The 72,089-nt window shown below is 38.9% G+C and overlaps 3 protein-coding genes, 1 long non-coding RNA gene and 1 pseudogene across 6 annotated transcripts in view; 3 read left to right on the top strand and 2 right to left on the bottom strand.

Annotated features, from left to right (window-relative positions):
* The window catches only part of LOC134472322 (speckle-type POZ protein-like), a 1,089-nt gene extending 37 nt beyond the window's left edge, over nt 1–1,052 (top strand). Inside the window, exon 1 of the mRNA XM_063233646.1 lies at nt 1–1,052. This exon is cut by the window's left edge and continues 37 nt beyond it. Coding sequence (XP_063089716.1) covers nt 1–1,052 — 1,052 coding nt within the window.
* A 17,816-nt stretch (nt 1,053–18,868) lies between these two features.
* On the top strand, nt 18,869–19,957 carry LOC134472323 (speckle-type POZ protein-like). Its single transcript, XM_063233647.1, has one exon. It carries the CDS (start codon nt 18,869–18,871, stop codon nt 19,955–19,957), a length of 1,089 nt encoding a protein of 362 aa, XP_063089717.1.
* Nucleotides 19,958–24,490: 4,533 nt separating this feature from the next.
* Nucleotides 24,491–25,579, bottom strand: LOC100731838 (speckle-type POZ protein-like). The gene has a single exon (XM_063233537.1). It carries the CDS (start codon nt 25,577–25,579, stop codon nt 24,491–24,493), a length of 1,089 nt encoding a protein of 362 aa, XP_063089607.1.
* A 3,177-nt stretch (nt 25,580–28,756) lies between these two features.
* Nucleotides 28,757–29,103, top strand: LOC100722816 (macrophage migration inhibitory factor-like; annotated as a pseudogene).
* A 4,135-nt stretch (nt 29,104–33,238) lies between these two features.
* Nucleotides 33,239–51,099, bottom strand: LOC134472324 (uncharacterized). Of its 3 annotated transcripts, XR_010042157.1 has the most exons (5): nt 50,525–51,099; nt 49,989–50,168; nt 37,271–37,312; nt 35,627–35,681; nt 33,239–34,674 (listed from the first exon to the last, which is right to left on the bottom strand). It is a non-coding gene; the product is annotated as an uncharacterized LOC134472324 (long non-coding RNA). The 3 variants fall into 3 exon arrangements; XR_010042158.1 differs by lacking the exon at nt 37,271–37,312 and having other exon boundaries at nt 50,035–50,168; XR_010042156.1 differs by lacking the exon at nt 37,271–37,312.
* Nucleotides 51,100–72,089: the final 20,990 nt, after the last annotated feature.

Below are 72,089 nucleotides of genomic sequence, written 5' to 3' on the forward strand. Positions count from 1 at the left end.
CAGAGATCAAAGTAGTGAAATTCTCCTACATGTGGACCATCAGTATCTTTAGCTTTTCCCTAAAGGAAATAGGTAGTGCCATTGAAAGTTCAACCTTTTCACCTGAAGCAAATGATAACCTGAAATGGTGCTTACGAGTATATCCAAAAGGGATCAATGAAGAAAGCAAAGATTACCTGTCCCTATGTCTGGCACTGATCAGCTGCCCGATGAGAGAAGCTTGGGCAAAATTCACATTTTATATTGTGAATGATAAAGGACAGAACACCAAAGGTCTATCGAGTCAAGAAATTCAGAGATTTGATCCAGGCACAGAATGGGGATTCAGAAAATTCATCCTTAGAGATTTTCTTTTGGATGCAACCAATGGGCTACTCCCTGATGACAAGCTGACCCTCTTCTGTGAGGTGAAAGTGACAAAAGACACTACCGACAGTTTTAGCCTGAATAACAAGAATATAGTGAAGGCTTGTGAGAATTGGTTAGCAAGTGATCTAGCAGGGCTGTGGAAGAATTCCCTGTTGGCAGACTGTTGCTTCTTTGTGGCTGGCCAGGAATTCCAGGCTCACAAAGCCATCTTAGCAGCTCGTTCTCCAGTTTTCAAGGCCATGTTTCAACATGAAATGCAGGAGAGCAAAAACAATCGAGTTGAAATCAGTGATATGGAACCTGAAGTTTTCAAGGAAATAATGTTCTTCATGTACACTGGAAAGGCACCAGACCTTGGCAGAATGGCACCTGATCTGCTGGCAGCTGCAGACAGGTATGGCCTGGGGTGCCTGAAGCTCATGTGTGAGAAACACCTCTGCTGCAATCTCTCTGTGAAGAATGTCATCAAAATCCTCATCTTGGCTGACTTCCACAGTGCACATCAGTTGAAAGTTTGTGCAGTGGATTTCATCAACTTGCATATTTCTGACATCCTAGAGACTGAGGAGTGGAAGTCCTTAGTGGTGTCACACCCTCATTTGGTGGCTGAAGCCTACCAGTCTCTGGCTTCCATGCATTGTGCTTTCCTGGGACCCCCATATAAGCGTGTAAGGCTGTCCTAATATCCAACCTGTCCATTTATCTCCCACAAACAGGGGTCACAGTGGTTACCACTGAGCCTTTGCTAGAGAGGACAATCTTTGGAGTGTTCACACTTCTTCAAGGAAACACTGAATTTTGTTTGTCCCTAGGAATAGATGGCACCAATTTTCAATTTTAATAATGAGCAGATAGGAACTTAAAATTTAGGAGAGTAACTTTTGAAAAGTCCTCAGAATGTAAGTTAGAGGTAATCAGAATTCTGGCTTTTACAATATAATGCATGCTAATTTTTGCAGTGTTGATCCCAAAGTAAAAATCAAAGGATTCAGCAGCAAAACAGACACACCTAGGGGTAGATCTGCCATAAGAAAGTAGGACGTTTGTCTCTTCCTTCATTTTTTTTTCATGAATAAAGTTTAATCTTACTTTATGCAGTTGTGTGAGTTCTTTTCCTTTTTGTACATTGAATAGTTAAAAGTCTGGGGAAATTTGAGGATGGCCAGATGCCTTGAAGCCCACCCATGTGCTGGAATCCCAGATTTATATTCGCACTAATCAACTTCAGGAATGGGAGAAGAACAACACCCAGGACTTGAACATTTGGACGAAAGGAATTACCTGTGAAGCATCTTTTTGCTCCCTTGTGTATGACAGAGGGACATTGGCATGCATTCCAGGCACTGGCCTGCACATCCCAGCAGTGATAGTGCAAGAACTGCCTGCCTCTGAAGGAGCATACCAATCATCACGTTCCTGGGCCAAAGAGAGGGAAAAGTGTTCCATTTTAAGAAAAACGAAAAGTTAGAGAAAAAAATAATAGAGACAATTTGTGTATTACACAAGAATTCATGTTCGGGGAGCAAATTTTAATCCTTTCAACTTTGCCAATATAAAGGTGCTAGTAAACATGCCTCCTTGTTGTACAAAATCCAAGGGAGTCCTTACACTGTTAACAGTTATTGCTTGCAAGAACACAATATACATTCTTTTCCTATCTTAAAAATGAGGGATGGGGGATAAAAGAGGCATTAGGAGTTTTATGTGGAAGATGATTATTTTGACAATTTTACCTTTAACAGCAATCACTGTTGGTGGTGTTTTGGAACCACTCTGGACATTTCAATTTCATGGGCGTTTAAGGAAACATGAGAGTAGAACCTCACTTGTCTTCAACAGGTGCATAGTGATATAAAAATGTGTAGCCCTCAATTATACATCAACTTTAATGGCACTCTATGAGAATGCAAATGTGAGATAGCAACTTGTATAAATTCTAAAGAGGCAGGAGGCTCTCCCTGAGGCTCTTCTGCTCTACACTTCCCCATGCTGCCTGCACTTGTTGGTTTCATACACCCGTGTGTTCTTCAACATTGCAACCTCACTCACAGAAATCTGTCTTTCTTGAGGGCTCCAGCAACAAGATAACAGTGATGAATGCTAAAGAGCATTTCACTCATTTGTCTTCACAAGGTCTATGGTCCTTAAATATTGTCAGAAAAGTTTTTGAAGCATTTTGATGAATTTATTTCTCTTACATTCCCTTCTCCCTTTTCTTTAAAACCAGAAAATGCAAAGGAAAGCGACTGAGAGGAAAAATAAACATTTACTATTAAATGCTTTTTAAAAATATTAAGATTCATCAGCTGTCCATAACAAACTAGCTGCCTGTGTTGGAGCTATCGCAGTATCTTCTCATTAACCACACCTCCTACAAAGCAGAACATTCAAATATAAAGTGTTTTGTTCTTGGAAATATAAATTATTGCTATTTTTAAAATAAATCTGCATATTAAAATCAGGGTTCCATCTCTACCTCAAATTAACTAACAAAGAAATAACTGACATAGTGAAAATTTCACTTGTTGAAAGAAATGAAGCAGAGTGTATTAGAGCCTACAATTGTGCAGGACCAGTGCCACACTCTGAGACTCCTAGAGTGCAAGTATATGTCACAGTAACTTAATGTCAAATGATTTTGGAGAGATAGAAATTAAAAATGAAGCACAAATACACACAAACAGTTTTAATTGCAAAGATAAATGAAGCCATGCAAGGTCTGCAGTTTAGGTGGCTGGAGGCAGGATCATTGTGATCTAAGGTCTAGTTTAGCTCTCTGGCAAGAGAGGGAGGTGGGCTCTTAAGAATTTGCAAGTGGTCTTGGGGATGCATAATCAACTCCTTAGGCTGGTGTCACTCTTTCAGAATCTTTTTGACTGAAAAGTGGTTTGCACCCAGGAAAGAATTGTCTCCCTATATCACAATCCCAGTCTCGTAGATTTATGTGTTTTAAACAATAGCAAAAGATTCTAGTGAAAATGCCACTGTTTGATTTCTCATGCTATAAAAACTAGTTGATGGCAGAAGACCAACAAGCATTTCTCATCAATTTTCAGTCCTTTTAAGGAAACAAGGTCCAACTGCACTTGGCAAGACTGAACTCACCTCACCAGCCTATCTGTGTCATCCAAAGATGCCTGGGTACCATCCTTTTACCTTTAACAACAATCATTGTTGGTGTGGTTTTGGAACCACTCTGGACATTTAAATTTCATGGGCCTTTAAGGACACATGTGAGTAGCACCCCAGTTGTTTTCAACAGGTCCATAGTGATATAAAAATAAAGTAATATAAAAATACAAGACATTCGGGTAAATATTTCAACACTTAGATGACTAAAGCAAACAGATTAACAAAGTTTCCAGGTGGCAGTACAGTTGGACACAGTGAAGCTGAGGGACCCACTCACCTTCCTTCATTCTACTATAAACACAAATATCTTGATTATCAATATGTAAGTTAACTGGGACAGTGAATCATCGAAATTAATGAGAGATGGTGGGGGATGCCAGGAGAATTAGACGGTTCTCACCATAGTGGGAGGCACCTTCAGGCAGAGGGATCTGGCCACCAGAGAAGGCAGTTGGAGTACAGCTGTCTGAACACTATGGAGGGCACCTGAGTCTGATTCCTAAAGTACATGAAGCCTGAATCATTGAGGTTCCTGCTCCTCCTTCTCCTCCATTTTACTGTCTACATTCTGTCAATTCCTGTTGATCTCATCTTTTGGTCTCAAAAGACACAGTAATATTATTTTTATGATATGTATGCTATGTAATTCTTTTTATTTGTTTACTTATAGTTTAGACAAAAAAAATCTGGTCTATTTTGGGGCCAACTGACTGTAACAGCTGCCCAATTGATGGATTAGATGTAGCAGCAAGTTTCCCACCGTTGATTTATCATTGTCGAAGGCCATTGTAGAAACCCAGAATTTCTGCACAAAATATTAGATGGAAACCTGTTCAAGCTCTTCTTTCAAGACTGACAAATATTTCATTAATGAGAAACCTCCCTAGTGTACCTAATGAAGACACTTATTCAATTTTCTGAATAAAGTTTCCTCTACCATTTAATTGAAAGTCAGTTGACGCGGTAGAATTTTATTAGCTTAACGACACTCTTATTGGGTGTATGTGTGACTGTGAGTATGGCGGTGCATTTTTGTAAAAAGATCTGTGCATAAGGAAACTCATTTCACCTTATGCAGGAGTATTTGTAGTGTCATTTAGCATATATTGGAAATGTCAAAATTTACAGAAATAAAATAAGACAAAGTCATCATAATTTAAAGAGTATTTAGAACATAAAGATGTCCAAGGGAGGGCAGAAAATATATAATTTTGTACTGTACTGATTTTTGTATTTTACTGATACTTAACAATTATGTTAGTTTCAGATATTAAAATTATGAAACAATAGGACTGTTCATTTAACTCACTGGCATACATGTTTGCCTGGCAAGTGTCAGGTCTGTGAGTTCACACCCTGCTATACATACATATATATATATATATGTATATATATATATATATACACACATATATATGTATATATATATATATATATATATATATATATAGAGAGAGAGAGAGAGAGAGACAGACAGACAGACAGACACAGAGAGAGAGAGACAGAGAGAGAAATACACTAGGTGTACCTAAAGAAACAAATCTGTCATATTTTGCATGCCAATATTAATATAGCAGTACATATGGATTATGTTGAAAGGACTATCAGAGATTAATACAATAACAGTTGTCTCTCTGGATGAACCTGCGTTGTTGCTTGAGTCTGGTGGTTCCACAAAGTCCCATGCAATCATGGAGGCAGGCTTATAGTGTGCCTGAATGACTCATGATCCAAATCTAGGATATTAGGTTTAAGTGCTACATTCAAATTTTTGAGTGGACTACATAAAATATAAGTGACTTAAAGATTCTTCTCCTTTTGCTGCTGTTGCTTGTGCTGGTTTCTGCTGCTGAGATCTGATACCATCTGCCATGTTTCATTCTGACTTGTAGACTGTGGATTATAGACTGAAGGCTCCAAAGATGGTAAACTGAGTTAATCTTTGGGTCCCTTATTTAAAGGTCAAATATTTTGTTTCAACAATGAGACAATAGTAACCAACAGAGAAATTGGCACCAGAGAAATGGATTCCTTTGAATACCTGTCCATGTATTTCAAGAGCCTTTGGGAATTTCTTGTGGGTAGATTTTGGAAATGTTTGGATGTCTCCTAATGGATAAAGCTATATCACATTATACTTTTTGCAGCATGAGATTCTGCTTAGAACACGGAAGACAAGAATTTTGATAGAAATCATAACATTCAAGACCAGTTCAGGATGTTTGATCACCAAAATTGAGTATTTATATGACCAAACTATGCAATTCCTTCTGCTCTTACTTGGGACCCTGAATAAGCATAGCTTGGGTAGTTTTGCCTGTTATTCTCACAATTGCCTTGTGTAGAGGTGCAGAATACAGACTCACTATTGTCCTCTAAACCCTGTGTTACTTACATTGTTCTGTTCTGATATGCTTTGTTTTGTCCCCTTTTGTCTTTATCTCCTTGAAGTTAAATTTTTAAAAAATGAAAACTAATAGAGACTTCCCAGATTTTAATATGATTGAACTATTAGGAGTCGTTGAGTGGTTTTAATATGAAAGGAAATGAAGAAATAAGCATTTCATAAAGGAAACACAAAGTATATTTATACCACAGAATAGTACTCTGGCAGGAAGGCTGATAATCTTGACTCATTTGTAGAAAAGTGGATGCACATGTGGATCCAAAACTGAATGAGGCCATGATATATTTGCACCAATGGTTATAGCAGCATAATTTGTAATCACTAAATGGTGCAAACAACCAAAATGCTCATCAGTGACAGAGTTGAGGTATTTTTAAACAAAGGAATACTATTCAGCTATAAAAGGATGATCTTGCAGGCTTTGAAGGTAAATGGAGGCAACTTGAGACTATCCTCATAAGTGAAATAAACAAGAGTTCCATTAGTAAATATCACATTGTCTTTCTAGTGTAAAAAACACAGAAAAAATAATAGATCCTAAATGGATAATGGATACTGTGATAATTATAGGGAGGGAAAGTGCTCTAAAGGGTATAATTGTGTGTGTGTGTGTGTGTGTGTGTGTGTTTGTGTGTGTGTGTGTGTGTGTGTGTGTGTGTGTGTTTGTCTTAGTTACTTTATGCTCTTCACTGAGACAAAATACCTGATGTCCAAATTGGGAAAGGAAATGTTTATTTCTTACAGATTTTGGAGGTTTCAGTCCAGACTCAGTTGGCTCCAAGACAGGAGGGTATGGCTGACTGCAGTCCATTGTGGCTGCAAACAGCAAACAGGAACAAGCAAAAAGCAAGATCTACCTTCTTCCTGCCATTCCATCACATCCTGGCTCCACCCCTATGTGGGTTAAGCACTGACACCATCAATCCAAGCAGTGGACAATAAACCAATCACAAGAACATAATACAAACTCATGAGGCCTGGGGGACACAGACATAAACCACGACACTCCACCCCTGGCCCCTAGGACTCATGTACATAATTTATACAAAGGACATTTAGTCCACCTCCAAGAGTTGCTAAAGTCCTAAGTTTCAGCACTGCTGAGTAGTCCAAGTCCCAAGTGTCCTCCAAAATCTATGCCAAACTCTTAATTGTAAGCCCCTGTATAAACAAAGCAAGGTTAAACAGTTCTGAAATGCAAAGCAACAAGATAAATATTACCATTCCAAAAGTTAAAAACAGGGGAATATAAAGTATTCAAAACAAAGCAAGTCCAATATCCAGCAGGACACATATTAAGTCCTAGAGTTCCATGCTCAACATCTGAAGCAATCTTGTTGCAAGCTCCAAAAGGCTTGGGTGATTCCACCCCCATGGGACTTCTGGCAATTTCAACTCCTACAGTTTTTTCTTAATTCCTCTCTGCTTGCTTTTTGCAGTTTTCCTTGGATCATCCACATTCCTGGCTTTCCCAATCTTCTGGGGTCTCCATTGCACCTTTGGCTTCACACTTATATTTTAACAAATTGCCCTCTCAGAGGCACACTGCTTGGCCAGCCAGGCCCTTTGCTATCGAGGTAGAAGACCTCTTACCCTCAGAATTTGTGCATTTTCCTTGCACCTAAAATCAGCACCTTATGGATGCCACCAAGGTTTGCTGCTAGCTGAAGCAGTAGCCAGGCTTTTCTCTCTCTTGGCTGTAGGGGTCAGTTGCCTGGATCACAGGGCTCTGTTTACCTGATTGTGATAAAAACTTCTCCGTGTTGCCGCCATTCTGGAACCTCATGTGGCCTCTGTTGCTATTCCGGAACCTCATGTGGCCTCTGTCGCGTTCTGGAACCTCACTTGGCCTCTGTCACCATTCTGGAGCATGGCACTCTGCAGCTTTTCCCTCTGAGCAAATTGTTTCACATTTTCCATGAGGCTGCACTGGGTGGGGACCTGCTACCTGGAATTCCCTGGGGTCATTTTTCTTATCTCTCTGTTTCTCTTCAGGAATGAAAATCTCAACTGTGTCTTTACAATCCACAGCCTTCCTGGAATTTTCCTTCTGGCCAAACTCACAGCATTGTGAATTATCCTGCTGGGCTCTTTGCTCTTGATTAGAAACATAAAGCTGGCTGAAAGCCCCCAACAAGAGCCATGCCTCGGTGTGAATGTTTGATTGTTTTTAATTTCCTTTTCAAGATTAATCAGTCCATTGCCCTTTTTCTCAGACTGAGGCAAAGTCTCTGGGCAGGAGCAAAATGCATACAAACTTTCTGCCAAGCCATAACACACATCATGTGGAGTCCAACAACCAATGCAGTCCTTCTTCCAAGCAGAATCCTCCCAAGCCTGGTCTTTACCATGAGGTTTCTATCAGCCTCCTGATGTCTGGAGCTCTGACCAGAATCTCCTCTACAGAACAGCATAAGGTTCTCCAGCTCTATGCATCCAGGCAACGTGTCCAAACCTTTTCCAAACTCTTCCCACAAGCAATTTCCAAAGCCTCTCAAAAACATGGTCAGGTATAGTTACAGCAAATGACACTACTCCTGGTACAACATTCCATCTTAGTTACTTTATGCTCATCGCTGAGACAAAATACCTCATGCCCAAGTTGGGAAAGGAAGGGATTATTTCTTACAGTTTTTGGAGGTTTTAGTCCACACTCATTTGGCTCCCAGGCAGGCGGGCATGGCTGGGCCCACTTTCACAGTGGCTGCAAACAGCCATCTCAAACCAGCAAAGAGAAAGACACACCTTCTTCCTGCCATTACATCACATCCTAGCTCCACCCCTATGTGGGTGTAGCACTGACACCATCAATCCAAGCACTAGACAATAAAACAATCACAAGTGCACAATGCAGATTCATGAGGCATGGGGGACACAGACATAAACCATGACAGTGTTTAATATAGACATACATGTTACTAAATTTTGGTTGGAAAACTGAACAGACAGTCTGCACTCTCAATGTTTGAGTGTTTATCCATATTTTAAGCTTTGATTTTGCAACTTGAAGAACTAATTCTCATAGATCAGTATGTAATATATCAACTAGGTATTTCTTAGTGTTAATTTTTTGAATTCCTTATTATTCTACTTTTTTCTATTTTCTTTTCTTCTTTCTTTATCTATTTCAATACAAATAAACCTAAGTGACAGAAGTTGGTCACCAGAGATTAAATATCATATTGTTTCTGTTGTTGGATGCATGGAAAGATAATTAAGGAATGCAATAGAGGATAAATGTTGAGAATTAAGAAGAATTCTTTGAAATGTGGAAGAGAAGAAAAGAATAGGACGAGGAAAGGAAATGAAGAAATGATTGAGTTATAAAATGGAAATTATTGTAAATGGTGAAGGTAAAATTGAATGAAGGCAGATGAGAAGAACTTGGGCATAAAGCATAATTTTGATATCTTATGCACAGGTGCACATTCTCTATGTTGACTGTGAACAATATGCCTGAAAAGTATGTAGTACAAGAAAGTAAATCACTAAAACAAATTCAAAAGAAATAGATACAATAAAAACTTCCAGTACATCTCTAATGTGCCATCTGGAAAACAGTGAGTTGGGATTCAGGGCTCCTTCTATTGAATCCTTGATGGCAGGCCTAGCTGGAAAACAACAAGTTTGCATGGGGAACCACCTCCAAAGGCAAATTCAAGAATGAGAAAATGTCAAAACTGAGGATGGTAGAAAACTGGAACACACATCTGTGTTTGTGAAAGCAGACAAAAGAGAAGCTTTGGAAGAAATCAAGTGATATCTATCCCTGAAGTGGTAGCCGTTCTTCCTTTCGTCTTCCTTCCTTCCTTCCTTCCTTCCTTCCTTCCTTCCTTCCTTCCTTCCTTCCTTCCTTCTTCCCTCCTTCCCTTCCTCCATTCCTTCCTTCCCGCTTTCCTTTCATTCTTTTGGTTTTTGATTCAGGTTAGTATGTAATGCCAAATGCCTTGAAATTGCAATGATTTTCCAGCCTCATCCTCCTGAGTGCTGGGATTATTGATCTGTGCTAAAACACCCTGCAATTGAGAATTCTTGTTTTTGTATTTTGAAGGGGTTAAAATTAAACACAACAAAATAGAACAAAATAAGACATAAGAAAGCAATGTAAGAGATATAAATTTCAAAGCTAGATGAACTCAGATCTTCACCATCTATAAAATCGTCTCTTGTTTTATTCCAAATACTTGTCCATTCCTTGGCTTACAGAGAAGTTATAAAAAACATAATATAAAACTGATCTGAACACAATAAGAGAGGCATTTTAGATCTTCAATACCAGACAACAGGGAAGTCACTAATGACTGGCCTAGAGTCTCTAGTTCACTTCAAAAAAGTTGTCCATACTTTCAGATATTGAAGCTAAGTTAAAACAACAAGCTAAAATAACACCATTATTTAGAACAAAGCAAAACACAGATAAAAGTATTGGCCTTCAAAGTGATAATAGAAGCAAATCTCCTCTTAAGTTCTATTTTGTTTTGTTTTGTTGTGTTTAATTGTATCCCCTTAAATTTACAAAAACAAGAATCCTGAGTTGCAGGATGTGGTAGCACACATCTATGCTGCCAGCACTCAGTAGGCTGAGGCAGGAAAATCACTGCAATTTCAAGGACATTTGGCATTTTATAATAACCTGGATCAAAAACCAAAAAAAGTAAGGAAAGAAAGAAGGAATTAATAAAGGAACGATAGAAGGAAGAAGGAAAGGGAAGAAGAAGAAAGGAAGAAAAACCACCACTTCACAGACAGATATCACTTGCTTCTTTCAAAAGCTTCTCTTTTGTCTGCTTTCACATACTCAGATGTGTGTTCCAGTTTTCTACCTGACTCAGAAGTGTTATATACACTCAGGATCCAGCTCTGCTTTTGAACTAAATGGCAAAACGCTTAGTCATTGGGGTCTTTGAGCCCATCATTTTCAGCCACCACTTTTCTTTTACTGGGACACATTCACTTCATCACTTAAAGACACGGGAAACTGCTAACTTATTTACAACTTTTTATAATTGATTATTATCCTTAATCATTGCTTTCCAAAAAATTTAATATTTATGTAATACATACATGGAAATTTGTCCACATCTTATTGCTTATATTGGAAACTGGATGCTATTTATCTCTTTTTCTTTAAGTTTTTGGAGTAAATGTCCACCCAGTAATTTATATTTGGTTATTAAATAGAAGAGTATGAGGTTTAGGTCTTAGTTAATTTCTACTCGTTGCTGAGACAAAATACCTGAAGGCCAAGCTGTGAAAGAAAAGGTTTGTTTCTTACAGTTTTGGGAGGTTTCAGTCCACACTCAGTTGGCTCCAAGGCAGGTGGGCATGGCTAGCCACAGCCCATGGTGCATGCAAACAGCAAACAGGAACCAGCCAAAAGCAAGACATACCTTCTTCTTGCCATTGCATCACATCCTGGCTCCACCCCTATGTTGGCAGAGCACTGACACCATCAATCCAAGCACTAGGCAATGAACCAATCACAAATACACAATGCAAACTCATGAGGCCTGGGGGACACACACATAAACCATGACATTCCACCCCTGGCCCCCAGGACTCATGTACATCCTTTATACAAAAGACATTTAGTCCACCTCCAAGAGATGCCAAAGTCCTAACAGTTTCAGCATTGCTGAATAGTCCAAGTCCCAAATCTCCTCCAACATCTATGGCAAACTCTGAACTGTAACCCCCTGTACAAATGAAACAAAGTTAAGCATTTCTGAAATTCAAACGCACAAGATAAACATTACCATTCCAAAAATTACAAACAGGGGAATATAAAGCATTGGAAACAAAGCAAGTTCAACATCCAGCAGGACAAAACTTACGTCCTAGAGTTCCATGCTCAGCATTTGAAGTAATCTGGTTACAAGCTCCAAAAGGCTTGGGTGATTCCACCCCCATGGCACTTCCTGGGATTTCAGCTTCTGCAGCTTTTTTCTTAAATCCTCTCTGCTCGCTCTTTGTTGCTTTCCTTGGATCATCCACGTTCCTGGCTTTTACAAACTACTGGGGTCTCCAGTGCACCTTTCACTTCCCCTTTACATCTTCACAAATTGCCCTCCCAGGGTTAGACTGCTTGGTCTCCGAGGCCCTCTGCAATCAAGGTGGAAGCCATCTTACCCTTAGAATTCGTGCATTTTCCTTGCACCTAAAATCAGCACCTTTTGGATGCTGCCAAGGTCTGCTGCTAGCTGAAGCAGTAGCCAGGCTTTTCTCTCTCTTGGCTGTAGGGGTCAGTTGCCTGAATCACAGGGCTCGGTTTTCCTGATTGTGAGTAAATCTTCTCTACATTGCTGCCATTCTGGAACCTCATGTATCCTTTGTTGCCATTATGGAGCATGGTGCTCTGCAGCCTTCTCCTCTGAACAAATTCTTTCATCTTTGACATGAGGCTGCAAATGGTGGGGACTAGCTTTTTTGGGATGCCCAGGGGCCATCTTTCTTATTTCTCTGTTTCCCATCAACAATCAAAATCTCAACTCTGTCTTTACAATACACAGCTTTCCTGGAATTTTCCTTCTGGCCAAACTCACAGCATTGTAAGTTATCCTGCTGGGCACTTTGCTCTTGATTTGAAACATATAGCTGGCTGAAAGACCCCAACAATAGTATTGCCACAGCCTCAAGGTTTGATTGCTTTTCAATTTCTTTTTCAAGATTAATCAGTCCATTGACCTTTGCCACAGGCTCAGGCAAAGTGTCTGGGCAGGAGCAAAATGCAGACAGACTTTTTGCCAATCCATAACACACACCATGGGGGGTCCAACAACTAATGCAGTCCTTCTTCCCAGCATAAACCTCCCAAGCCTGATCTTTATCATGAAGCTTTCTCTCAGCCTGATGGTCTCCTGAGCTCTGACTAGAATCTCTTCTACAGAACAGCCTTAGCTGTTCTAGCTCTATGCATCCACGTGACGTGTTTGAACCTTTCCAAAGTTGGCTCACAAGCCATTTCCTAAGCCTCTCAAAAAACATGGTCATATAAAGTCACAGCAAATGGCCCTGTTCCTTTTTACCAAATTCTGTCTTAGTTAGTTTTTTACTTGTTGCTGACATAAAGTACCTGAAACCCAAGCTGGGAGAGGAAAGGTTTATTTCTTATAGTTTTTGGAGGTTTCAGTCCACACTCAGTTGGCTCCAAGTCAGGTGGGCATGGCTGGGGTACAGGCCATGGTGGCTGCAAACAGCAAACAGGAACCAGCAAAAAGCAAGACATACCTTCTTCCTGCCATTACATCACTTCTTGGCTCCACCCCTATGTGTGTGGAGCACTGACACCATCAATTCAAGCACTAGGCAATGAACCAATCACAAATAAACAATGCAAACTCATGAGGCCTGAGGGACACAGACATAAATCCTGACAGGGGAGAAACTGCTTACCAGCACCAGTATCTATTCTACTTTTGGTTTTCTAGTGTTTAGCTGAGCACATTTTGAGCAGATAAACCATATTATCTAAGGCTTTTGTCTAGCGAGTGTGATGATGAGATTGGGTTCTATTTGGAAGTGTGCAAATGAAAAGGATCCACATAATTTCTCTAGGATTTCTTACAGACAAGAGTATTTCATCATTATTCATTTTTATTGTGGGTTTAAACACAAGAAGTCATCTCAGGGACATTTATTTTTTCTATACCCTATATGTGGAATCAGTCATTTCTTCAAAGAATTCTGGTATTTCTGTGTGTTTTGTGCTGATATAATAACGTTTATTAAGCAGTGTAATTTCTGAAGTAATTTTCTTAGCTTATGGCTTTTGAGATTTAAGAGAATGTTTCAGGCATCTATTTGTCTAATCTAGGGATGGATGGTATAACAGTAGTTATTGCTACTGAATTAAGGATGGCCTGCATTAGTCTCAAGTGTTATGACTCATTCTTGTGGAGATTAATTCATTCCTATGAAATTGGACTCATGCCTGTGAGTTGCAACTTTCAATTTTCCTAGGATACAAATGGTGTGAGCATGGGGATAAAAGCACAAGAGTCAGAGTACAGAAACCTGAGACCATTTGCAGGCCTCTTTGTTAATGGAAATTACAACAAAGCAGGAGGAGAGAGAGAAAGAGCAGGAGGAAGACACATTCCATTGGATGTAGCACATTTATATGTAGCATTGGGAGATTCAGTATCATGTGCAACCTCTCCATCTAAGAACTTATCCCTATAACTTGTCTCAGGCACACAATGATCTTCAAATTAGAGCAGTAAGCCCTGTGAGTTGACTCAGGAAGACCCTGTTCTTCCTACTAGCCTTGCTTTGGCCACACATGTGATCCATTTTCAGCTTCAGCTACTCCCCTGAGTGAGCCAGACTTTCTCTACCCCTGATTGTAGTGCTATGATATCCTAATTAACTTGTAGTAGGTTCTAACTCTTTAAGGTTTCATTACTCTATTACTGCTACACTATGAACCCAGTTCCTGGAAAATGAAACTTAAGAGTTCAAATCAGCACAAGACTTTGCTCAGTAGCCTAAGCTCCTGTTTCTCAAGCACGTAGTCATGAATTTGATCTCTAGTACCAAAAACAAACAAAAAAAATTTCAAGCCATACCAAAACCACGGCAATGTGCAATAATTCAGGCAGCTGTGCAAACTACTGAGCCCCTGGTCAGCATTTCCATTGTTGAGACAAATATGCTTGACACACATAACATAAAACAGGAGGATTGGGTTTGATTTGTGTCTTCAGAGTTTAGGTGGCTCCAGGCAGAAACTTTGTGAAAGAATTCCTGGTAGAGTAAATCTGTCGTTTTCATGGCAAGAAGGAAAGGATCAAAGAGAAAGAGCAGTGAGAGATTCTCCCCCACCCCAGGAACAGCCACTGCAACTCAGCTCCAGGGGGCCCCAACTCTTAACAGCCCATTCAACTATGAACATCCATGGATGAGTCCCCTCAGAAGTGTAGTTCCCAAGTCAGAGACTCCTAATCTCATCAGATTGATGATTTGGATTAACTGGCACAGAGTCATGTGACCAGTCACTCCAAAGGTACTTGAAGTGGCCGTGGCAGATAAAAGTGCTGTGTGGAGATTTTTGGTTTTAGAACTTCTATTTAGCTTTGCCAACGTAATCTCAGCCACCTGGTAGTGAAATAGGTTTACTAAAATATTTGATAAAGCCTAGGCAATTTAGGAACTTTGTGAGACCTTGTTTCAAACAAAACAATCTAAATTGGTATGATAATCCAAGGCATAATCCCCAACACCATTCCTTAAAAAAAAAAAAAAAGCAGCCTGTATAAATGGTATTTAACTTCCTTATAAATTCATAATTTTTTTGGATCTTCAAGTTGTTATTGTGCTGTTTTCAACATTATGGTCAGAGCTTTTCTATCTGATACACTACTTCAAATTTCTCCTATATTTTATTAAAAATATACTTTTTTCTCAAATGTGTAACTTGGTTGTACCTCCAATATGCAGTGGCTTATTTCTATTTTGTATTCTTGTTTATCATCATAATACCAGTGCATTACATTGAGTTGTATGAACTGCTTGCTTTAGCTTTTTCATGGGACATGAAGTGTGTGTTTGAATATCTGTGTGTGTATGTGTATGTGTGTGTGTGTATGTGTATGTGTGTGTGTGTGTGTGTGTGTGTAAATGTATCCTAAGTCTTCACACATGAATGTATCCCTATAATTGATATCCTCCACACACAATCCATGAGATAATTATTTCTCTAGTAGAGGCAAAGTGGAAGGAGAGTAGCTGGACACATCCTCCAATAAACATTTTGGTTGTTTTCATAGCATTTTTTCTTCATTCTTTTGTCTTGCTATGCAGGGTCTTGCTATGCAGTTCAGGCTGGCCTTGAACTCACTTTGGAGCCCAGGCTGGGCTCCAATTCATAACAATCCTCCAACCTGAGCCTGGGTAATCCCAAGAGCTGGGATTACATGCTTTAGCCACCATGTCCGGCTTATAGCATTTCTTCTTTATTTAGGACTGAAATTTCAGAATCACTGGCACTTTCTGTTCTTGACAAACTCAGGTAGGATTGTACTTCTACAGAAGTTTCTCCTAAATGGGGATTTCTTCCTAAAAGCATGTTTTGGCCAACAGAATGGAGTGTCCATAGGGTTCAGCCTATTCAATTCCTTTTACTCTTACTTGGAACTTCAAATCCACAAAGATTCCTGCAATGCTGCCTTATATTCTCACATTTCCCTTTGTAGAATTTCTGAGTTTTTGTGATGATATGGGAATTTAATTCCTCTCAAGTCTATCAGAAATCTTTCTGTATTTCTTTCACTCCTTCATGCATAGTTTGATTACTGTTGATTCTTTATATGTCCTTGTGAGAAATGATCTAGCTATATAGTTCTCACTGGTCTTAAATTAGCAAGGATCCTCCAACCTCACCCTCTGGAGTGCTGGGATTAGGGGTGTGTACCACCCCGCCTAGCTGCTGTTGATTCATGAATACTCAAATTTCAGAAACCTGCCTTAACTCTTTAGAAATTAAGCAATAGAAGAAAAAGACCAGTGGCCTTGTTTACAGTCCCAGAAAACAACAGTCTCAGGCAGTAGGATGATGAAAAGTGTAAGGCTTGCTTGGACTACAAGCAAGACACACTTTCAAATTTCAAACAAAGAAATAAATGACAAATAAAAAAGAAATTCAAAAGTACCAAAAAGTAATCTTTTTTCTGTAGTGATACAAAATACTGGTGGTGTAAGTATTAACTTAATCTGTTAATTTGAGTAAGCATGCCTAACTCCATGGGATTAGACCCACCCTAGGGTGGATACTCGCCTAAGTGGTATAAAAGGGAAGCCAAGAATGAAGAGTTACATCTTTTCCAGAAGAAATCACACCTTTCTCAACTCAGATCCAAGCCTTCAACAGGATTCTCTGTGTCTTCAGCCTGACAACAGACTTTTTGTGTCTCCCATATGTGACTCTGCATGCAGTTTTGGTAAGTTATTCTTCGAACTTTTTGCAGATTTGATTACATTGCACTAAATCTGTTTATTTAGAGAGCACTGCCTGTCACAGGTAGGGATAATTTAGGTAGTTTACATTGGTCTGTATCATAGTATCTTAGATTTACATCAACAAGGAGCCCTTGTGGAAGCAGCACTATTTCATTTTAATTCATCTTCATGGCATTACTATTAGAAAGCAATAAGAATACTGACTGGACATGCTTAAGGGCAGTCAGACAGTGGGTGAGCTCCAAGATTGGCATGATGTCATTAAGGACAGTTTTCTGTCACTTGTCCTGAAAAATATTTCTCCCTTCTCATGGGCAAGCTTCTCTTCCATGAGGCTCAGTTTTTCTTCAGCTGTTGATCTTCCCTAGTGGTGGCAGGCCTGTGTCAGCCAGCCAAAGGGCATGAGTAAATGACTCCTCTAGAAGGCTTGATGTGCATACTGCTTATGAGAATAGGGAACCCAGGTCCCTCTGTCAGTGACTTTGGTTGATTCCAGGTACGCTATTTGTTCCCAGTTGCAACTATATGAATCAAATGGGATGGATTGGGGAAGTTACTCAGATTAGCCTGGCTGCTCTCATGTAGGAGAGGAGGACAAAGGATTGATAAACCAGGAGAATACTGAAGAGGATTGTACCAGTTATTTGGGATCAAAGAGGGAGCAAAGGAGAGCAAGTGAGTGGGATAGACATCTGCTGGCCAAATCACAGCCTCCTAATGCCAGAGCAGGGACAATAGAGAGAGGTACAGCATTTTTTCTCTTATCCTGAGGAAGGTTTTTACCCCAACAAATTCCAAAATTCTGTGTGAAGTACAATACAGTGTCATAGGCCAAAAGCGGAGACGAGGAAAGGTGTTTCATTTGGCCCATGTAACAATGGCTTCAGAGCCACAGTTTCTTTGAAGTACACTCTAGTTACCCATCAAACTCATGGACTGTTTCAGAATGTTAATAGTAATGGGAAGGTGTTAGTGATACATTTGACCAAGACGCACACTAGCATGGTCTTATAATCCCAGCATTCTTGGGGATTTACGTAGGAGGTCTCTGAAAAGTGCACCCCAAATTTGGAAGCCTAGTGAATTAATTAGACTGAATCTCAACACCATAAAATGAATAAAAGGACAAGACATGTAATTCAGTGGGCAGTCTCTATGCTCAATCTCCAGTAGTAAAAAACAAAACAAGATGCACTGTGTCATAGAATGTCATCAGAAGGTAGATTTTTAATAATGTAATTTGCTGCTTGTAGGACTAAATTTTGCTGTGGAGTTCCAGCTCTACTCAATGCTTAGTGATTCTCATGCCACAGTCATCTGAGTGGTAAAATTATATGCATATATGGTGGTGTAAGTACTAACTGAATGTGTTAATTTGATTAAAGCATGCCTAACTCAAATGGATTTAAATAGCATAGGAATACCCCCTCTAGGGTGGATCCCCACCTTTTATACCACTTAGGCGAGTATCCACCCTAGGGTGGGTCTAATCCCATGGAGTTAGGCATGCTTACTCAAATTAACAGATTAAGTTAATACTTAAACCACCAGTATTTTGTCTCACTACAGAAAAAAGATTACTTTTTGCTACTTTTGAATTTCTTTTTTATTTGTCATTTATTTCTTTGTTTGAAATTTGAAAGTGTGTCTTGCTTGTAGTCCTTTGCATAAAAGGAAGCAAAAAAGAAAGGGTTACATCTGTTGCAGAAGAACTCAAACTGTACTCAAAAAAATATTGAAAAGGGTATTTCTTTAGTGAACTGTTTTTTAAAGGAATCAAGACAGGACTGAATAGTGACTAATTATTAAGTAAATCTTGGTAAATGTAAGTCTGATTAATTAATTTTTTAAATCTACACATCAGGCGATCTAGTTTGTGACTGCCATATCTCACTGCTTGTCTTGGATCTGCTGAATGGAGTGACAAGTCTACAGTCTGGTGAAGAAAGAAAACCTGGGAGACCTTCTTTCACTTTCACACTGGTGCTGTCAGGAATTCAAGAAATGTCCAGTGGGCCAGTAGCTGAGAACCAGCATGCCACAGAGATCAAAGTAGTGAAATTCTCCTACATGTGGACCATCAGTAACTTTAGCTTTTCCCTAAAGGAAATAGGTAGTGCTATTGAAAGTTCAACCTTTTCACCTGAAGCAAATGATAACCTGAAATGGTGCTTACGAGTATATCCAAAAGGGATCAATGAAGAAAGCAAAGATTACCTGTCCCTATGTCTGGCACTGATCAGCTGCCCAATGAGAGAAGCTTGGGCAAAATTCACATTTTATATTGTGAATGATAAAGGACAGAACACCAAAGGTCTAGCGAGTCAAGAAATTCAGAGATTTGATCCAGGCACAGAATGGGGATTCAGAAAATTCATCCTTAGAGATTTTCTTTTGGATGCAACCAATGGGCTACTCCCTGATGACAAGCTGACCCTCTTCTGTGAGGTGAAAGTGACACAAGACACTACCAACAGTTTTAGCCTGAATAACAAGAATATAGTGAAGGCTTGTGAGAATTGGTTAGCAAGTGATCTAGCAGGGCTGTGGAAGAATTCCCTGTTGGCAGACTGTTGCTTCTTTGTGGCTGGCCAGGAATTCCAGGCTCACAAAGCCATCTTAGCAGCTCGTTCTCCAGTTTTCAAGGCCATGTTTCAACATGAAATGCAGGAGAGCAAAAACAATCGAGTTGAAATCAGTGATATGGAACCTGAAGTTTTCAAGGAAATAATGTTCTTCATGTACACTGGAAAGGCACCAGACCTTGGCAGAATGGCACCTGATCTGCTGGCAGCTGCAGACAGGTACGGCCTGGGGTGCCTGAAGCTCATGTGTGAGAAACACCTCTGCTGCAATCTCTCTGTGAAGAATGTCATCAAAATCCTCATCTTGGCTGACTTCCACAGTGCACATCAGTTGAAAGTTTGTGCAGTGGATTTCATCAACTTGCATATTTCTGACATCCTAGAGACTGAGGAGTGGAAGTCCTTAGTGGTGTCACACCCTCATTTGGTGGCTGAAGCCTACCAGTCTCTGGCTTCCATGCATTGTGCTTTCCTGGGACCCCCATATAAGCGTGTAAGGCTGTCCTAATATCCAACCTGTCCATTTATCTCCCACAAACAGGGGTCACAGTGGTTACCACTGAGCCTTTGCTAGAGAGGACAATCTTTGGAGTGTTCACACTTCTTCAAGGAAACACTGAATTTTGTTTGTCCCTAGGAATAGATGGCACCATTTTTCAATTTTAATAATGAGGAGATAGGAACTTAAAATTTAGGAGAGTAACTTTTGAAAAGTCTTCAGAATGTAAGTTAGAGGTAATCAGAATTCTGGCTTTTACAATATAATGCATGCTAATTTTTGCAGTGTTGATCCCAAAGTAAAAATCAAAGGATTCAGCAGCAAAACAGACACACCTAGGGGTAGATCTGCCATAAGAAATTAGGATGTTTGTCTCTTCCTTCATTTTTTTTTTCGTGAATAAAGTTTAATCCTTCTTTATGCAGTTGTGTGAGTTCTTTTCCTTTTTGTACATTGAATAGTAAAAGTCTGGGGAAATTTGAGAATGGCCAGATGACTTGAAGCCCACCCATGTGCTGGACATCCCAGATTTATATTCGCACTAAGCAACTTCAGGAATGGGAGAAGAACAACACCCAGGACTTGAACATTTGGACGAAAGGAATTACCTGTGAAGCATCTTTTTGCTCCTTTGTGTATGACAGAGGGACATTGGCATGCATTCTAGGCACTGGCCTGCACATACTAGCAGTGATAGTGCAAGAACTGTCTGCCTCTGAAGGAGCATACCAATCATCAGGTTCCTGGGCCAAAGAGAGGGAAAAGTGTTCCATTTTAAGAAAAACGAAAAGTTAGAGAAAAAATAATAGAGACAATTTGTGTATTACACAAGAATTCATGTTTGGGGAGCAAATTTTAATCCTTTCAACTTTGCCAATATAAAGGTGCTAGTAAACATGCCTCCTTGTTGTACAAAATCCAAGGGAGTCCTTACACTGTTAACAGTTATTGCTTGCAAGAACACAATATACATTCTTTTCCTATCTTAAAAATGAGGGATGGGCGATAAAAGAGGCATTAGGAGTTTTATGTGGAAGATGATTGTTTTGACAATTTTACCTTTAACAGCAATCACTGTTGGTGGTGTTTTGGAACCACTCTGGACATTTCAATTTCATGGGCATTTAAGGACACATGAGAGTAGAACCTCACTTGTCTTCAACAGGTGCATAGTGATATAAAAATGTGTAGCCCTCAATTATACATCAACTTTAATGGCACTCTATGAGAATGCAAATGTGAGATAGCAACTTGTATAAATTCTAAAGAGGCAGGAGGCTCTCCCTGAGGCTCTTCTGCTCTACACTTCCCCATGCTGCCTGCACTTGTTGGTTTCATACACCCGTGTGTTCTTCAACATTGCAACCTCACTCACAGAAATCTGTCTTTCTTGAGGGCTCCAGCAACAAGATAACAGTGATGAATGCTAAAGAGCATTTCACTCATTTGTCTTCACAAGGTCTATGGTCCTTAAATATTGTCAGAAAAGTTTTTGAAGCATTTTGATGAATTTATTTCTCTTACATTCCCTTCTCCCTTTTCTTTAAAACCAGAAAATGCAAAGGAAAGCGACTGAGAGGAAAAATAAACATTTACTATTAAATGCTTTTTAAAAATATTAAGATTCATCAGCTGTCCATAACAAACTAGCTGCCTGTGTTGGAGCTATCGCAGTATCTTCTCATTAACCACACCTCCTACAAAGCAGAACATTCAAATATAAAGTGTTTTGTTCTTGGAAATATAAATTATTGCTATTTTTAAAATAAATCTGCATATTAAAATCAGGGTTCCATCTCTACATCAAATTAACTAACAAAGAAATAACTGACATAGTGAAAATTCCACTTGTTGAAAGAAATGAAGCAGAGTGTATTAGAGCCTACAATTGTGCAGGACCAGTGCCACACTCTGAGACTCCTAGAGTGCAAGTATATGTCACAGTAACTTAATGTCAAATGATTTTGGAGAGATAGAAATTAAAAATGAAGCACAAATACACACAAATAGTTTTAATTGCAAAGATAAATGAAGCCATGCAAGGTCTGCAGTTTAGGTGGCTGGAGGCAGGATCATTGTGATCTAAGGTCTAGTCTAGCTCTCTGGCAAGAGAGGGAGGTCAGCTCTTAAGAATTTGCAAGTGGTCTTGGGGATGCATAATCGACTCCTTAGGCTGGTGTCACTCTTTAAGAATCTTTTTGACTGAAAAGTGGTTTGCACCCAGGAAAGAATTGTCTCCCTATATCACAATCCCAGTCACATAAATTTATGTGTTTTAAACAATAGCAAAAGAGTCTAGTGAAAATGCCACTGTTTGATTTCTCATGCTATAAAAACTAGTTGATGGCAGAAGACCAACAAGCGTTTCTCATCAATTTTCAGTCCTTTTAAGGAAACAAGGTCCAACTGCACTTGGCAAGACTGAACTCACCTCACCAGCCTATCTGTGTCATCCAAAGATGCCTGGGTACCATCCTTTTACCTTTAACAACAATCATTGTTGGTGTGGTTTTGGAACCACCCTGGACATTTAAATTTCATGGGCCTTTAAGGACACATGTGAGTAGCACCCCAGTTGTTTTCAACAGGTCCATAGTGATATAAAAATAAAGTAATATAAAAATACAAGACATTCGGGTAAATATTTCAACACTTAGATGACTAAAGCAAACAGATTAACAAAGTTTCCAGGTGGCAGTACAGTTGGACACAGTGAAGCTGAGGGACCCACTCCCCTTCCTTCATTCTACTATAAACACAAATATCTTGATTATCAATATGTAAGTTAACTGGGACAGTGAATCATCGAAATTAATGAGAGATGGTGGGGGATGCCAGGAGAATTAGACGGTTCTCACCATAGTGGGAGGCACCTTCAGGCAGAGGGATCTGGCCACCAGAGAAGGCAGTTGTAGTACGGCTGTCTGAACACTATGGAGGGCACCTGAGTGTGATTCCTAAAGTACATGAAGCCTGAATCATTGAGGTTCCTTCTCCTTCTCCTCCTCCATTTTACTGTCTACATTCTGTCAATTCCTGTTGATCTCATCTTTTGGTCTCAAAAGACACAGTAATATTATTTTTATGAGATGTAGTTCATGTAAAAACACAAACACAGAGTAAAATTCTTTTTCAGTATTACTCACTGTTATCCTGCTTGTGGGGGCCTAGAGATATTTATGTGAGTCAGTTTGCAAGGTGTAAGAACACACATGTGTATGTAACCAGCAACAGCAGGAAGCATCGGGAAGTGTAGAGCAGGAGAGTCAGAGGGAGAGCCTCCTGCCTCTTAGTATTTATACAGGTTGTGACCTCACATTTACATTCTCATAGAGTGCCATTAAAGTGAATGTGTAATTCATGGTTACACAATTTTATTTCACTGTTCACTTTTAAACACAACTGGGGCCATACTCTCACGTGTCCTTATATGTCACTGAGTTTAAAACCCTCACAGTGGTTCCAAAGCAACACCAATAGTGATTTTTGTTAAAGATAAAATACTCAGAACACTCACCTACCAGATAAAATCTCCAAATAATTCTTTATTTCTCCATGCCTCACTTTTAAGATAGGAAAACAGTGTATACTCTGTTCTTGCAAGCAGTAACTGTTAACAGTGTGAGGACTCTCTTAAATCTTGTACAATGAGAAGGCATGTTTACCAGCATGTTTGTATTAGTATAGTTGGAAGGACTAAAATTTGCTTAGCTGAACATGCATTCTTGTGCAATGCACAAACTGACCCTGTAATCATTTTTTTCTTTTCTTTTTTCTTAATATTCAGCAATTTCCCCTCCTTTTGCTCCAGGAACCTGATTGCTCTGATTCTTCAGAGGTAGGCAGTTCCATGCACTCTCACTCCTGGCATGTGCAGTCTACTGCTTAGAATGCATGCCAGGATCTCTCACTCATGGCCAAGGGAGCAAAGAGATGCATCACAGGCAATTCCTTTGGTGTAAATGTCCAAGTCCTGGATATTTTTCTTCTCCCATTCCCTAAATTGCTTAGTGCCAACTTAAATCTGGGATGTCCAGTCCAACGGGACGCCTCGAGTTACCTGGCCACCCTCAAACTTTCCAGATTTTAATTCTGTGGTGTATAAAGAAGAAAAGCATTCAAACAACTGTGTAAAGTAAGATTAAATTTTATTTACAGAAAAAAATACCAGAGGAGGAGGCCATTGTCCTACCATCTAAGGGCAGCTCTAAACAATGGGTGTGTCTGTTTATCTGATGAACGCTTTGATTTTACTTTGAGATCAACATTGCAGCAATCATGGTGCACCATATTGTAAAAGTCAGGTTTGCAATTGCTTCTAAGTTACACTATAAGGACTTTGTAAAAGTTACTCTTATAAATTCTAAAGGTCCTGTCTCCTTGTTATGAAAATTGAAAAGCGGTACTATCTATCCTTAGAGAAGCACAATTCATTGTTTCCTTGTAGAAGTGTGCAAGCTCCAAAGATTGTCCTCTCTATGAAAGGTTCAGTGGCAACCACTGTCACCACTGTTTTGGGAAAATAAACAGACAGGTGGGATCTTAGGACAGCCTAACACGCTTGTATGGGGGCCCCAGGACAGCACAATGGATGTAAGCCAGAGACTGGTAGGCTTCAGCCACCAAGTGAGGGTGTGACACCACCATGGATTTCCACTTGTCAGTCCTCAGGATTTCAGAAATGTGCGAGTTGATGAAATCCAGCGCACAAACTTTCAACTGATAGGCACTATGCATGTCAGCCAAGATGAGGATTTCCAAAACATTCACCACAGAGAGGTTGCAACAGAGGTGTTTCTCACACATGAGCTTCAGGCGCTCCAGGCCATACCTGTCTGCAGCTGCCAGCAGATCAGGTGCCATTCGGTCGAGTTTTGGTGCCTTTCCAGTGTACATGAAGAACATTATTTCCTTGAAAACTTCAGGCTCCATATCACTGATTTCAACTTGACTGTTTTTGCTCTCCTGCATTTCATGTACAAACATGGCCCTGAAAACTGGAGAGCGAGCCGCTAAGATGGCTTTATGAGCCTGGAATTCTTGGCCACCCACACACAAGCAACAGTCTGCCAGCAGGGAATTCTTCCATAGCTCTCCTAGATCACTTGCTAACCAACCTTCACAAGCCTTCACCATATGCTTATTATTTTGGCTAAAACTGTCAGTGGAGTCTAGTGACACATTCACCTCACAAAAGAGGGTCAGCTTGTCATCAGGGAGTAGTCCATTGGTTGGATCTAAAAGAAAATCTCTAAGGATGAATTTTCTGATTCCCAGTTTTGTCCCTGTATCAAATCTACGAACTTCTTTACTCGACAGACCTTTAGCTTTGTGTCCTTTATCATTCACAATGTAAAATGTGAATTTTGCCCAAGCTTCTCTCATTGGGCAGCTGATCAGTGCGAGACACAGGGACAGGTATTCTTTGCTTTCTTCATTGATCCCTTTTGGATACACTCGTAAGCGCCATTTCAGTTCACCATTTTCTTCAGGTGAAAAGGTTGAACTTTCAATGGCACTACCTATTTCCTTTAGGGAAAAGCTAAAGTTACTGATGGTCCATAGGTAGGAGCATTTCACTACTTCAATCTCTGTGGTGTACTGGTTCTCAGCTACTGGCCCTTTCGACATTTCTTGAACTCCTGACATCAATCAAGTGAAATGAAAGCCAGGTTTTCCAAGTGATAGGACAAAGATCCCTTTTTTCAGCAGACGGTAGAAATGTTACTCCAGTCAGCAGATCCAAGACAAGCAGGGAGATATGGCAGTCACAAAGTTGAGAGCCTAAAACGTAGATTTAAAAAACTAATTAGTGAAAGTTACTTTTACCAAGATTTTCTAATTAATTAGTCACTACTCTGTAGTGTCTTGATTACTGTAAGAAATAGCTCACAGAAGAAATACCCTTTTAAAAATTTTTGTAGTGATATATGTGTGTAATTTTAACACTTAGATGCCTAAAATCACAAAGCATGGAGCGGAGCTGGAACTCCACAGCAAAACTGAGTCCTATATGCATCAGATACTGTATTTAAAAATGTGCTTTTTGGTTACATTCTATGACAAAGTGCATTTTGTTTTTTAGATTTTTACTACTGGAAATTGAGTCAAGAGACTTCTCTTTGAGTTACATGTCTTGTCCTTGTATTTATTTTGGGGTGGAGATTTGGTCTAATTAACTCACTACACTTCCATATTAGGGGTGAATTTTCCAGTGTCCTCCTACTTAAGTACCCAAACATTCTGGGATTACAGAAGTGCATTAGCATGCCTGTATGGCCAACTCTTTCTCTAACAACACATTCCCACCACTATTAGCATTCTGAAGCAGTCCAAGGATTTGACACCTTAAGCACAATGTACTTCAAAGAAACTGTGCTCTCAGAGGTAAGTGTTATATGGGCCTGATTAAACACCTTTCTTCATCTCCACATTCAGCCTATGCACTGCATTGTACTTCACACAGAATTTTGAATTTGATGGGTTAAAATCCTTGCTGAGGATGAGACAGAAAATGTTGTCTACCTTTCTCCATTATCCCTGCTCTGGCCATAGGAGGCTGCGATGTGGCCAGCACATGTCTATGCCACTCCCTTGCTCTCCTTTTCTCTCTCTTGCATCCCAATTGACTGAGACAATACTCTTCAGTATCCTCCTGGGTTATCAAACCACCATTATATTCTCCTACATAAGAGCAGCCAGGCTAATCTGGGTAATTTCCACACTCCATCCACTTTGGTTGATACAGTTGCAACTGAGAACAAATAGAGCACCTGGAAACAATCAAAGTCACCCAGCGAGGGAACTGGGTTCCTTATTCTCATAAGCAGTATGCACATAAAGTGTTCTAGAGGATTCCCTCATTTGAGCCCTTTGCCTAGCTGACACAGGCCTGTCACCACCATGGAAGACCAGCAGCTGAAAAACAATTGAGCCTAAGGGAAGAGAAGCTTGCCCATGAAAAGGGAAAAATGTTTTTCAGGAGAATGACAGAAAACTGTCCTTCATGACATGATGCCAATCTTGGAGCTACCCACTGTATTAATGCCGAGGGTTGTCCAATAGTATCCATGTTGTTTTCTAACAGAAATGCTGTGAAGATGAAATAAAATGAAATAGTGCTGCTCCTACAAGGGCTCATTGATTATTAGTTTTTTCTAATACAATTTAATTCTGGGATACTATTTCATAGACCCCTATGTACACAGATTAAAATATCCCTCCCTCTGCCAGGCAGTGCTCTCTAGATAAACAGATTTAGTGCAAAGTAAACAAATCTGCAAGACGTTCCAAGACTGACTTACAGATCCTGCATGCAGAGTCACATATGAGAGAGATGAAAAGGTTGTTGGCAGGCTGGAGACACAAAGAACCCAGTTGAAATGCTGGAGATGTGCTGAGTTGTATGTGAGTTCTTCTCAAACTGCTGTGACCCTTCATTCTTGATGCTCCTTTTATGCCACTTATATGAGAATCCACCCTAGGGTGGGTATTCCTTTGCTATTCAAATCCAATTGAAGTAAGCATGCTTAACTCACATTAAAAGATTAAATTAATGCTTAACACCACCAGCCTTTTGTCTCCTTACCGAAAAAATATTTCTTTTTTATTTATCATGTATTTCTTTATTTGAAATTCGAAAGTGTTTTGCTTATATTTCAAGCAAGCCTTATACTTTCCATTATCCTACTGCTTGAGGCTGTTGTGTCCTGGGATTGTAAAGAAGGCCACTATGCCTTTTTCTTCTATTTCCTAATTTCTAAAGAGGTAGGGCTAGTTTCTGAAATTTGAGTATTCAAGAATCAACAGCACCGGGGTGTGGTGGTACACTCCTCTAATCCCAGCACTCCAGACACTGAGGTAGGAGGATCACTGCTATTTTAAAACCAGTGTGAACAACATAGACCCTGTCTCAGAGTAATCAAACTGCAGGAAGGACTGAATGAAGCAAGAAAGATTTCTGATAACCTTGAAAGGAATAAAACTGCCATACCATCACAAAAACTCAGAAATTCTCCCAAGAAAAATGTGAGAATAACAGGCAACACTGCAGGAAGCTTTGTGAATTGGAAGTCCCAAGTAAGAGCAAAAGGAATTGAGTACTCTGAACACTCAATTCTGGTGGCTAAAACATGCTGGTAGGAAGAAATTCCCATTTGGAAGAAACTTCTGGAGAAGATTTTGAGCTGGTCAGGAACAGAAAGCACCAAGGGATCAGAATTCACAGTCTAAATAAAGAAGAAATGCTATGAAATAAACCAAAGGATGTACTGTAGGGTGAGTCTAGTTCGTCTTGTTCTACTTTGCCTCTAGTAGAGTAATAATTATGTGAGGGACTGGGTATGTGGGATATCACGGTTAGCTTACATTCTTGTACATGTGTGAAGACTTGGGACCATTTATACACACACACACACACACACAGATATTCAAACACTTCATTTCTACTGAACAAGATAAAGCAAGTAGATCATACACTTCAATGTAATGCAGTGTTATTATGATGATAAACAAGAGTGTGAAATAGAAATAAGTCACTGCGAATTGGAGGCACACCAAAGTTACACATATGGAGATAAAAAGTATATTTTTAATAACGTACCTTAAATATGTAGTAGTATATCAGCTAGAAAAATCGCTAAGCATAATTTTGAAAATATCACAGTAACTACTTAAAGATCCAGAAAACTTAACAATTTCTAAGTACTTTAAGAATACTATCGCAGCAGTCATGTAGTTCAGGTTCCTGCAGAGGGGCCGGGTGTGCAGTCTTGCTCCTCTCCCCTTGTCCAGCGTCTTTCACCCAACATGCCTATGTTCATCTTGAATATCAACATGCCCCGCAGTCCGTGTCTGAGAGGTTCCTCTCCAAACTCACGAAGCAGCTTGAGCAGGCCACCGGCAAGCCCACCCAGTACATCACAGTGCATGTGCTCCCAGACCAGCTCATGACCTTCACGGGCTCATGGAAGCCCTGCTTGTTCTGCAGCCCGCACAGCATCGGCAAGATAGGTTAAGTGCGGAATTGCTCCTACAGCAAGCTGCTGTGTGGTTTGTTGTCCTAATGCCTGCACATCAGTCGCAATAGGGTTTATATCAACCATTGTGACATGAAAGCTGTCAATGTGGGCTGGAACAGCTCCACCTTCGCTTGAGGCCATTTCTGCCTGAATTCACCTACACCAATCACTCCAGAGTCCCACAGTGATTTGTAACCCTCTTTCCCAAGGGACACCCCAGCCATTTCAAGACAAATAAATGGTTTGTTGACCAAAAAGAAAAGAATATCATCCTTTCAAGCTGCTTTTATTTTGGAGAGGAAAGTGTTGGGGATTTAATTGTGGCCTTTCATGCCAATTTAGACTGTTTAGTTTGAAACAAATTCTTGCTAAGTTTTGGGGTTTCTTAGGCTTAATCAGATTTTTTAGCAAACCCATTTCAGTCTGCCAGGGTGCTGAGATACTTAGGTACATCTAAATAGAAGTTATAAAATGAATAACATCCACACAGCATTTTTACCTGCCATTGCCACTTCAAGTACCTTTGGAGTGACTGGTCATACAACTCGTGTGCCAGTTAATCCACATCGTCAATTTGATGAGATTAAGAGTCTCCTGTCTTGGGGATTATACTCCTCAGTGGATTCTTCCTTGGATGTTCATAGCTGAATGTGCTTTTAAGAGTTGGGGAACCATGAAGCTGAGTTGTTGTGGCTGTGCCTGGAGTGGGGGAGAATCTCTTGCTGCTGTTCATCTTTTCTTCTTTCTTTGTTGCCATGAAAAGAACAAACTTGATCTACCAGGAAGTTTTCCACAATGTTTCTGTCTTGGAGCCATCCAAACTCTGAGGATACAAACCCAATTACAACTCTCCTACTTTAGGTTATATGTGTCCAGTATGTTTGTCTCAACAAGGGAAATGCTCAGCAATTTGTACACCTGCCTGAACTTATTGCAGATTGCCATGCTGTGGTTATGGTTTGGATTCTTTTTATTTTTTTATTTTTGTACCAGAGATCAAATTGATAAGTTTCATTTTCAGGGAACATGGTTCATAGTGTAGTAGTGATAAAGTAATGTAACTTTAAGAGGTAGAACCTTCTAGAAGTTAATGAAAATATTAGAGCACTACAATCAGAGATAGAGAAAGTCTGGCTGACTCAGAGGAGCAGATGAAGCTGAAAATGGATCACATGTGGTGCCAAAGAAATGATAGTATGAAGAACAGTGACTTACTGAGTCAAGTCACAGGGATAACTGCTCTAATCTCAAGATCACTGGGTGCCTGAGACAAATGATGTGAATAAGTTCATAGATGGAGAGGTTTCATATGATACTGAGTCTCCCAACAGTATTTATAAATGTGCTGCATCCCATGGAATTTGGCTTCTTCCTGTTCCTTCTCTCTCCCTCCAGTTTTCTCCTCCATCAAGAAAGAGGGCTCCAAATGGTCTCAGGTTTCTGTACTGTGACTCTTGTCCTTTTTCCCCATGCTCACAACATTTGTATTCTAAAAGTTGAAAGTTGCAACTCACAGGCCTGTTGAGCTGGCTATTGTGGTTTCCTCCTGCAATCCCAGCACTGGGGGAGAGGCTGAGTTGGGGGAATTCTTGTGAGTTCAAAACCAGCCTGGGCTACAAAGTGAGCTCAAGGCCAGTCTGAACTGCATAGCTCTTCTCAAAAATGACAAAAACAAGCAACTCACAGGTGTGGGTCACATTTCATGAGATTAGATTAGTCTCCACAAGAATGAGTCATCATTCTTCAGCCTAACCCAGGCCATGAATAATTCAGTCACATTAACTATTTATATACCACCTATATTACTAAGTTTCCTACGGTGAACCTCTCAAGGAATGTCCAGATAACTGGCTCCCAGTTGCTTAGGGGTGAGGGGGAGAAAATTTGATGTTTGTTTCTCAGCCTGCATTCTGGCAGGCTCACAGCTGATCATGGTAGGTGGAGGGGTTGCTTGGATTCCCAATGCTCCCAGCATGGCACAGGTTCCAGTAAATGCCAGTTGAACTCAGTATAGTTACTACTTCCAAACATTGGGTCCAAGACATGAACTGGGTGAGGAGGAGATCTAAGACTTCTGAGCAAGCAACATATATGTTTTCTTTCTCTAGACTTTAGGTCTAGAGATATACTGTGTCAATATTCATGGTTTGTACCTGTCCAAAATCCATTTCCCTTGTTCCTCACACAGTTTGCTCAGAAGTTTACCCAGAAGAGCAATCTTTCCTTCTCAGCCCACCTATTTCTCATAGAGCCTTGACTGTACTCCCTTCATATTACCTCCCTGCAACTGGCATTCACCCACATGTGCTCCTGAGGGAAACCCTAAAGGTTGACTGATTAGAATCTCTTACCTGCTTTTCTCATTACCACAGGAAACATAAATACAGTGTGGCCTACTCAGCACAGCAGCGTGCAGTTATTCCTATCCCCAATCCAGGGCTCCCATCTTCTGTCAGAGTGGAGGAAGATGATAGGCCAGAGAACTCCCCATAAGGACCACCATGTGAATCATGTTCCCCTATGTATATGGAGAAAAAGTCGAAAAAAAAATAAAAACCGGCTTCCAGAAATTCCTCACAGGGTAGACAATGGACCCATAGCCCAGTAAGTTCTCTATCAGAGATGTCATCAACAAATCTTCCTCATGTTCTCAATGATTCTTCACTCCCCGTAGATCAGACCCTATAACTTCAAGTCTAGTGCACCTTATTTACTTCAAGAAAATCAACATTTTAATATCATATTATAGATATACAAAAAAAAGCAAATGGAATATCAGAAATTCATCTTGTTTCCTGTAGTCTCTTCTCATTATGTAAGCATAAATTTGTGACCTCCCCAAACTAACTCTAAGTTTTTCTTTTGGGAAAAGGCTACCACAGTGGAAATGTCTTACTGAAAAGAAATTGAAATTAAACCTAAAATATTCTAAAATGAATAGTATGTTTTGTGTCTGAATATTCCTCCAAAATCTCATGCAGTCATGAAAGCAGGCTTCTAGATTTTGTGAATGACTCATGGTCCAAAGCTGGGATTTTAGGTGTGAGTGCTAGACCCAATTAGGTGTGACCTCCAAGCAAAATATGGAACAAGTAGAGTATTCTTTCTGTGCTCCACTCATTTAGCTCTTGTTTTTTTTTTTTTGTTTTCTGCTGCCATGAAATGTTGCTCTTTGCCTTGTACTATGCTACCTTGGAGTCAGTTGAATACAGAGTGAAATGTCCACAAAATGAGATATAATAAACTTTTCCTTCTTTGACTTTAGATATTGGATGTCTTGTCTCATCTATGGGAGAAAATAAACAAGACTACTTTTGGTATCAGAAGAGTTGGTTTCTTGCTATGGATATACCTGAACATGCAGTTCAAAAGCCTTTGGGAATATCAGCGCAAATCGCTTAGACTGTTCTATGTGAGAGATTTCTTTTTTAAAACTTTGATTTTCACAAGACAGGGTCTTGCCTTGTAGTGCCAGCTGTATGCAGACAGTTAGCAATTCTCCTGCCTCCATTTTCTCAGGGCTGAGATTACAGGCATACACCACCACACCCAGCAGAAAGGAGATTTCATAGATTACCTATCCCTTCCAGTGATCAATAATGTCATGTAATTGACTGATATACTATAAATCTTAGTAAATATATTTCTAAAGTATTATTTTAATCTGTTAGGCTCTCTACTTCACAACTCCTATGTCATCCTCCTTGTGCCAGATTTCCTGATTGAAAGAAAATTTGTACCAACAGGTGAAGAGAGAAATTTTTTGTTCTGTCACTTGGGAAACTTAGTTTCACTTTCACCCTGACTGGTGATGTCAAGTGTTCCAGATGCTCCAGCCCCAGAAAAAATGTTGAATGCACCAGAAACTGACTGGCACTGCACCACAAAATTTAAAATAATGAAATTGTTCTACCTATGGACCATCTGTAACTTTAGTTTTGCCTAAAGGAAATGGACAAATACATTCAAACTCCAACCTTTTCATCTGAAGCAAATGATAAACTAAAATGTTGCTTATGAGTATACCCACAAGGGATTGATGAAGAAAGCAAAGATTACCTGTCACTATACCTGATATTGCTCAGATGTTCAAAGAGGGAATTTCATGCAAAATTCATCTTTTACATTCTGAATGCCAAAGGAGAGAAAACAAAAGAGATCTCAAGTCAACAAGCTTATAAATTTGTGCAAGAAAAAGCCTGGGGATTCAGAAAATTCATCCTTAGAGAATTTATTTTGGATGCAAACAATGGATTTCTCCCCAGTGACATCCTTTCCCTCTTCTGTGAAGTGAAAGTAGCACAAGATCCCACCAATAATTCCAGCCAGAATCTGAAAAATGTGAAGGTTCCTGAGGGCTGCTTGGCAGAAGATCTAGGAGGGCTATGGAAGCATTCCCACTTCACAGACTGTTGCTTGTGTGTGGCTGGACAGGAATTCCAGGCTCACAAAGCAATCTTAGCAGCCTGCTCTTCAGTTTTCATGGCTTTGTTTGAACATGAAATGCAAGCATGCAAAAAGAATCATGTTGAAATCAGTGACACGGAACCTGAAGTTTTAAGGAAATGATATACTTTGTTTACATTAGAAAGGCACCAAAACTAGGGATGATGCCACCTGAACTTCTGGATGCTGCAGCCAGGTTTGGTCTGGAGTGCCTGAAGCTCAGGTGTGAGAACCACCTCTGCAGCAATCTCACCTTTTAGAATATTGTGGAAATCCTCATCTTGGTTGATGTCCACAGTGCACATCAGTTGAAAACAGACAGTATTTCATCAACTATCATGTTTCTGACATCCTGGACACCTCTCCGTGGAAGTCTGTGGTGGTGTCATACACTCATTTAGTGGCTGACGCCTGTCACTCTCTGGTTTCCACGCAGTGTACTTTCCTGGGACCCCACGCAAGTGTCTGAGACCATCCTAAGATCCGACCTATCCATTTGGCGTCTTAAAAACTAGCCACATTTGCTAATAGTGAATCGCAATTTTATAGCACTGTCAGGAGAAGTTTCACTCTTTTATGAGGAAGCACTGAATTGTGGCTCTCTCAGGACAGATGGGAACCCACTTAATGTCAGAAAATGCAGGTGGGATCTTGAGAATTTAGGAGTACTGGGTCATGCATTCTCAAGTCTCCCTTTAATAATGTACGTACTTGTTTTTTTCAATGTCAATTCCAAACTAAAACCAAAACCCTTAGCAATGGGGAAGACAAACCTGTCAGATGAAACTACCTTCAGAAGGAGGAACCATGAACTTCATCACATAACTGCAAGACTCCTTCCTGGCTTTCTTTGCAGTCACCCATATTCTCATACCCTACTTCTCAAAGTGGCTTTTTTCTCTCCCTGTCCTTTTTCTATAAATAAAACTGAACCTTACTTTATGCAGTTGTATGACACCTCCTTCTTTGTCTGTGTGTTAGAGTGAAAATATGGGGAAAATTTCAGGGTGTGCTGGTGACTTCAGGCCCATCCAGGGAATGGACACAATGGATGAACAGTGTCACTAATTAACATAGGGAATGGGAGAAATAAATGACACACAACTCAGGCTGCTGAAAGCAAAGGACAATCACGTGATGCGTGTCTCTGCTCATGTTGTCCTGGCCCAGTGACACAGACATGCACCATAAGCACTATCACACATTCCCGCAGTGGTAGAGCAAAAACTGTGGTCCTGAGGGAGCAGTCCAATCATGTTCCTGGAGAAAAAGGAGAGGAAAGTGTTCAGAATTAAGAAAATGCAAATAAATGGGATTAAATGTAGAATCCTTTTGTGTATTTCTGAGGTATTCATGTTGACAATCAAATTTTATTCCTTACAACTGCCCTAAAACATAAGTGTTTACAAATTCACATTACAAATTTCAAAACGAGCTCTCTCACTGTGAAAATTTAATGTTTGAAAGAACAGAATATATGTTTCTATACTATCCTAATAGTGAGGAATAGAAGAAAAAAGAGAAAACAGGAGACCCTATCTCAATGTTTTGACTTTTGCAAAAATCACTAGTGGTGGTGTTTTGGAACTACTAGACTCTTTAATGGCTCCGAGCTCTCTAAAAAACCCTAAAGATATGATTCCAGGTTTAGTGAATAGGTACACATTTGGAACCATTTGTTTAACTATGGCTTACTATAGGTCACCACTTATATATTGGTTATGTAAATCTTTTAAGAGTATAAAAATGAGATAACTACCTGTATAATAATTATACAATAAAAATGCTAAAGGTGTTCATTTTCTCTCTTCCTCTTCTTTCCATGGGTTGATCTCACAGCCTTGTACTTGCCAAGTAAGTGCCTCTTTGCCTAGCCTTACTGATGGCTTTTGCAGATATTTGTCATACATGTGTCCTATCCTTGTGTACTCACACATAGAAACCTCCCTTATACACATGAAGCAGGCTGACATTGTTGAAAATGGAACAAAACAATACACTCTGTGCATATATCTTGAAAAGAACTGTGGTTCTTAGATGTTGTGGGAAACGTTTTTGGCGTTATCCCACTATAGCTTTATTTATCTTCCATTCTCTCCTCCCAATTAAGGCACATAAAACACAAACAAAATTAAAAAAAATTAAAAGGGAAATTTTATTATGAACTTCTCTGTGAAAACTTTCACAACACAGCTTCCTCAGCTGTCCATACCTGGCTTGCTGCCTGTGTAGGAGCCATCTCAGTTGCTTCTGATTCACTTCTCTTTCTACAAAGGAGAACACAAATGTTAATTTATTTCTTTTCAAAAATATAAATAATTACTATCTTGTAAATGAAATGTGGAAATTAAAAAGTATGAGTTTCTATCACTGCCTCAAATGAACAAAAAAAACATAGAAAATGAGCACGTCAGAAAAGAAATGAATAATAGAAATCATGTTCATACTCACGTAAAAAACAAGAACAAAAATAAAGCAAAAGTAACAGAGAAAAAACAAAGATAGAAAGGATTAAAGAAAGTCTACTTCATGGCATGCTTCTGCTGTCACTTGGAAAGAATATCTACTGACATAACCCCTATCCAAGTTAATAATATATGCAAAAAAAGATAAATCAATTGAATTCTGTATATCCTTTCATCTAAACATGATTGTGTTAATAACTTCTGTTGAGTACATTACATTCTGTGACTTATTTATTTATTTATTTTTATTCTGAAGGTAGTAAAAATACAACAAAACAAGCCAAGGCAATGCCAATCAAGACCGTGCAATGAGATTGGTATATAACTTCAGAGCAGGATACAGGCATAACAGTAATAGATACCATAGTATATCTTATTATTTTCATAATAGTTGTCCATTCAATCAGGTGTAACAAAATCAAACCAAAAACATAATACTACAAAACCTATCAAAACAGAATATTGAGTAGAACAAGACAGTTAATAAGAATGAAGCAAAAACAGTGTAACCATATTTGCCTTCAAAGAGAAGTTAGAAGGAAATCCCCCATATTTGCTATATTGCATATGATCATACTCCCAAGAGATGCTCAGACCTCTGTCCCCAGGTCAGCACAAGCAACACAACACAACAAGACAGGCATTTAGTTGCTTTCTGTGCCTTAGCTGCTATCAATTCCATCTGTCCTCAACACCATCCAGTTGCTAAATGGGGGTGGAGGTGGATGGAACATTTGATTCTCAGCTCATGCACAGGTAGGTTCACATGAGATGCTGACTTCTTCTCTAACTGGCTCACCAACTGCTTTCTCATGACATGGCTGCTTACCAAGAAGGAGAGCATGTGGCTTTCTTACTCAGATTACTAAGTTCCCACATGCCTGAATCTCAGTAGATGCTGACTTGTTGTCCTCCTGGCTCACCTGCTGCTGTTGGGGAAATGATTGCTTGCAAAAAAGGAGGACATGCTGCTTTCTTGCTTAGCCAAATAAGTTCCAACATGGCTGGATCTCAGAAGACACTGACTTCTTCTATTCCTGGCTTCTGGCTGCTTGCTCATGCTGTGGCCACTTACCCTACTTTCTGTCATTTAAAGTAATAAGAACTAGGGTAATACACAGATTCCCTGGAGTGAGGAACCATGAAGTTGGTCCTCTGTCAAGCTCCTACTGAAAGTCCTAATTAAGGAGACAGGTTTCCAGAACTAGCCTTAAATTCCAAAGGTGGCATATTAGTACTTGTATTAGAAAGTTTTAATTGTGATTATTACATCCTATTGAAATGTTTCCGGGGCTTTCAGGTGAATTTAAGTTTCTAGATTTTGTTACTAGCAATTTTACATCAAATCAGATCTAGTTCATTGACTATACAGAGTACTTGTCTTTTCATACCTATAAGGAGCAGCAAAGCTTATAGGACAAGCACCTGGATACCTATGCAGAGAAAAAAGAAATGAGTTTATGTGTAAATATTGGACATAATTTTCAAATGCTAATAAAGGAATACAGTTTAGAACCATAAAAAAGATTAGGTTGGAAGAAGGTGTTGGTAAATCTTCCCTCTTGCAGCTTGAGATTTTACTTTCTAAGTTCTTCAGTTCCTTCTAATTCAATGGCTCTCTGGTCAGCTGAGGGAGGTAAAAATAAATTTACAGGTTCAGAATGGACAGGGAAAACCTCTCTGCAATTGTGGGTGACCCTCTGAGCACATGTGGAGCCTCTTACCCACCCTAAACCTGTACTGTGTTGTTGCCTTTTTCCACTCCTTTCCCCCATGAATTCTAGGAATTGTGGCTACACCACGGTGAACTTTGCCTCCTGAACAATCAGGGTGTGCTTTGTTGGGTTTCTTCTTTTATAATTTGACATGGAAAGTCTATAAAATTTCACATCATTAGAGCCTACTTCAATTCCCTTCGTCATGGGTAGTTTTTCAGATTCTCAGTATTGTACCTTCACATATTTTTCTACATTTCCTAAGGATTTTAGGGCAGAAGGATAATCCTGGTTCATGATACCCTGCATGGATGAAAGCTGAAATCTCCATGCCCATTTCTAGATGAGTGAAGCAAATGTTCCAAACACAAAACCAATTTTTAAAAAGATCAAATGTAGTGGAAATTTTTTCTCAATGCTTTTAAGGAAAGCAGAGAACACATTAACACTATACAAAATAGAGTAAATTTGTGGACAAATTTCTAAGTACCATTCTCCATCATTGTTTTTAGTCCCTGGGATGCATTAATATAAACTATTTTTTCAATATTGTTGACTTACTTGATTATCTCTTTTTAGTTTAAAACAATAATCTCTATTATTTTTCTGACCAAATTTACTTTCTGATTCTTTGTATTTTATTGCACTACTTGGCTTCACTGGGACAAAAAAATAAAAACAACTTATACTTCTATTGTTCTTTCTTTTCTCTTTCAGTTATTTTATCTTACATTGCTGCATTTAATAATTAAGAAATTATTTTGAAATGTATAGAAAAATTGAGCAAAATTTCTCTAAACAACTATTAATTCATTCTCCCTACACAGTTTACTTTTCCTTTTATACTAATGTTTTCTGTTGATATAAACCTTTTATGATTGATGAAGCAACATTGTTATATTATTATTAATTAAATCTGATAAGATTCATATTTTCTGCAGGACTTTGGTAAACATATGTAACACATCAACTAGTGTAGAACTACACAGAATTGTTCCTTTGTATATTTTTTTTATTCTACCTATTCACCTCTGTGTCAATCCACCTGAATTCCTGACAACCTGTACTGTTTTCTCCATTTATAAAGCATTGATGTTTTAGGAATCTAATTTTTGGAGTCGTATGCACTCTCTTTTTCATAATAATGTATAAATTATTCAGCGTATTCAAAAATGGAGAGCTCATTTGTTTTGTAGTGGTGCTTTTCATTCAATTTGCTGATATTTTGTTGGAGATTTTTCTATCTGTTATCAAAACAAATATTTGCCTGTACTTAATTTTGTAATGAAATTGTCTGGCTGTGTGTCAGGTTCTGATTGAGCACCTAAAACAGTTTGAAAGCAATGCAATCTTTTCTAACTTTTGGCAGAGTTTGAGAAACATTGCAGTTGTTCTTTAAATATTGAATAATATATGCTGAAAAAGCCTCAAGTCCTGAATTTTCCTTGACTAGAGATTTTATTCATGAATATATCTGTGTTTCTGGATTCAGGTTGTAGTATTTCCATTCTCCTTCATTCCCTTGCATTTTCCTCTCATTCTCTCTCTTCTTTTTCCTTTCTTTTTATTTTCTTTTGAGACAAAGTGTTGCTATACAGTTCAGGTTTCCCTAGATTCCAACATATAGAAGAGGCTGGCATCTAAATCAGGGTAATCCTAACCAGGTGTAGAAGTAATCCTCACAGTTTCGCCAGTTCTGGAATTAAGGCATGGACTATGATGTCTGGATCAGCTTATAAAATTCTGCTTCACAGATGAAATTGAGGAATAAATTAGGTAGTTTTACAGTTGAAGGGTAAAGATAGTACAGCATGCCTGAATTTATGGGACACAATGAAAGCAGTCCTAAGAAGGAAATTTATACAGTAAATGCTCATATCAGCAAAAGAGACCCAGCACATATAAATAACTTAATGTGCAGTCTCAAACTTCAGGAGAAAGAAAAGCATGCTAATCCAAAATCTCATACAAGGTAAAAAATTATAAAGATCAGAACAAAAATGAATACAGTGGAGACAAAAAAGGAATAAAAAGAAAGAATGAATCAAAGAGATGGTTCTTTGAAGGAGCAGAAAAATTGACAAAATCTTAGACAACCTTATCAAAAGAAGGCAAGAAAAGACCCTTGCCCACACAATTGTGAGTGAAACAGGAAAAATCACAACAAACTGTAAACATCAAGAAAATCATCTAGACCTACTCAAAATTTTACCTTCTAGATGGCCAAGGAACTTCTGAGCTTCCTACCACTGGGCATTTTCACCAGGTCTTGAGCCTGCTTTCCACACCCCCAGTGAACCTTTCTCTATCCTGAAAACAGGGTGGGCTGAGGTGAGTGTCCCCACACCATCCTATGTCCCAGGAGTTTAAAACCATTGCTCCCACTGGCCAAGTAAATTCTGAGCTTGCTGCCACAATGGACCTTCTCTGCAGGATTGAGCCTAACTGACTCAATCCCAGGTCCTCTCTCAGTTTGGGAAGTGGGGTGGCTGGAGTCCCAGGAGCTGAGGGCATAGAAGACAATTTCCAACAGGCCCAGCGAAGCCTTAGAACAGCACTTGAAACACAGAAGTTTAGTAAAATGACAAAATGAAAGATCAAAATACAATCTCAAACTTCCAACCCATCCCAAGAAACCTTGGGCACTATGTACATAGCAGAACATATATGTTGTGAAGCTGAAATACTTGAAAAAAATAGCAACTGAAATAAAGAAGCAATTCTGGATAGCTTTAAAGGAATTGAAACTAGAAATAATCCTCCAGGTAAAAGAAGAAATTATAAAAGAAACGCTGAACACATCTAAAGAAGACACATTTAAAAAAATTAAAAGAACAAAACAACAATATAGTCTCCCTGAATGAAGAATTTAAGAAACAAACAGAATATATGAAGCAGATTCAAAGGGATATACAGGAAATTAAAAGTTTCATTGAAAGTGTTCAAAACTGCCTCAATGAAAGTGAAGACAGAATTTCAGACCTTGAAGAGAAGATAGCAGTTAGTGAACAGGAAATGAAAGATCTTTTAAAAAATATCAAGAAACCAGGAAATAACAATTCAACAGCTGCAAAATGATGCAAAAGAACAATAACATAAGATTAATAGGGATAAATGAAAAAGAAGGGGACAACACAAAGGATATCTAGAAGATATTTAGAGAAGTAATACCAGAAAATTTCCCAAACTTGAGAATGGAAACTGGTATTAGCACCAGTGAAGCATATAGAACTCCAAATATCCATAACTAAAATAAAACCACACTCAGACATGTAATAATCATCATCACAGAAATCCAACAAAAGAGTGCAACATTAACAGCTGTCAGAGAAAAAAGACAGATCATCAATAAAGGACAACCTATAAGAATTACAGTGAACTTCTCAGCACAAACAATAAAGAAAAAAAGATCATGGGATGAAGTATTGCATTTCCTACAACAAAATGATTTCCAGCCTAGAATGCTGTACCCTGAAAAGCAGTCCTTCAAAATGTATGTAGAAATAACATACTTCCATGACAGAAAACAGGTGAAGAACTTCATGATCACTAAGCCAAACCTGCAAAGAATACCAAAAAACAGTTTAGATACACTTAGGAAAAAACCTCTGAGAAAATCAGTCAATTTAACAGAATGAAAAGATAAAGATGCAATAGCAGAAAGATAATATATCAACAAGAAACCAATATATAACAGTTATAACTATTAATATAAATGGTCTCAATTTACAAATTACAAGAAACAGACTGGCTGAATGGATCAAGAAACAACACACACCGATATGCTGTCTACAAGTAACCAAAAGGAAACTCACAGTCTGAAAGTCAAAGGATGGAAAACAATACTTCATGCAACAAGAACCCTCCCCCCCAAAAAAGTGGGTTAGCTATTCTACTTGCAGACAATGTGAACTTCAAACTAAGAATGATCAGAAGAAGGTCATTACATACTGGCTAGGGGAAAGTTTCAAGAGGAAGAGATAACAATGTTAAATTTATATGCACCAAATTCGAAAGCACCAAGTTATACAAAGAAAGAATTAATAGAAATGAAAATTCAAATTAGCAATAACACAATTACAACCGGAGACAGTAATGCACAATTGACGCCAAGGGAAAGATCAACCAGACACAAAATCAGCAAACAAATGACAGAACTGAATCACATCTGTGAACAAATGGACTTGATAGACATATACACAGTGTTCCATCCAACAACATCAGAATACACATTTTTCTCAGTTGTACATGGGACATCCTCTAAAATAGACCACATACTAGTCCACAGAACATATTTAAATAAATGCAAAAGAGTTGAAATTATCCCATGCAAGATATGAGATCATAGAGAGATGAAAGTAGACATTACAGACAAAAGAAACTGCAAAAATGCCACAAAGACATGGAACCTGAAAAACACACTCTTGCACAGCGGGTCCCAGGGGAAATTAAAGAAGAAATTAAAGAATACTTACAAGCAAACAAAAATACAAATAAAACTTACCAGAATCTGTGGGATGCAATGAAAGCAGTCCTAGAGAAAAATTTATTGACTTGACTTCCTACATCAGGAAAACAGAACGAATACAAATAAATAACCTGATGCTACACCTCAAATATCTAGAAAAAGGAGAGCAAGTCTAGCCCAAAGCCAAAAAAGAGAGGAAATTATTAAAATCAGAGCAGAAATTAAATACAATAGAGAGTAAGAAAAAATCCAAAGAATCAATGGATCAAAGAGTTGGTTCTTTGAAAAAATAAATAAAATTGATAACCCCTAGTTTATTTTATTGTAAAAAGGGAACAAAAAGCTCAAATTCATGCAATAAGGTACAAAAAGGTTGAAATCAACACAGACTCTGTAGAAATACAGAAGATCATCAACACTTGTTTTGACAACCTCTACTTTCATAGATTTGATAACACAGAAGAAACAGTCAGATTCCTCGAAAAATATGAAGTACCAAAGCTAAGTCAAGAAGATATAAAACTGCTAAATAACCCAATTTCTATTAATGAAATTGACAATGTAATTAAGTGCTTACCTAGAAAGAAGAACCAAGGTCCAGACGGATGCACTGCAGAATTCTACGAGAAATACAAAGAACACTTGCCGAACCTCCTCAAAATTTTCAATGAAATCGAAAGGGAAGCAATCCTTCCTAAGTGATACCTAGAAGCAAATAATAGTCTAGTACCAAACCTAAGAAAGACTCAAAGAGAACTACAGGTCAATCTCCTTCAAGAACACAGACTCAAAAATCCTCAATAAAATATTGGCAAATAGAATGCAGCAAATCATCAAGAAGTGTATACACCATGACCAAGTGGGATTCATTCTAGGCATGCAGGGATGGTTCAACATATGTAAATCAGTAAATGTAACCCACCATATCAGTAAAGCCATTGATCTTTGGGTCTGTTTTCATTCCAATACCGTGATGATTTTAATACAGTTACTTTGTCCTTGGAAGGCCTTTACCTTAAAATCAGGCACAACACAAGGATATCCCTTATCATTGCTCCTAGTTAACATAGTAGTAAAAATACTAGCCAAAGCAATTAGACAAGAGAGAGAAATAAAAAGGAGAAGGATAGGAAAAGAAGCAGGTGAATTATCATTATTTGCAGATGACATGATACTCTATATAGAAGACCTCCAAAACTGAATTGAAAGACTCCTAGATATAATAAATGAATTCTGCAATGTAGGTGGATACAAAATCAATACTCAAAAATCAATAGCATTCCTATACACTAATAACAAAATCACAGAGAGGGAGAGAAATAAGAGAAGGCACACCTTTAAACTAGCATCCACAAAAATGAAATACTTAAAAATTATTCTCATGAAAGATGCAAAAGAACTATATAGTGAAAATTATAATACACTGAAAAATGAAATTAAAGAGGATCTCAGAAAATGGAAAGACATTCCTTGCTCATGGTTAGGAAGAACAAATATTTTAAAAATGGCCATTCTCACAAAAATGTTATACTGATTCAATGAAATCCCAATACGTAATCCAAGAATTTTCAAAGGCCTTAGGTCTTTTCTAGAAGCTACTTATGGCCTATGAACCTCAGAGTTTAGTATAGGTGGAGAGACAAAACTGGACTCTAAAGAACACTGGGAAACTGCCAAGATTCTGGAATTAATTTGGCATCATAATTTCTATTGCACTCCTATCATCACAGTGCACCCCCTATAGGCATAGCTCACTGCTTTAAGATTAGATTTGGGAAGCCTTTTTCCCTGATTCCAGTGCTTCAAGACCCTAGGAGATTAGAACTTAGACTTCTGACAGCAAAGAAAAGCCTCAGTTAAAACTTTAAAGGACCATCAGCAAAATGTGCTGCTGTGACAACCACTTCTTACATTCTCCTGTACATGTGTTCAAAGCTGGTGACAAGGCCTTAGTTAAATCCTGGAAAGAGGAGTCGCTTAACTATGGTTGGAGGGCCCTAATGCGGTCACTGTAATTACATCCATTTCTTTAAGACTTGCAGATTGCAGGCAGTTGATTAATCAGTACGGGGTTAAAAGGTGCAAACTTGGAGTACAAAAATTACTGACTCCCTATTGTCAACTGTGACATATTCACCACTCAAATTCTGTCCACTCTAATGTTCTAGGAAACTACACAACATGAAGAAGTGGATGTGTCCCTCTGAGGTCTGAAAAATGTGTCACAATGTAATGAATTAAAAAAAAAAAAAAAAACAGAGTGTCAACTTAATGCCAGCTGCATTAAATCAGCATGGTGCTGACCACAGATACTCCACTTACAGAAAGTTGTCACCATCAATTGAGATCTGGACAAGACTCGTGAAGCATTTTAGATACTCCTGCTTGTTGCTCTTTGAGTCTTGGTTCTCCTGGAGCAGGTCATCATGACTACCTTCCAGTGTGAGTTGAACCATTGTAAGCAGAGGAGCTTGAGACCATGTTTGTAAGAGTGGCTGTGGTTCAATTGGGGGAACTCTGGTCCTTACATTGAATATTGCTTTCTGGCTCTGGAGAGAAACACATGTGCCATTTAAATTCCAAAACAAACTTGTCATAATGCATTTCTGTCATGTATCAACTGTTCTTATCATCAGAGGAGCCCAGAACCTCCATGTTGCTGTGGACAACGGTGGCACTTTTCAGGATAGCACTGATCTTTGTTTTGGGCATGACATCTTGGCTCCAGCACAGAACCTTCAACCTACCAACACAGTTCCCTATCCCTGTTGTCATAGTCTTTCCATCTTCCAGCGCTGACGTTTGGTGCTTACTAGTGAGGATCCATAAAACAGATGAAAATGAGTCCTTTGTGTGGGCTCCAGACTCTAGTTTTGGGTGGAATATAGACACATGGGAGGCATTGTAATAGGCTCCTGCATGACATTGCTGTGGGACACAGGCCCTTGCATGAGTATTCTGAGTCGTTAGTGTTGTGGATAGGTTTCTTGCATCTTTTTCTGTTAAACTCTGGATGACCATCATAAATAATGTTATAAATTCCATGTTCTGATGGTAATGGCTCTCTTGAAATCCATTACTACAACAAGCAATGAAACAGCTCCACTAAAGAACACAATGAAGTGACCAAGTACCCAAAATCCGGCCCACATCAGCTTAGAAGCCGAGGAGTCAACACACAGATGAAGATTGAGGAGACACTGTACACTAGACTATAGTTATCTTCAATGTTCTGCTATCCAATTGGGTTCTTGATCCTATTCCTCTTGGATGTCATGGTGTTTGCTGTTGACCTTGGGACAATGGCCCTAACGAAGTGGGAAATTCCAGAGGTGATTGCTTTTGTTCTATTATCCCTACTTGTTGCTATTAAACTAAATATTCAACTATTTGAAATGATTTTCCTAGTGCTAACTTGATTAATACTTCTGGGATTACACTTAACAGTCACAACCCAGGCTTCACCTTTCCTGCTCTTCATCCTGCAGGTGAAGTTTCATGACATTATTTCACAGATAAAAATAGCCAGTGCTGATGAACTTGGATGCATCCCTCTGAATATAGCATTGAATCTCCAAAAGTAAACAATATTGGAATTAACCAGGCTATAAAAGCAGGATTTCCCTCTGTTGTGTTTTTATCCCCATAGGCTATTTTTGGAAGCCCAACAGAAAGCAGAGCAGAAGGTCTATAGAAGACTTCCCTGCATGGAAGGTACTAAAAGACACTTAAGCATAATTTAGGTGACATAAACCTGTTGACTTATGGATTGTATATGAATCCTAAGATGAAGCAGAATTATAATATTAAAAGAGAAGCATACTGTCCAAAGTGATGTTGTAGGACCATAGGATTCTGGGTATGGCAGTATGGGGGGTTATACCTTACAATTAGAAAAAAAAGTGACTAAAATCCAATGACCCAGGGGTGGGCTCAGAATAACGAGTTCTAACATGTATATAGAGAATAGTTACAACGTTGCAGAACTGCATAATCAGACAAGTTCTGTTTGCGGGTTTGAATCATACTCAAGGATATTAATAATCCAATTTGAGCAAGAAGGCTCATTTAGGGCATTCAAATATATATGCAAATATACGGAAGGGAACAGAGCAAAGAATTCTTTCTTACATACCAAGGACTGAAATTTTGGTCTGAAACCCTGCTGCATTTTTTCTTACACTCTCCTGCATGTTGCATGTTTGTGTAAGCCTGATGCCAAATGTCTTATCTAAGGCACCCCTAAAAGAAATACCTCACCCCTGCTAGATATGCAGGATGACCCAGGCCAAAAAGTGCAAAATCTAGGATTTACTTTATAGGACTAATAAACTTCTAAAAATGTCACACCCCATGATAGTAAGGAACTTCTGGATGATTAGTAGACCAAATTAAACTTTTATGAACCTATAGCTTCCTCAACCATAGTTATACCCAAAGACCCTGTTACCTGGAAGACTGAGAACCCATACCTTTAGTCATGATAGAGACTGTTTATGAACAAGAATTTCATGCAGGACAGGGTGACAATGAGGTTACATGAAACCAGACTAGGGTTCAGGATTGCACCTACTGGGAGGCTCAAGAGTTGTGGTTTTCTCTACTAATGGGTTGTTCAAATGCCTCAACCATAGACCAAACTTTTACTATGACACTACCTTGCCTACTACCAAAGCTCATTCACAGAGTGACAGCTGCACATGTAGGGAGTCACGACTGATGCCTTTTGGTTAACCACTAGACATGACAAAGCAGACTGCTCTACTGCAAGTAATTGTAAGGGCATGCATCCTGTGACACTTGCAATTAGTGCTGGAGCACTAGCCCATTCTGAAACATGACTCTAGAGGCTTCACTGAATAACACACAGCATACAACAGAGCATCATGTGGAGGTAGTCAGTCATTAAACTGTTTCATAACCAGGTGAACTCCCTGGCAAATGTATATTTAAACAAATTTAGAACGGGACTTAGCCTTTCTTTAATGGAACAAGCAGGGCATTCTACTTTAATAAGAGAAACTGCAGTTTCTATGCAAACAATTAATGGATAAACATAGAACCTTTAGACAAATCAGGACAAGAATCAAAGGGGGAAAACTGCACAATGAAACTCAATATGATATTGTTCAATTGGAATGTGTAGCTGGACTCAATCCTAGAAGGAATCACAGGGCCAATATTTAATATCATAGTTGTCCTCAAATTTAGGTCATGCCTAAAATTAACTGGATAATACATAGGATTCAAAGTAGTATATATCAATCACATATGATACTATTGGATGACTGTAATACCACTCAGCTGAACTAGTAACCACCACCTCATGAAGGTCTAGCTATATCCTAGAAAATAATATATTGTTGAGTGGAGAATGTGAGGGCATTCACATCCCCCAGTACTGTTTCTCTTTTCTGCTTTTGCACTAGAAATACCACAAATCCTGGTCTTCAAAATTCCTCTTACTTTGTGGTTTATATGGATATCTAGTTAGCAAACAGAACTGAAATACTAAGTGAACTTTGGCCAAATCCCCAAAGTCTGCTCCTCTGCAATAACTGGTCAGAAAAGATATGGAAAAGGAAAAAAAGTGTTTTCATCTCAAGCCACCAAAAGGCAAGTTTCCTTACATTTTGCATCTTGATTAACCAGACATGTAAGAAACTCTTCTAAGATTCCAAAGCAAAATAAGTACTGCATTGATGGGATTCATAGCAACCCTCTAAACTTGTGGACTTGCATAGCGATTTATAACCAAAGTGAAAAAAGGCATCATCAGTGTAGTCACCAGTCTTAATGTCCCATGGCTGACCTGCACTGTTTAAAATATACCTCACCTGTTTGTGGAACTAAGTGTCCCAAGCGTTAATATCTTGAAAATGCCATAACAATAAAACACAACCTGTGGAGTCCAACATCCAGTGAAGCCCTTTTCCCAGAAGAAACTTGCAGAGCCTGTATATTTTCCTGAAAGGATTTCTATCTTGTATCAGCTGTGTGTTCTTTTGTGATCTGAGGTGCATCTCTCACATAGATCAACCTAAAGGATTTCAGCTCTACTATTTCTAAAGGCTTTTGAACTGCATGTTCAGGTATAGACACCACAACAACCCAACTCTTTGGGTACCAAATGTAATGTTGGGTATTTTCTCCCACTAATGAGACAAGATATCCGATATTTAAAGTCAAGGAAGGAAAGGTATATTTATATCACATTTTGTGGACATTTCACTCTATAATCAACTGACTCCATGGGAGAGTAGTGCATGGTAAAGGGCAACATTTCATGGCAGCAAAAATCAATGAAATCAACAAGAGCAAAATGAATGAAGCATGGGAAGAAAATTCTTCCTGTTCTTTATTTTGCTTGTAGACCACACCGACTTGTGTGTAGTAGCACTCACACCTTTAATCTCAGCTTTGGATCATGAGTCATTCAGAAAATCCGGAAGCCTGCTTCCATGACTGCATGAGATTTTGGAGGAATTTTCAGACTCACACCAAACACTTCATTTTACAAATGTCTTAGAATGTTTTAGGTTCAAATTTAATTACTTCTCAGTAGGATATTTCCAATGTAGTATCCTTTTCCAACAAGAAAGATTTATACATAGTGTGGGTAGGTCACAGATACACTCTCACATGATCAGAAGTGACATGGGAAAGAAGACCTATTTTTGTTATTCTTTTTGTTCTTTTTTTTGTCTACCTGTAATATGTTATTAAATGCAGATTTTGTTTAATGACATAAGGTACACTAGATTCGAAATTATAGGGTATGAGACACAAAGAGTGAAGAATTATTCGGAAAATGAAGAGGTTTGTTGATGACATCTCTGACAGTGAACTTACTGGCCTATATGTCCCTTTTCTGTCCTGTTAGTCACTTGTATAAGCCTAATTTTGACATTATCACTCCCCATTTCCATTGGGGAACTTGATTCATATGGTTGTCCACATTTGGCATTCTCTGATCTATCATCTGCTTTCCATCTGAGGGAAGATGAGAGGCTGTGGGACAGGGTAGGAACACCAGAATGCTGGTAACTGAGTAGGTTATCAAAGACTGTGTTTGTTTGTTTCTTGTGGTAATGAGAAATGCAGGACAGAGAGTGCAATGATTCAAACTTTAGAGTTTCCCTTAGGATTACATGTTGGTGAATGCCAGTTGCAGGGAGGTTATAGGAAGGAAATAGATTCAAGACTCTATTAGAAATAGGTTGGCCGGCCAGGTGTGGTGGCTTACGCATGTAATGCCAGCACTCTGGAGGCTGAGGTGGGAGGATCATTGCAAGTTCAAGAGCAGACAGGACTACAAAGTGAGCTCAAGTCCAGCCTGAACTGCAAAATGAGACTCTGTCTCAAAAAAAGACAAAAAAAAAAAAAAAAGAAAGAAAAAGAAAAAATAAATAGGTTGGCTGGGGGGGAAGAGGTGGTTCTTCTTTGTAAATTGATCCAGTGTCAGGAGCAAGGGACATGGATTTGGGATAGTTACAAACAATGAATATTAGCAGACTGTCTCTAAACCTAAAGTATAGGGTAAGAAATCAATGTATGCTACTTGCCCAGAACTCTTAGATTTCCTCCTCCCCCAGTTCACTCTTTGGGCCCAACTTGTGGAACTAGTAAGAATCCAGAGTTGCAGGGTGTGGTAGCACAGATCTATAAGCCCAGCACTCAGGAGGAGAATTTCTCTTTCCCTGAGTGTAGTGCTCTCATATTCTAATTCACATTTTCAAGGACAATTGGCACTACATAATAACTTGAATCAAAAAACCAAAGAATGAAGGAAAGGAAAGAAGTAAATATGGAGGGAAGAAGAAAGAAAGAAGAAATGAATAAAGGAACAAAGAAAAGAAGGAAGGAGAGAAGAGAAAAAAAGAAGAAAGGAAGAAATAAAGACTATAATTTATGGATAGATCTCACCTGCTTTCTTCCAAAGCTTCTGTTCTGTCTGCTTTCAGATACTCACTAGAGTCCTCCAGTTTTCTACCAGGCTCAGCATCATTATATATCCTCAAGGTCCAGTTGTGCTTTCCAAGTAAATGGCAAAATGCTCAGTCATTGGGGTTATTATGCATCCATCTTTCTCAAAAACTACCCTTGCTGTAATGAAACACATTAGTTTCATCACTTCACGACATGGGGACCTGGTAAATTATTCACAACATTCTATAATCCACTATTATCCTTAATCATTGCTTCCTGGGTTCAGATTTTAAATTTTATCTAATCCAAATAAGGTAATTTATCCACTTCTTATTACTTACGTTGAAAACTTATTACTTATTTAAACTTATTACTTATGTTGGAGTAGAAGTCTACCCAGTACTTTACATTGATTATTAAATAGAGTAGTACACGGGGTATAAACTGCTTATCAACACTGTTGTAGTCAGGGGTTGTACACAGAGAACAATTCAGGTGGGACATGGAGTTTATAATATTTTTATAATAGTCACCGGAAGTAACACAGGAGAATGCAGGAAATCTATCCACAACACCAATGACATAGATGATTTAGTCAAGAGCCTAAACCCCATGGCAATGTCCCACGTGAGTCCAGATAAAAACCCAGCGCTCAGGACAATGCCTCCACGAGTCCAACTGGAAGTCCAGGGCCCACAAGGACTCATGCCAGTCTCTTGTACAGATTCATGCCGGGAAGACCCAAGGGTCAGCGGTGGAAGCCAGAAAGTCCATGCCAGCAGGATGAAGGAGCTGTGCTAGTGGGATGAGGGTTCTACACTGGAGCTGAGAAGTCACACTCACAACAAAGAGCGGGGCTGTCCTGAAAGGAACCACAGCTGTCCTCAGCGACATGGAGGCCCCGAGCTCCTCTGGCGACAAGCACAGTCAGGAACGTGCCAGGAAGCAGCGTGAGGAGTTCACCCTGGAGACCAGGCAGCACATGTCTTCCCCTCCGGAGCCAGGAAGCAATGCTCGATGTGAAGACCAAAGCTTCTCCAGGAGAACCAACAGCTCAGACAGCAACTTGTAGGAGAACTAACAATGCCTCCATAATGCCTCGATCCCTCTCTACACCTTTTGTCTTCTCCACCTATTTATCCTGGCAACCCTTCTCAGGTGGAGGATCTTCTCTCAATGCATACTGATGTAATCCAGCTGGTGTTAAGTTGACCACCAGTTATCAAACCATAACAAACACCAATACCTATTCTTCTTTTGGTTTCCTAGTTTAAGCTGAGCATAGGCTGCCCAGATAGTTCATACTACCTAACCTTTGTGGCCAGAGAGTTTGATTATGGGATTAAGTTCTATTTGGAAGTATGCAGATGAAAGAGATCCACACAATTTCTGTGGCCTTTCTTAGAGAAGAGTGTTTCCTCACTATTCATTTTTACTGTGGTTTTCAAACATGAGAAGACATCTCAGGAACATCTATCTTTTGCCTACCTTATATCTGGAAACAGTCATATCCTCAAAGAGTCCTGGTATTTTTGCATGTTTTGTGCTAAATAAAAAGCTTTGTGAAGCGGTGTAGTTTATGAAGTGATTTTGTCAGCTCATTGCTTCTGAGATTTAAGAGAACAGTACATGCATCAATTTCTTTCTGATGAGGCTCTAGTGGTAACTGGTATAACAATAGTTATTATTACTGAATTATTAATGGCCTGGGTTAGGATCAAGTGTGATGACTCATTCTTGTGGAAACTAATCCATTTTCATGAAATGTGACCCACTCCTGTGATTTGAAACTTTCAAGTTTCCTAGGATACAAATGGTGTGAGCATGGAGAAAAAGCACAAGAGTCAAGAGTACAAAAACCTGAGACCATTTGGAGCCCTCTTTCTTGATGGAAAGTACAATGAATCAGGAGGAGAGAAAGAAGGAGCTAGAGGAAACCACATGGGAGCTCCATGGGATGCAGCACATTATTATTTATACAGTTGGGAGATTCAGTATCATATGAAACCTCTCCACCAAAGAGCTTATCCACATCACCTGCCTCAGGCACCCAGTGATTTTGGGATAAGAGCAGCTATCCCTGTGACTTGACTCAGGAAGTCCCTGTTGTTCAGACTAGCCTTGCTTTGGCACCACATGTGATCCATTTTTAGCTTCAGCTGCTCTGCTGAGTTAGCCAGACTTTTACTTTCCCTGAGTGTAATGCTGTCATAGTCTAATTAATTTCCAGAATGTTCTAAACCTTAAGGCTTTATTACTTTATCCCTGCCACACTATGAACCCAATACACAGAATAAGAGTCCCATCCTAGAATAGGAGTTCAGATATGTAGGGGATTTATCTCAGCAGCACAAGCTCCTGCTTTACAAGAAAGTAGTTTTGAATTCCATCTCTGGTATGGAAAAAAAGAGTTCAAACCATACCCAAATCATGACAATCTGCAATACGTTTAGGTAGCTTTGCAAAATGCTGAGCCACTTGTCAGCATTTCCTTGCTGAGACAAAACTACTTGACACACATAACCTAAAGCACGAGTGGTAGACTTTGGTTTGTATACTCAGAGTTTGGGTGTTCCAAGGCACAAACATCATGGAAGAACTTCCTGGATGTGCAAATTTGTTCTTATCATGGCAACAAGGAAAGGATCAAAATGAACAGCTGCAAGAGATACTCCCCCACCCCAATCTATTCCACAATATGCAAGATCCATGGGGCGCCAACTCTTAACATTACACGCAACTGTGAACATCCATGGATGATTACACTGAGGGTTGCAGTTGCCAAGTCAGGAGATTTGTAATCTCATCAAGTTGATGATGTTGATTAACTGGCACAGGAGTCATGTGACCAGTTATTCCAAAGGTACTTGAAGTAGCAGTGGCAGATAAAAATGCACTGTGGAGATTTTGGGTTTCAGAAATTCAGTTCAGGTGTGGATAAGTAATCTCAGCATCCTGGTAGACTGAGATGTTTTGCCAAAAATTGGATTAAGCCTAAGAAACTCAGCTAATTAGTGAGATCTTTTTTTCCAACTAAACAATCGAAATTGGTATGAAAGTCCAAGATTTAATCCCCAAAACCATCTTCGTCAAAAAAAAAAAAAAATTCAGCCCTTAAGGATGGTATTATTAAAGTCATTAGGAATTGTTAAATTTTCTACATCTTTAAGTTGTTATTGTGCTATTTTAAAATTTATGCTCAGAGCTTTCCTAGCAGATATACTACTTCACTTTTAGGCTATATTTTTCATTAAAAATATTCCTTTTTATCATCATTGGTGTTACTTTGTGTGCCTCCAACGTACAGTGATTTGATTCTATTTCACAATCTTGCTTATAATCATAATAATACAGCATTACATTGCAGTGTTTGATCTACTTCCTCTGTGTTATTCAGGTATCATGCATTGTGTGTTTGGATATCTGTGTGTGTGTGTGTGTGTGTGTGTGTGTGTGTGTGTGTGTGTGTGTAAATGGCTCCCAAGTGTTCATACATGTGCAAGACTGTAAGCTATCACTGATATCCCTACACACCCAGTCCCTGAGATAATTATTTCTCTACTAGTGGCAAAGTAGAACAAGAGTAACTGGACTCACCCTACAGTAAACACTTTTGTTGATTTCATAGCTTTTCTTATTTATTTAGGACTGTACCTTCTGGTTCTTTGGCCTTTTCTGTTCTTGACCAGCTGAAGTAGGATTGTAGTTCCAGAAGTTTCTCCAAAATGTGGTCTTTTTCCTACATGCATGTTTTGGCAACCTGCATTGAGTGTTCTTAGGGTTCACAGTACTCAATTCCTTCTGCTCTTACTTGGAACTTCAAATCCACAAAGCTTGCTGCAGTGCTGCCTGTTATTCTCACATTTTCCCTGGGAGGATTTCTGAGATTTTGTGGTTATATGAGAGATTATTTTCCTCTCAAGCCTATTGGAAGTATTTCTGTTTCCTTCATTCCAACATGACTAGTTTGATTAGTGTTGATTTTTGTGTGTGTGTGTGTGTGTGTGTCTTTTTGAGACAGGCTCTAGCTATGTGGTTCACATTGGTCATACATTTGTTAGGATCCTCCTACCTCAGGCTCTGGATTTCCAGGATTAAAGGCGTGTACTACTATGCCTGGCTGCTGCTGTTGATTCCTGAATACTCAAATTCCAGAAACCTGCCCTACCTCTTTACAAACTAGAAAATAGAAAAATTAGGCATAGTGGACTGTCTTAAATCCCAGAATACAACAGTCTCAGGATCATGGAAGGCCTAGAAATAGCTTGGACTACATAACAAGACACTGTTTCAAAATTTTTAACTAAGTAAATTAATGAAAATTATAAAGAAATTCAGCAGCAGCAAAAGAAATCCTTTTCATTAAGAAGACAGAACACAGGTATAGAAAGAATGAACTGAATCTGTTAATCTGAGTAAAACATGCTGAGCTCAAGTGGATTAGAGTACTTTGCAAAGATCCCCCCTAAGGTAGATCCTTATCTAAATGGTATCATAGGGAATCCTAGAAGGGTGGGTCACATCTGTTTGAGAAGAACTCACCCTGTTTTCAGCACAACTCCAAGATTTGAAATGGGTTCTTTGTGTCTCCAGAGTGCAAACAGCCTTTCTGACTCTACTGTATGTGACTCTGTGTGCCGCAACTCTAAGTTAAGCATTTAAATCTTGTAAATTTGATTACTAGCACTTAATGTGTTTACCTAGCAAGCACTGTCTAACACAGATAGGGATATTTCAGGAAGTGTACCTGGGGCTCTATGAAATAGAATCCCAGATATAAATTGTATTAAGAAAAATAAATAACACGTCTGAGCTCTTGCCAAGACAGCACAATTTTACTTCATTTCATTTTTATAAAATTTCTTTTAGAAAACCACAAGGATATCACCAGGGGCATTAAGATAGCAAGTGAACACCAAGATTGGCATGATGTCATTAAGGAAAGTTTTCTGTCACTTACTTGTCCTGAAAATTTCTCCCTTGGCATGGGCAAGCTTGACATCCCTTAAGCACAATATTTCTTTAGCTGCTGGTCTTTCCTTGTGACAACAGACCTGTGTGAGTTGGGCAGAGGGCTCAAATGAGGGATTCCTAGAATGCTTGATGTGCACTGGGATAAAGAAATAAGAAACACAGTTCCCTCCCTCACTGCTTTTATCTATTCTTCATGGTGCCCTATCTAGTCTCAAATGCAACAGTATCAGGTGAAGGGGCAGGAGTGGGCACGTTACCTGCCTTGGCCTGGTTGTACCCTTGTAGGAGAGGAGGATGGCGATTTGATAACACAGAATTCTGGAAAGAATTGTGTGAGTCAATTGGCATGCAAAAGGGAGCAAAGGAAAACAAGTGGGAAGGAGAGGCGTCTGCTTGCCAAATTAAAACCTTCTATGGCCAAGGAAGGGACTGAGATACAGTCACATTTTCTGCCTAATCCTCAGCAAACTTTTTACCCCATTACACTCCAAAATCTATGTTAAGAATAATATAGTGCCATAGGCAGAAAATGGAGATCAAATACAGTGTTCAATTAGGTGTTATCACCACAAACCCCATAAATTTTCAGAGGGCACCATTTGTTTGAAGCACACTCCAGTTATCTGTGTCACAGCCCTAGACTGCTTTGGAAGGTTAACAGCAATGAGGTGTGTTAGAAAAACAGGTGACCAAACAGGCATGCTGGTACACACTTCCAATCCCAGCATTTCTGGGGAATTTAGCATGAAGGCTCGGAAACATAAATCCCATCTTTGTAAGTCTAGTAAATAAATTGGACCAAATCTTCTCTCCCAGATAAATAAATGGATGAGAGACATAAATCAGTGGCAAGTCTATCAATCTCCAGTAGCAACAAACAAAACAAAATCGACTGTGTCATAAAATATTACTAACGTAGACCTTTTAGTAAAATTTTTTGCTGCTTATGGAACTGAATCTTACTGTGGAGTTCCAGCTTTCCTTGAATAGTTAGCAATTCTTTTTCCTTGCTCTCCAGAGTGGTTCAATTACAGGAAAATATCATGATAACAAGCAAAAAGCAGACTTCTTAGGTGAAGTTTTTCTTCCAGGAATCAATTAACAACTGAGTAGTGACTGATACACTAGCAATCTTGGTAAATCTAATTCTAATTAAATATTGTAATCTACAAATCAGGCTCTGTACTTCATGACTGCAATATCTCTCTACTTGTCTAGGATCTGCTGACTGGTGTGACATTTCTAAATCTAGTGAAGAAAGAAATCATTTCTCTGTGACATGCGAAAACTTCTTTCTCTTTCGCACTAGTGATGGCAGAGGTTCAAGAAATGTCAAATGGGCCAAGTAGCCGAGAAGCAGTACACCACGCAGATCAAAGTAGTGAAACTCTCCTACCTGTGGACCATCAGTAACTAGCTTTTGCCTAAGGGAGAGAGGTCATGGCATTGAAAGTTCAACCTTTTCATCTGAACCAAATGATAAACTGAGATGGTGCTTACGAGTATATCCAAGTGTGGTTGATGAAGAAAGCAAAGTTTACCTGTCCCTGTGCCTGGCACTGATCAGCTGTCCAATGAGAGACACTTGGCAAAATTCATATTTTACATTGTGAATGATAAAGGACAGAAAACCAAATGTGTATTGAGTCATGAAATTTTTAGTTTTGCGCCAGTCACAGAATGGGGATTCAGAAATTTCATTCTGAGAGAATTTCTTTTAGATGAAAGCAATGGGCTTCTCCCAGGTCACAAGCTGACTTTCTGGTGTGAGGTGAAAGTGGCACAAGACTCCACCAACATCTTTAGCCAGAATAACTTGAATATGGATGTTCCTGAGTGCTCCTTGACAGATGATCTAGCAGGGATGTGGAAGAATTCCCTGTTGGCAGACTGTTGCTTGCGTGTGGCTGTGCAGGAATTCCATGTTTACAATGCCATCTTAGCAGCTTGCTCTCCAGTTTATAGGGCCCTGTTTTAATATGAAATGCAGGAGAGTAACAAGGTTGAGTTGAAATTAGTAACATGGAGCCTGAGGTTTTCAATGCAGTAATTTTCTTCATCTACACTGGAAAGGAACCAAACCTGTGCAGAATTGCATCTGATCTGATGGCAGCTGCAGAGAGGTTTGATCTGGAGCCCCTGAGGCTCATTTGTGAAAACCATTTTTGCAGCAACCTCACTGTGGAGAATTCCCTGGAATTCCTCATGTAGGCTCACCACCACAGTGCACATCAACTGAAAATTTGGAACTTGGATTTCATCAGCTATCATGTTTCTGACATTCTGGAGACATCCAAGTGGAAGTGCCTGGTGGTGTCTCACCCTCACTTGTTGGCTGAAGCTCACCAGTCTCTGGTTTCCATGCAGCGTGCTTTCCTGGGTCCCTTATGCAAGTGTCCAAGGCTGGCCTAATAAAACATCTCTTCTCTTATCTTTCCAAACAGTGGTAATTGTTGTTTCCACTGAACCTTTGTTAGATCAGGCAATGTGTGGAGCTTTATCCAATTGGAGCCTCTCCAATCTGTGGATATCTTACTGCAGTATGAGGAAATATTGAATTGTCCCTCTCTAGGGTTAGATGGAGCACCGTTTCAATTTTAAAGAAAAATGGATCATTTAGAATTTGGGAGAAGAGTAACTTTTTTGGAGTTCTAAGTATGCAACTTAGAGACGACAGGAAACATGGCTGATATAATGTCTTGTACCCTGATTGTGACAATGTGAATCCGAAACTAAAATAAAATTCTTCAGTGAGGAGACACAAAAACTCATGGGGTGGAGCTGCCTTAAGAGGAGGAATCATGACTGTACTCCATAAATGTAAGTTTCCAGGCCTTTTTCCCTACCACACAGCTCTGGGACCTGTACTCTACAGAGTACATTTATATGTCACCCTCCCTTTATGCTGTAAATAAAATTTAATCTTTTTTGTACAGTTGTTTGATTCCTCCTCTTTTAGAAATTTCTACATCTGACAGTCAAATGTTTGGCAAAATCTGATGGTGGTCTGGTGACTACAGGCCACCCATATGATGGATAACCCAGATTTATATAGCACTAAGCAGTTTGGGGTATTGGAGAAGAAAATTACCCAGGACTTAAGCATTGGGAACAAAGGAATTCCCTGTGATGCTTCTCTTTGCTGCTTTTGCCATGCCTGAGGGACACTGGCATGCATTCTAACCACTAGTCTGCACATCCCAGCATTGATAGTGCAGAAACTGCCTGCCTCTGAAGAAGCAGACCAATCATCAGGCCCCTGGATTAAAGGGAAGGAAAATTTCTCAGATTTAAGAAAATGGAAAAGAAAAAGAAAAACAAAACTGCAGGATCAGTTTGTGCATTCCACAAAAATTAATGTTCAGGGAAGCAAATTTTATTCTTTCCAACTGTTCCAGTACAAGAGTGTTACTAAGAATGCCTCTTCATTGTACAACATTCAAGAAAGTCCCCACATTATTAGCAATTACTAACTGTAAGAACAGAATATACACTGTTGTCCTCTCTTGAAAGTGAGGCATGATGGCAAAAAGGAGGAATAAAGAGATTTTTTTTTCTGGTAGGTGAGTGTTCAGACAAATTTATATTTAACGAAAATCACTATTGTTGTTGATTTAGAAATACTCTGAAAGTTTCAAAGCTCAGGGGGATGTAAGGACAGGGGAGAGTTTGACCCCACTTGTGTTGCACAGGTGCGTAGTTAGATAAATTATGCAACCGTGATTCAGCACATGTACTTCAATGGCACTGTATGAGAATGGAAATGTGAGATAGCACCCTGTATAAATAGTAAAGGGGCAGGAGGCTCTCCCTCAGGCTCTCCTGCTGCACTCTTTTCCATGCTTCCTGCAGTTACTGGTTACATAGATATGTGTGTTCTTAAACCTTGCAACCTCACTCACACAAATATTTCTAGTCCTCCACAAGCAGGATCACCGTGAGTAATACTGAAAAAATATTTCACTCTGTGTTTGTTTTTTTTTTGCATGAACTATTGTACTTAAATATAGTGGGAAAAGTTTTGGGGCCTTCCCCAGATATTTCTTTTCCATTCTTTTTCCACTTAGCTTTAAAACAAGAAAACCATAAAGAAGAAAAACAGAATTTTATCATTAAATGTTTTGAGAAAAAAAAAATCATAGCCAATGATTCTTCAACTGTCCATGCCTCACAAGCTGGCTATAGAGGAGCCAGCCTAGTTTCTTCTCATTAGCCACTCTTCCTACAAGGCTGAACATCCAAATGTTAATTGTGTTATTTTCAGAAATATAAATGTTATTTTGTAAAAAAAAATTGCAAATTACAAATTTTAGGATTCCATAGTTCATGTTAACTAACAAACAAAATAATGGACAAATTGAAAATTCTCACTGGTGAAATACAGAGAGCAGGTACGATTATCTAGGACCAGAGCAAGATTTCCCAGCTTTTTGAGTAAAAATAATTGCCACAGTGATTTAGTTTCAAATGCTTTTGTAGAGATGGAAATTAAACCAAAGGACAAATTCTCAAAAATATTTTAATTTCAAAGGTAAAGGAAAGGCAGTAAGGACTGCAGTTTAGGTGGTGAGTGGGGGTTCATTGTGATTTGGGGTCTATATTGGCCCTCTTGCAAGAGATAGAGATCAGCTGTTAAGGATAAGCAGTGAGCCTGGGTAGTGCTGACCAATTCCTTAGGCTACTGTCATGTTTCTGGAATATTTATGAGTGAAGAGTGGTCTAATGACAGGGAAATAATTGTCTCTGTGTAGTGAGCCCTGTCACATAGAATTCTGTATTTTAAAAGTAAAAAGCAAAAGGTAATATTGAAGGTACTAACTGATGGCTCATGCATAAAAAAATTCATGGCAGAAGATGAACAAGCATTTCTCATCAATTTACAGTCCTTTTAAGGAAACAAACCACCAACTGCACTTAGCAAGCCTGCAGTCACAACATCGAGTTATCTGTGTCATCCTAAGATGTCTGTCTACTGTCTTTGAGCTATAAGTATCCTGTTACATTTTTCAACATTTAAATGACTAAAACAAATAAATAAATAAACTAGTTTCCCGGGATGGCTAAGTGTTGTTAGTGGTAGTAGTATAGTGAGAAACAGTGAAGCTGAGGGACACACTACTTTTCTTCACTGAACTATAAACACAATATCTTGGTTATTTTTCAGTCATTGAAAGAACACAATGAATCCTTGACACTGAGACACTGAATCCTTGACACTAGGGAGAGATGGTTTGAGACACCAGAGAACTTAATGGTGTCTGATCACAATGGGAGGCACCTGGAGCCAGAGGCATCTGGCCACCAGAGCAGGCAGCTGGATTAGAGCGGGCTGACCACTGTGGAAGGCACTTGAGTGTGATTCATTCTGTGAAGCCTGAAATATTGAATGTTCCTGCTTCTCTTTCTCCTCCTTTTTCCTGTTTACATTCTGCCAATTTCTGCTGCTATTATCCTACGGCTACAATTGACATTGTAATATTATTTTGTATGAGGTGTATATTAGGTAATTCATTTCTATATTTATTTCTGTTTTGCCCCAGCAACACAGACTATTTTTGGCCAGTTTAACTGTAACATCAGCCTTTGTGGTGGGATAGAGGAAAAAGAGCAGTTTGCCAGCATTCATTTGTAGTTCCAGAATCCTAGCTTACCAAGTGTTTCTGCAGACATGTATTACATGGAAAGTTGTTCAAAACTTCTTGCAAGACTGACATGTACTTCCACAGAAGGAAGAGCCTTCCCCGTGTACCAGATAAAGTCAGTTATTCAATTTTCTGGTTATGGTAAATTTTCCTCCACCTTTTAATTGAAAATTGGAGTAAATGTGGTGGAATTTTATTAGCTTAACTACACTCAGGTTTCTATTAGTTACTGTAAATGCAGTGGTGCACTTTTTAAAAGAAGCTGTACACATGAAAACTTAGTAGACCTTATTAAGGATTATGTGTATTGTCCTTTACCATAAGAAAGTATTTTTGGAGTTGGAAATACCAAAACTTAGAGAACTGAAGTACAGCTAGTTGATCAAATTTTAAAGAGTATTTGGAACATGTGTCTATCTGAGGGCAGAAAATATATAATGTGAGTATTGAACTGATATGGAAGTTAAAGCTTATGTTAGTTTTCAATATTAAAACAATTGAAAAATAGGACTGGTATTTAGTTCAGTGGTGTACATGCTTACATGGCAAGTTTGAGGTTGTGAGTATGATCCAAGGTATATATCCACAAATATATCAGGTCTGCCCTCAAGAATAAAACTCATAATTTTCATACCAGCATTAATATAGCAGAGCACTTAGAGTATGCTTAGAACCCTATTAGAGATTAATGCACTAGTGGTTGTCTGTGTGAATGAGCCTGTGTTATGTTTTGAATCTGGAGGCCCACAGAAACTCCTGCAATCACAGAAGTGTGCTTCTATAATTTGTGAATGACTCAAGGTCCGTTGATGTAGTTGTAGGTGTGAGTACTACACCCAAGTGTGTGTGGCCTACTTATAATATGAGGAACCAAAAGAATCTCTCTGTGATCCTGTCCTTTTGCTATTGTTGCTAGTGCTGTTTTCTGCTGCTGAGATCTGATGCCATCTAGCATGTTCTACTTTAATTTGCAGAATTCTGATTATAGACTTAAAACTCCGAAGACAGTAAGATAGATAAATTTTTCCATCCCTAATTTACAGGATCATGTATTTTGTGTCAGAATTGAGAGAAAAGTAACCAACAGAGAATTTTGACCAGAGGAATGGGGCCTTTGTTGTGACTGTACCTGACCATGTGGTTCAACATTCTTTGGGAATGGCTTCTGGGAAGATTTTGGAAAGATTTGGCGATGTCTTCTGAATGAGTAAAGCTGGATCACCTTATGTTACTTTACATAGGAGATTCTGTGCAGAATACAGAAGACTGAAATATTGATAGAAATCCTGACGTTAAAGACCAGGTTCAGGAGCTTTTACCACAACTGAGTGTTCATAGGATTCAGACTACTCAATTCCTTCTACTCTTAGTTGGAATTTTGAATTTGCAAAGCTTGCACAGTTTTGTCAATTTGTCATTCTTGCATTTGCCTTTGGAGGAGGTCTCCAGTGCAAACTAATTGTTTTGCAGCAAGCCATATCATCAGGGATGCAATAGAGGGAGACCTGAGGACCAACTCACTGTTTTCCAGATGGCACATTTGAGATGTACTGGAAGTTTTTATTACATTTATTTCTTTTGTATTTGTCTTATTATTTTATATTCTTGTACTACAGAAAATATACCAGCATTAATATAGCAGAGCACTTAGAGTATGCTTAGAACCCTATTAGAGATTAATGCACTAGTGTTGTCTGTGTGAATGAGCCTGTATTATGTTTTGAATCTGGAGGCCCACAGAAACTCAAATATACTCAGGTATATTTTTCAAATTCATCATAGAGAATGTGCACCAGAGCATAAGATATCAAAATTATGCTTTATGCCCATGTTCCTCTCATCTCCCTTCATTTAATCGTCCCCACACCATTTACAATAATTTCCATTTTATAACTCAATTGTTGCTTCATTTCCCTTCCTTCTCCTCCTCTCTTCTTCCCTTCCCCATTTCAAAGAATTCTTCTTAATTCTCAGCATTTATCATCCATTGCATTCCTTTATTACCCTTTGCATGCATCCAACAAAGGAAAAAGTATATTTAATCTCTGATGACCCAATTCTGTTAGCTGGGTTTATTTGTACTTAAAAAGAAAGAAAGAAGAAAAGAAAAGAAAAAAAATATAATAATAAGTAATTCCAAAAGTAATAACACCAAATAATAGTTGACATATTGCATACTGGCTTATTAGAAGTAGTTGTTCAAGTTGCAGAATCAAAGCATAAAATGTGGATAAACACCCAAACATTCACAATGCAGACCATCTGTTCAATGTTCCACCAAAAATTTAGTAACATTGTCATCTATCTTACACACATATACAGTTATATCCTTTATAGCACTTTCCTTCCCTTAATTAATATTACTCTTTTTATTATCTATTTTGGATGTATTACTATTTCAGCTTTTTTTTACACTAGAAAAATACTGAGATATTTACTAATGTGTGTCTTGTTTATTTCATTTCTAAGGATAGTCTCAAGTTGCATCCATTACCTAAGAATTCCTCAAGATCACACTTTTTATAGCTGAGTAGTATTCCACTGCTTAAAATACCTCAAATTTTTGAACTACTCTGTTGTTGATGAGAATTTTGGTTGTTTGCAAGATGAAGCTATTATAAATAATGCTCCTATAACTATGGGTGCAAATATATACTGGTGTCACTTAGCTTTTGATCCCCATGTCATCTATTTTTCTACAAATGAGTCAAGATTATCAGCCTTGCTGCCAGAGTACTATTCTGTGGTATAAATATTCTTTGCATTTTCTTCACTGAATGCTTATTTCTTCATTTCCATTCATATGGAAACCCTTCAATGACTCCTAATATTTCAATCATATTAAAATCTGAGAGGTCTTTATTAATTTTCTTGTTTTAAAATTTTATTATAAGGAGATTAAGACAACAGGGGACAGAACAAAGTAGATCAGAACAGAACAATGTAAGTCACACAGGGTTTATTGTTCAATAGAGTTTGTATTCTGCACCTACAGCCAAGGAAAATGTGAGAATAACAGGCAAAACTACACAAGCTTTGCTTATTCAGGTCAAAGCACAAGGAATTGCATAGTCAGATCCTTTTAATACTCAGTTCCAGTGATCAAACCTGAACTGGGCTTGAATGTCAGGATTTCTATCGAAATTCAGGTCTTCTGTGTTCTGAACTGAATTTCATGGGAAAAACGGTATAATTTGATGTAGTGTTAGGCATTAGGGGACATCTCCAAACAATTCCAAAATCTTACCACAAGACATCCTCAAAGGCTCTTGAAATACTTGAAAGGTAGTCAAAGCAAGGACCACATTTCTCTGGTGCCAAATTCTCTGTTGGTTACTATTGTCTTATTGATGAAACAAAATATTTGACCTTTAAATTAATTCAGTGTACCATCTTTGGTGTCTTCAGTCTATAAAACACAGTCTGCAAGTCGAGTGACATATGGCATATGGCATCAGATCTCAGCAGCAGAGAGCAGCTCAATCAACAGCAGCAAAAGGAGAGGATCACATAGAGAAGACTCTTTCACATATATTTTATGTAGGCCGAATATACACTTAAGTGCAGCACTCACACCCAAACACCCGGCAGTTTGGACCATGAGTCTATAAGACACACAAGAAGCCCACCTCCATTATTGTAATAGAAGCTTGAACAGGTTTCCATGTAATGCCTTTCTGCAGAGATGCTTGGTAAGCCAGGCTTCTGGAATGATAGATGAAGGTTGAGAGACTGATGCTTCTGCCTTTAACGCACCTATGGGGCTGCTGTCACATTCAGTTGTCCTGGTTCCTTTGGCAAAGATATACATAAACAAATAAAAAAGAATTACATAGCATACGGCTCATAAAAAGTAGCATTCTCTATCTATTGAAATCACAGGATGAGAGGAGCAGGCACTGGCAGAATGTAGACAGTATAAAGGAGGAGAAAGAGGAGCAGGAACCTCAATGATTCAGGCTTAATATACTTTAGGAATCACACTCAGGTGCCCTTCATAGTGATAAGACAGCTCTATTTCAACTGCCTGCTCTGGTGGCCAGATCCCTCTGGCTGAAGGTGCCTCCCACTACGGGGAGTCCCATCTAACTCCACTGACATCCCACACCATATCAATTTAGATGATTCACTGTTCCAGTTAATTTACACATTGGTAATCAAGACATCTGTGATTATAGTAGAATGATGGAAAGGGAGTGGGTCTCTCTCAGCTTCTCTGTTTCTATCTGTACTGCCACCACAAACAACACCTTGGCCCACTAGAAACATTGTTATTTTGTTTGTTTAGTCATCTAAGTGTTGAAAAATTTGACAGGGTTCTTTGCAATGTAGCTCAAGGATAGTAGCAAGGCATCTTTGCATAACACACACAGGTTTGATGAGGTGACTTCAGGCTTACCAAGTGCAGTTAGTGGCTTGTTTCCTTAAAAGGACTGCAAATTGATTAGAAATGCTTGTTGTTCTTCTGCCATCAACTCATTTTTATAGCATGAGAAATGAAACAGTTGGTAGCTTCACTACAATATTTGCTATTGTTTAAAACACAGAAATCTATGTGATGGGGCTTGGGACATTCAGAGATAATTCTTTCCAGGGGTTCAAACATATTTTCTGCAAGAAGATTCTGAAAAGTTGACACTACCCTAGGGAACTGATCAACCATCCCCAATCCCACTATCAAATTATCAACAGCTGACCTCCCTTTCTTGCCAGAGTGCCAAACTAGACCCCAAATCACAATGATCCTGCTATAGCCACCTAAACTTCAGACCTTGCCTGGCTTCCCTTTACCTTTGCAATTAAAACCATTTCTTTATATTTGTGCTTTAATTTTAATTTCTGCCTCTACAAAATCACTTGACACTAGGCCACTGTGACACATACTTACACTCTAGGAATCTCGGAATTGTGGCACTGCTTCTGCACAATCATAGACTCTAACCCACTCTGCTCCAATTCTTTCACCAAGAGGGATTTTCAATTTATCAGTTGTTTTTTTTTTTTTTTTGCTGGTTAATTAGAGATAGAGATAAAATCCTGTAATTTTACTATGCAGATTTATTTTTAGAAAACAGCAATAATTTATATTTCCAAGAAGAAAACAATTAACATTTGGATGTTCTGCTTTGTAGGAAGAGGTGCTAAGCAGAAAATACTGAGATGGCTCCTCCACAGGCAGCTAGGTTGCTATAAGCAGCTGAAGAAATTTGATATTTTTAAAAAGCATTTATTAGGAAATATGTATTTTTTTTCTCTATGGACTTCCTTTGCATTTTCTTGTTTTAAAGAAAAAGTGGGAAGTGAATGTAGGAGAAATCAACTTATTGAAATGCTTCAAAAACTTTTCTGACAATATTTAAGGACCATAGATCTTGTGAAGACAAACGAATGAAATGATTTTTTAGCATTCATCACTGTTAACTTGTATGTGGAGCCCCTGAGAGAGTGAGATTTGTGTGAGTGAGTTGGCAAGGTTGGAGAACACACATGTGTGCATAACCAACAAGAACAGGAAACTTAGGGAATTATAGAGCAACAGAGCCAGTGGAAGAGCCTCCTGCCTCTTCAGTATTTATATTAATTTCTATCTCACATTTGCATTATCATAGAGTGCCATTAAAGTGAATGTGAAATTCACGGTTACACAATTTTATCTCATTATGCACCTGTTGAAGACAAGTGGGTTTCTACTCTCATGTGTCCTTAAATGCCTGTGAAACTGAAATGTTTAGACTGGTTCCAAAACAACACCAACAGTGATTTCTGGTAAAGGTAAAATTCTCAAGACAATCCCTTACAAGTTAGAACTCCTACTTTCTCTTTTATCCTCCATTCCTCACTTTTAAGATAGGAAAAGATTATATACTCTGTTCTTACAAGCAGTAACTGTTAGCAGTTACTGGACTAGGACTCTCTTGAATCTTGTACAATGAGGAGGCATATTTACTGTCACCTTTGTATTAGCATAGTTGGAGGGAATAAATTTGCACCCCTGAACATGAATTCTTGTGTAACACACAAATTGATTCTATTATTGTTTATTTCTTTTCCTTTTTCTTAAAATGTAACACTTTCCCCTCCCTTTGCTCCAGGATCCTGATGATTGGTCTGCTTCTTCAGAGGCAGTCAGTTCCATTCAATGTCACTGCTGGGAAGTGTAGACTAGTGCCTAGAATGGATGCCAGTGCCCCTCATTCACTGCCAAGTGAGGAAAGAGATGCATCACAGGCAATTCCTATGGTCCAAATATCCACGTCCTGGGTATTTTTCTTCTCACATTCCCTAAGTTTCTTAGTGCCAATATAAATCTGTGGTGTCCAGCCCATGGGTGTGCCATGAGTCACCTGGCCTACCTCTAATTTTTCCAGACCTTGAACTCACCAATGTAGAAGGAAGAAGAGAAGTCACACAACTGAATAAAGCAAGATTAAATTTTATTCACAGAAAAAAAATGGAGAAAGAGGCCATGGTCATACCTTCTAAGGGCAGCGCTACTGCACAGGACTGTCTCTTTTGATGCTGAATGCTTTGATTTTACTTTGGGATCAACATTCCAACAATCAGGATGCACTATATTATCAAAGCCAGGTTTCAGGTTGACTGTAAGTTGCATTCTAAGAACTTTTCAAAAGTTACTCATTGAAATTCTAAATTCCTATCTCCTTGTTATTAAAACTGAAAAGTGGTGCCATCTATCCTTAGGAATAAACATAATTCAGTGTTTCCTCGTAGAAGTGTGAAAGCTCGAAAGATTGTCCTCTCTAGCAAAGGTTCAGTGGTAAGCACTGTGACCACACTTTTGGGAAGAAAATGTACAGGAGGGATCTTAGCACAGCCTTACATGCTTCTATAGGGGTCCCAGTAAAGCACACTGTATCAAAGCCAGAGACTGGTAGGCTTCAGCCACCATGTAACTGTGTGACACCACTACAGACTTACACTGGTCAGTCTCCAGGATGTCAAATATATGTGAGTTGATGAAATCCACTGCACAAACTTGGAACTGTTAGGCGCTGTGGAGGTTAAGTGAGGATTGCCATGACATTCTTCACAGAGAAGTTGCCTCAGAGGTGTTTCCCACACAGGAGCTATAGGTGCTGCAGGCCATACCTGTCTGAAGCTGCCAGCAGATCAGGTGCCATCCTGCTGATTTTTTGTGCCTTTCCAGTATACATGAAGAACATTATTTTCTTCAAAACTTCAGGCTCCACATCTCTGATTTCAACTCCATTGTTTTTGCTCTCCTGCCTTTCATGTTCAAACATAGCCCTGAAATCTCCAGTTTTCTACCATACTCAGAAATGTTATATACCCTCATGATTCAGTTCTGATTTCCAACTGAATGATTTTTTGTAATTGAGATAACAAGATGACAGTTTCAGTAATAGGATGAATTAGAAGTGCAAAACGGAAAGTAAAGAGGAACAGAATCTTTAAAGATTCAGGGTTATAGTACCTAAGAATTCAGAGCCAGATGTCTTTCACAGAGGTGTGTTAAGGCTAATCCATGTGCCTGCTGTGGAGGTCAGATACATTTGGCTCCAGTTGCTTCCCATTTTGGTTAGAATCCTCTAAGTCTCTTCCATGTTTTACACTTGTAATTCATCCTATTACTGAAACTGTCATCTTGTAATCTCAATAAACAGCAAATTACTACTTATCACAAGGTATATGCCAAGCAATACTCTTGTATCTGTACACAAGAATGTGGAAAATTTTTTGCCAATTCAGTTCTAACACAGCTCTAGGGCTGGATAACAAGCAAAAGCAGCATTTTCCCACCTTTCATCAGCCTGGTTTAAAAGGCATTGCTGCAGAAAGAGTATTCTAGGAAAAAGGTTGAAATTTTTCCTACAAGGCTGATGACTTTTTCCATGCAAAAAGGAACTCCAAAAGTATATCAAATGAAAAATCTTATCAATATTCTAAGAAGGGTACATTTGGAAAAATTTTACCCTATTCAAATTGGACTTAAAGAGCTTGCATTTCATTAGCTTAAATACACTTTGTGTGTGTGTGTTTATCTCTAATTGTGTTATGCTCATATTTATAAAAGAAGCTATAGACAAGAGAAATTATAGCAAATTACCCATGATTTCTATTTTGCCATCATTTTTTTACAAGAAAGTATTTTTAATATAGAAATATCAATATCTAAAAAGCAGAATGACAACTACTGCACATATTTTACATACTATTCAGCAAATAAAATTAGCTAAGAGAGTGCAGAAAAAATGATTTTTTGGGTATTGTACTGACATGTGCATTGAACTAATATGGGTTATGCGAGTTATTGCACAATCAGTAAATCATCAACACAAGTGAGGGGAGATGTCTGGACCTGGGGACACTTGGTCATGTTAACAGTGGCAGTTGGTGACCACAGTTATTTTGCTGAGCAACTCAGCAGTGGAGGTAAGCAGAAGACATAGAGGTCTTTACTGTCTGGCACAGAGTGGAGAAGGGTTTCATCATTTAGCTGAGGTAAAGATTGGCAGGAGACCTTTGGAAGTCAAGTCAGATACCTGAACCAGAACAGCTGCTGGCTTCCTTTAGAAGACCCTAGTTGGGTGCAGACACATGGAAATTGATTGGAATGAGTTTATTCCAATGAGTCTCGTCTTGAGGCAGGCTGGCTAATGCTGTCTACTACTCCATCATAAGGCAGGGCCTGGTTTGAAGGGAAAGAAAGGCAGAACTCAGGACACTATCCATAGGGTATATAATAATGCATCCAGAGAGAATATGGAAGAGAACAATTTTTTTTCATTCATTTTTCTTTTTGGTTTGGTATTTTCTTGTTTTATTCATATGCTTTTTATTTCTCCTTTATTTTGTTCTTAATTTCTGAGGGTGATTGTGATTCCTTACTTCCCTGTGGGTATGCTTTTGTTTGGATTTCAATTTTTCTCTTTCAAATCTCATTTAGTCTTCTGCATTAGTTTCCCCCAGTAGATGGGATCCATCTACCATCTCCATTTTATTGTAATCTCTTTCCCTTTGGCCATTATTCTTGCTCCAAAATATATTTTGAATCTTAACACTTGAGGACAGATTGGACATATCATGAATTCATATATTGTTTATGATTGTTTGCATTCTGTTTTATGTTCAGGAAATCAGATCATACTGTTAGGAAACTAGCAAGTATCACTCCAGGAATTCAATTGAAAGAGAAAAGACATGAGAACACACAAATCAGACTAATCCTCTGGCACCCAGGCCAATAAAGCAAACCTGGGGGGAAATGAGGTTGCAAAATTTGAAAACCCAATGGTAGGTTACTTCAATGTGGCAACAAGGCAATTGAATGAGGCTGTGGAATATATTAAATCAGAAGTAATCTCTCAAGTAACCACAACTAACTACAGAGATTACCAAAATACACAACATTCTTAGTGATGTTAGTTCAGACAGCCAAAAAAAACAGGCGAGCTTACAAGAACTGTTGAAGCACAACCTAAGAAATAAATGAACCCATTAAATAGATTCAAGCAGATATGCAAGAGAAAAAAAATTCCATTTTAAAAATTCAGAGCACTTTAGGCCAGTTTGAGGAAAGGACTTCACATACTGAGTACAGGCTGGCACTTAGTGACAAGGAGAGAAAACAAATGACATTAAAAGCACTTTTTAGACATCATGGCAGAAAGCTTTCCTGGTACAGAAGAGGAATTTAATCTACCAATCACTGAGGCAATTATTTCTCCAGTTAGCAGTGATTAAAAGAATTCTACCTGCCCATGTGTAATAGACAAGTTTGCAGACAATCAAATAAAAATAGAGTATTAAAATCTGTTAGGGATGGGCTGGGGGTTTCTCTCAGTAGCATAAACAACTTCCTGGCAAGCAGTAGTCCTGAGTTCTATTCCTGGTAACAATAAAAATGAAAAAGCCAAAAAAATATCTGTTAGGGATTAGGACTGTTGTGATCCTCCGAATAAGGTCCCCAAGTTCGTGAGGGTATGTAAACTTCTGAGTCTGATGGAAAACTGGAGCACACTCAAAGTATGTAAAACAGAAAAAAGAGAACCTTTGGAAGAAAGCCAGTGATATCTATCCCTGAAGTGGTAGCCCTTCTTCCTGTCTACCTTCCTTTCTTCCTTTCTTCCTTCCTTCCTTCCTTCCTTCCTTCCTTCCTTCCTTCCTTCCGTCCTTGCTTCCTTCTTTCCTTCCTTGCTTCCTTCCATCCCTCATTCCCTCTGTCCTTTCATTCTTTTGGTTTTTAATTCAAGTTAGTATTTAATCCCACATGTCCTTGAAACTGCAATGATATTCCTGCCTCAGCTTTGTGAGTGCTGGGATTAATTATGTGTTCACCCACACCCTGCAAATCAGCATTGTTATTTTGTGTCAAAGGAGATAAAATTAAACACAACAAAACAGAGCATAATTGGACATAAGAACTCAATGTAAGACATATAAATTTCAAAACTAGATAATCTGAGTTCTTCCCTATCTATCATGTTGTCTCTTGATTTCTTCCAAATAGTTGTCCATGTCTTGCCATGCAGAGAATTCATACTGAGCCACCTAGTATAAAATTATCCAAACAGTCTGAGAAAGGAGTTTTAGGTCTTTAAAATCAGACACAAAGGAAGTCACTAATGGCTGTGCTAGAATCTCTTGTTTGCTTCAAAATGCCTGTGCATACTTTCATGTATGTGGAAACTCAGTTAAACACAACAAGCTTTTAAAAAAAAAAAAAGACCGTATTATATAGAACAAACCAAAACATGGATAAAAGTATTGGGATTCAAAGAGATGATAGAAGGAAATCCCCTCCTTACTACATTGCCTAGGGTCAACCTCTCAAGGGAGGTCCAGATTACTTCCTAGGACTTGCTAATGGGAGAGGGGGAGAAGATGTGATGTTTGTTTCTCAGCCTGCAGGCTGGCAGACTCACAGCTGCTCATGGTGGGGAGAGGGTTTGCCTGGACTCCTGGCACTCCCAGCATGACCCATGTCCCAGGAAATGCCAGTAGAACTCAGTAATATTACTATTTCCAAACATTGGGTCCAAGGAGTGAACTAGGTTAGTAGGAGATCTAAGAGCTCTGAGCAAGTAGCATTTACAGTTGTCCCACACTAGACTTTAGGATTAGAGACATTCTGCCAATCTTCACTGTTTGTACCTGTCCCAAATCCATGTCCCTTGCTCCCGACACTGTATCAGATTACCCAGAAGAACCACCTCTTCACTCCCAGCACACCTATTTCTCATGGAGCCTTGAATCTGCTCCCTTCACATTACTTCCCTGCAACTGGCTTTCACCCACATGTGATCCCAAGGGAAAAGGTGCCTTATTGACCGATCTGTCCTGCTTTGCTCCTTACCACCAGAAAGGAATACACACAGAGGGCCTACTGAGAACAGTGGCATGCTGGAGTTACTATCCTCCACCCTAGCCTCTCATCTTCTGGAAATGGCAGGAAGACGATAGACCAGAGAACTCCCCCATATGAATGAGACAAAAGAAA

This window comes from Cavia porcellus, unplaced genomic scaffold (genome assembly GCF_034190915.1).
Source record: "Cavia porcellus strain 051 isolate PalLab524CR breed Dunkin Hartley unplaced genomic scaffold, mCavPor4.1 scaffold_23, whole genome shotgun sequence".
Lineage (NCBI taxonomy): Eukaryota > Metazoa > Chordata > Mammalia > Rodentia > Caviidae > Cavia > Cavia porcellus.

What these genes read in the sequence shown, in the direction of transcription:
- LOC134472323 (XM_063233647.1), top strand. Translation starts at nt 18,869, where the DNA reads ATGTCCAGTGGGCCAGTAGCTGAGAACCAGCATGCCACAGAGATCAAA.
- LOC100731838 (XM_063233537.1), bottom strand. Translation starts at nt 25,579, where the DNA reads ATGTCGAAAGGGCCAGTAGCTGAGAACCAGTACACCACAGAGATTGAA.